Source organism: Myodes glareolus, chromosome 24, assembly GCF_982192425.1.
Source record: "Myodes glareolus chromosome 24, mMyoGla1.1, whole genome shotgun sequence".
NCBI lineage: Eukaryota > Metazoa > Chordata > Mammalia > Rodentia > Cricetidae > Myodes > Myodes glareolus.
Window position 1 is genome coordinate 9,843,369 of NC_142049.1, and position 72,089 is coordinate 9,915,457.

Genomic DNA, 72,089 nt, shown 5'->3' on the forward strand with positions numbered 1-72,089 from the left:
CCAGTGCCTGTTGCCATGACTCCCTAAGGATAAAGCAGGAATAATATAAGGGATGCTCCAACTTCTAATGTGAATCTTATATTCAGGTGGGGACTTTGCTTTCATCTACTGATGTAATTTTTTGGCCAGGTTATTTGCTTTAGCTTGCTCAGCTTTTTACTGGTAATGAGATCCAGTTTTAAGGCAAAATTCATCTACGCTATTTTACTAAACTTCTTGCACTAAAGCTAATATAGTTTTAGTAATGCTAAGGCTGAAGTTTTATCTTTTCTCTTTGCCTGCAGGACTGTGAGCATTTGAGAATTTACGAACTGATATAGCAGTTTGGTTTTCATCATTAATGAACTGGTTTTAATAAGTAACTGATTCTTTTTCTGTAGAAACTTGAAAATTTTCTGAAGACAAAGGCTTCCTCACCGTATTAATACGGTAAGAGAGAATCACAGTAAGAATGTATGCATTCTGGGTTAATTCTAACAGGAGGTTAGTGCTAGCCATGCATGTCAATTCAATACACATTATACAAAGAGCTACACAGAACACACAGATTCCATTTAGGAAAAACTCTCCAGAGTTTATAGTTAAGCAGTATTAATCTGTGCATTAGGGGTGTTACATAAAGTTTTTCAGAAGTACACGATTGGCAACATTTTGCTCTTCTTTTTCTAATTATTCAAAAATTCTTAATATTTATTTATGTTTGAATTAGAAAAAGGAGGTTGTTGAGAAAAAAGAAGCATCCTCTCCACACAAACAAATTTTTTTTCTACTGTATACAAAGACCATGTGTTTTATTCAATACTTTCAAAAAACTAAGTGTAAAATATAAGGAGAATATACTCTCACCTACGATGGCTACATATAAGTCATATAATTTGGGAATACACAAGGTATGTTTATTAATCAGAATATTATTGATGAACTTACTATAGTCCTTGTTTTTGAAAGTCAGTTTTGTGGTGTGTGAATGCAAAAATTATTTATTGTGCAAACTAGAATTTACTCTTTGTAGACTGTGCTCTTGTAATAAAGGTGTCATATTTATATACTTTCTGTAAAATTTACATGCCTAATGTGCTCTTCTCAGTTATTAATTACACTGTGTGTAGACAGATGTCTAATAGTCCTATAGGATTCTGAGCTTTTGAGAATGGTATGACTGATATATCATATAAATATAAATATATGTCATATAAATATAAAACTGATACAACACAGTTTGGTTTTAATCATTGTTATTCAGGCATTCACTGTCATTCAACTGCATAGTGATATACCCAGTTTATTTTTATAATAAATTTCTTTGCTATATTTTATGAATGGAAGAGATTGTCAGTCAAATTTGTTTTCTCATCTTTTCCCATATATGCTGTTTCTTCAGAAGAGAAAAATTCCACTCTTTCAGGGCTTGTTCTCTCATTTTCCTTTGTTTTGAAACAGGTGCTTGCCTTGTATTCCAGGGTGGCCTCAAATCAAAAATACTCTTGCTTTACACACCTAAATGTAGTAATTAAAGGCACGCTTCACTATATCCAATACTTTCAGAATTTTATTACTCCTCTGTACCTTACACAGGAAAAAGTGATAGAAAAACTTTCAATCCATTTGTGCATAAAATCCTTAAGTATAATCTGCATTATTTATCTTAAGCATTTTAAATGACCAACAAAAATATTTATTGTTTTTATATGAAAAATTAAATTGGTTAGGGAAATAAAATGCTCATTTTCATCTTTTAAAATGTGGTCTGGCATTTTAATACAAATAAGATAAATCTATCTATATATAAACAATAAATGTAATATATATGCAAATACAAAAAAATTTAAAAACCCATCACATCAAAGTTGAACAAGGCAAAACAACAAAAGTAAAAGAAGTCAAGAGAAGGCACTAAAATCAGAGACCTACTGTTCACCCCCTCAGGAGTCCCATAAAAGTACTAAATTGGTAGCTGTAATGTATATGCAGAGGACTTGGTGCAGACCAATGCAGATTCTGGGATTGCTGCTTCAGTCCTTGTGAGTTCATACAAGCCTTGTTCAGTTGATTTAGAGACAATTGTTATCCTGTGTTGCCCTCTTCCCTCGAACGCTTAACACTCTTCTGCCTCTTCTTCCACAGGATTCCCTGAACTTTGAAGGGAGGGATTAGATAACTGACTTAGAGCAGTGTGTTACAGCGTCTTCTTTTCTCTCTGCCTAATGTCTGACTGTGGTGGTTGTGGTTCTCTTTGTTTGTTCTCATCTTCTGCAGAAGGAAACTTTTTTGATGATGGCTGAGTAAGGCCCTGATCTATGAGTATAGCAGGATGCCATTAGGAGTCATTTTCTTGTTCCTTTTTATCTTGAGAGCAGGAGTCTTTGGTTTTACCTTGGGTCTCTGGGCTAATTGTTCTCTGATTATTGGTCACCCAGGCTTTGCTGGAGTGGGTAGTTAATCAAATAAAACATTGGTTGGTCATTCTTACAAGTTTTTTTTCCATCATTGCCTAACATATTTTACAGGCAGGACAGATTATAGATCAAAGTTTTGTGGCTGGGCTGGTGTTTATGTATTTCACTTGGTGGTCTGCAGAATATTCTCTCTTACCAAAGACACTAGAAGATGAGGGCAAAGGCTCTATATGGGCACCAGCTTTATCTCTTCTTGTTTGATGAGTTATCTGGGTATTAGCTTCAGCAAGGGGCCCTCCTGTCTGTTTGTGAAGAACAACCTATTACATTGGAAACTACGTGGGTTTTTGAGGATTTCCATAGGACTGCTTTGGCCAAAACCACCATTGGTTGTAACCCAGTCTTCATCTAGGGACAAGAAATGACCATCTGGGACATTTTCTCCTTCATTATCTGGAGACTTCCTTAGAATCACTTTCATATATGTTCATTTCCACAGCACTCAGTTTTTATACCCCCTCAAATGCCCCTCAAGTTTAGCTTTTTCCCCCTGCATTCCTTTTCTCAACCCCATTCTCCCTCCTCCTTCCCACCTGATCCACCTGTTCCCATTCCTCCTACCCCATTGTACTTATAAAATGTAATCTCTTTACCTCTCTCAGGGAGATCTATGTTTTTATCCCAGTTCTGTTCTCTAAATCTAACCTCTTTGGGTCTATGGTTTGTGGTATGGTTATCATTTATTTAATGTCTAATATTCACATATAATCAAATACACACCATTTTTTATATTTTTGGGTCTGGGTTACCCTTTTCTGGATGACTATTTTTAATTACATCTATTAGCCTGAACATTTTATGGTTATATTATTTTTGTAACAGATGAGTGTGTGAATGTACCACATTTCTGAAATCAATTCTTCTGTTGAGAAACACCTAGGTTATTTCTAACTTTTGGCTATTGTGAATAGAGCAGCCAATGTACATGAATGAGGAAGAATCTTTGTGTTAGGATTATACATTCTTTGGGTATATGCCAAAGAGTGGTATAGCTGAATCTTGAGATAGATTGATTCCCATCTTTCTAAAGAACTTGTGTACTGATTTCTATAGGGGATATACAAGTTTTCACTCACACCAGCAATAAATGAGTGTTCTCCTTGCTCTACACCCTCAAAAGAATGAGCTGTTACTTGTATAATTCATCTTAGACATTCTGACAGTTGAGAGATGGAATCTCAACGTCATTTTAATTTGTGTTTCCCTGATTGTTGTGGATGCTGAACATTTCTTTGTGTTTATTAACCATTTGAGTTTTCTCTATTGAGAATTCTTTTAGTGTTCTACTTCATTTTTAAATTGGTTTACATGTTTTTTGATGTCTAATTTTTTGAGTTCTTTAGTCTGTCATTCCACATTCTCACTATGCATCCGATTATATTAAGTGCTAATATTTAATTCTTAAATATATGATTTTAAAGTCACCAAGTCATTTTCATATATATATATGTATTCATTCAAGCTGAGATACTTGGTTTGAGGAAGTAAATTGTCATTCATTTATATACTTTGAAGGACTTAATTTCCTATGATATTGATAACTCCCAGTATTTAGTTAAATTTAAGGAATATATATTTTGATAATTATATAAATAAATTAAGTAATAAATGGGTACATGATATACATAACTAAGTTGTGTTAATTTAGTTTGAAAACTACATACAAATAAGGATATTAAAATAAGACTAAATGAAGTCAATGTCTATGAAGATGTTAGAAATCCATCAGCTTTCATGAATAAAATAATATAATTAAAGTTCTTGTTACTGACTATAAAGGAGATATACTTTCACAGTCTCATTAGTTTCTCAAAGAATATTTTAAAGATATGAAGCAGAAGATGTGTATTTCAAGAAACAGTATGACTACAGTAATTTTAGACAGAAATTTTAAGACCCCAAATCCATAACTGAAGTAGAGAAAACATCATTCACCATTAGCCTGATATTTCCATTGTCCACAAGTTCCCTGCCTTGTCACACAAATCTATGTTCTTTTCTTTCATTTCCCTTAGAAACATCGTTGTGTACAGAGAAGATGGATGTTTACAATCTTACCGCAGTGACTCAGTTTATCCTCATAGGGCTCTCTGACCTCCCTAAGGTGCGTTATCCCCTCTTTGTGGCCTTTGTCATCATCTATCAGATCACATTGCTGGGAAATGGGGCCATCCTCTTGGCCATAGTGACTGAGAGAAAGCTTCAGACTCCCATGTATTACTTGTTGGCCAATCTATCTGTGCTAGACATATCCTGCCCATCAACTACTGTCCCCAAGATGCTCAAGAACCTCTTGACTGAAGATCACAGCATTTCCTTTGTTGGTTGTGCTTTGCAGCTCTATTTCCTGGTGGCCCTAGCTGGGACTGAAGTTTTCTTGCTGGCTGTGATGGCTTATGACCGGTATGTGGCCATATGCTTCCCTCTGCATTATTCCCTCATCATGACCACGGTTCGCTGTGTGCAGATGTTGGTGGGGACCTGGGCAACTGGGTTTCTCAACTCCTTTCTCCACACAATGTCCACCTTTAGCCTGTCTTTCTGCAAGTCTAATAAAGTTAAACAGTACTATTGTGATATCCCACCTGTGGTGGCCCTGTCCTGCTCATCCACCTACATGGCAGAAATGCTTGTTCTTGTTGAAGGAGGTATTTTTGGTGTTGGTGCTTTTCTGATCACTTTGATCTCCTACATATACATTGTCTCCACCATCCTAAGAATCCAATCAGCGGAAGGGAAGCGCAAAGCCTTCACTACCTGTGCTTCCCATCTTCTTGTAGTCTTCTTGTTCTATGGTACATCCCTATTTACCTATATCCACCCTTCCTCCAGTCAACACTCTTCTGTCAGAGACAGACTCATCTCTATGCTGTATGCAGTCATTACCCCTATGTTAAACCCCATTATCTACAGCCTGAGAAACACAGAAGTCAAAGAAGCACTCAGAAAAGTTTTACTTCTTCAGATATATTCACAGAAAGCATGACAAAAATTTCTCACACTCTCTTTAGAATAAATTTATAGAAACAAGTAGGAAAATAAGAAAACAATGTATTCACACAATGGAGTTGAACACAAACTTGATATAAAATCAGATATTATTATACACATCTCTATTTCTACTTGAAATAAAATTAATAATTGGAAAATAAAAGTATTTGAGGCTGAATAGGTTATATATGTTATCAGAAGTGCTTTGTATATATTGCTCTCTTTTCCATATCAAAATCTCTATTACATTCATGCCTATGATTACTTTTAATGTATCTTTATTTTCTATTTTTTCCAGTTCTACATCTATCATATAGTTGCAGATCTTTATCTTTTTCTTATTGTGTTTTACTATTTTAAAAATACTGTTATTCATGACCATGAAGTCCTTCTCTGCACATATATATGTGCACCATTGTACTTGGTCTATCTGTGTGTCTTCCTGTATGTGTTGCTCACAGTTTCCATAAGAGGGTGTTGGATGTGTGGAACTGGAGTTACAGATAGTAGTGAGTAGCCATGTGGATGTCAGAGTCAAAACTCTAGTCCTCTGCAAGAGCAGAAAGTGCTTTAACTTCTGACCCTTTTCTTCTACAATTAATTTTATTGGAATATTTGCTTATGCATGTGGGTACTTTGTTGGTAGAGGCCATGCTTTCACCCATGAGAAAGGCACATAAATGTTTTCAAATTGGAGCTTGTTAGAATGTAAGTTGCTTTGGAGGGTTCCATCCATTTGGCACTAGCCCATGGAAACAATACTGCAGACTCCTGCACTAATCCTAGGTAACTCACTGGCTTCCGGCCTCTGTAACTCCCTATTCGTATTCTAATGATAACTCTTAGTTTTGCTTTATTAGTCATGATTGTGCCTGAGTTGACTGGGATCAGAAGCCCCTACAGAAAAAATTAAATTTCTCTCATCTGTTACTGAAACTGGTTTCTCCCGTTGCCCCTGGCTGCCTTTGCAGTCATCCTGATTAAGCAGAAGGAACTCACTAAGGCTAATGCTTATTGCTTATTAAGTTATAAAAAGAGATAAATTTACTCCAAAGAACTTAAGAACTTGGAAAATGTTCTCTTAAAAGATGACATGATAAATATTTAGGAACATATAATATAGAGATTTAAGACATATAAAGTCAGACATATCTCTGCTGCCAGGACATGAATACTCAGATATTTTACCAGTGTCAAAATATCAATAAAGGAACCTAAGAATTCTACTTCCCTTAAAAGAAAAAAAACACGCAGAATTTTCCATAAAGAATAGAAGAACTTTAGTTCCAACCTTCAAAGAGTTATGTAATGATCATTACTATTTTTAGAACTCATAAATTATAGTATTACACCTCAAATCCACTTAATAAAGGAGACATACAGGTAACTTAGAAGCTGGTATACACCTGAAAATAATATCCTATGCATCATAATATACTCAGATGCTTAAATATTGTTAAGAAATAATCACAGGGCTTAAATCTCTTACTTTGTAAACACATGTTTGCTGGTGGCTGGGGCACAGTATGAGTAAGATGTGCCTAGCTAGATATAAACACTTGGCTTGCGTTACAATGATTGGGGTAAAGGTCAATAATGTCAAAGGAGTGAAAAAAGAGGAGAAATTAAAGTGAATAGTTGTCAATGATTCCTGTAAAATGATTAAAGAGAAATGATTTGAAACTGCCCATGCTTGAATGCATTAGAAGTTGTGTAAATAAAGATGGCTTGAGCTAGTTGGGGCAATCAGTTTGAAAGACAACCGGTGGCCAGACTCTTCATTTTTTGTCGACTTCATGGAACAGTCCTGTGTCAAAAGAACTCAACTGGAGTTGGACTCTAGAATTTTGTCTCCATATGTCTGTATACCACATGTGTGCAGTGTCCATGGTGGCCAGAGGGAGGGCACTGTATGCCCAGTAATGAGAGTTTCAGATAGTTGTAATCATCAATTTTGTGGTCAAATTGGGCTTGGGTCTTTTGGAAGAGCAAGTTATACTCTTAACCTTTGAGCCCTCTACAGATACCATTTTATTTTTTAACTGACAAATTACTATAAATATTTAAGAATTCCTATTGGTTTTATTGTTCATAAACACTGTGAGGAATAGCTAAATCTTGTTAGTTAACATGTTACTCCCCTTAATATCTATCATTTTAGGTGAGAATTTCTGAAAGTTTCATTATTTTCAGTGCACTCGTGTTACTTTTTGATTGATTTTACATACCAACTACATCTCCTCCCATTCCCTTTCCCCACCTCCCTTCTATGCCTCATCCACTCTTCCCCCATTTCCATTCAGAAGAGGTAAGGTCTCGCATGGGAGTCAACAAAGCATGACTTACCATGTTGAGGCAGGATCAAACTCCTCCCCCTTTAAAAGCATGTGTCCTCCCTTTGGAACCAAAGGGAATAGGTTCCAAAGAGCCAGCTCATACATCAGGGATGGGTCCTGGTTCCACTGCTAGATGCCCCACAAAAGAACAAGCTACACAATAGTCACTCACAAGCAGACGGCTTAGGTTGGTTTCATGCCAACACCCTAGCTTCTCGTCCAGAGTTTGTGAGCTCCCATATGCTCAGGTTAGCTGTCGCCATGGGTTTTCCCATTATAATCTTGACCCTCCCATCCTCATATAATCCTTCCCCTCTCTCTTCAATTGGACTCCTGGAGCTTGGTCCAGTGCTTGGCTATGGATATCTGCATCTGCTTCCATCAGTTACTAGATAAAGGCACTGTGTGACAGGATAGTCACCAATCTGATTACAGAAAAAGGCCAGTTCCAGGTACCATCTCCCCTGTTGCTCGGAGTCTTAACTGGGATCTTCCTTGTGGTTTCCTGGGAGTTTCCCTGACACCAGGTTTCTCCCTAACTCCATAATGGCTCTCCTATCAAGAAATCTATTTTATTACTCTCAGACTTCCATTCCACATCCAACTCAACCATCCTGATCCCTCAAGTTTCTATCCATGTTTTGCTCCCCTCTAACCTCTCTCCGATTTTCCTAGGAGATCTCACCTATTTCCTCTTCCCAGGGATACCCATACATCCCTCTTAGGGTCCTCCTTATGAACTTAGATTATTTTTAAATTATTTTCAACATAATATTAAAATATAGTTCATAGGAGAAAAGTCTTATTTAATCTGATTAATTGAGCAGGTGTTGCTGCAGGAAACGACCAAGTGATGCCACACCAAAGACCGAATACCTGGAAACAGTTTTATTTTATGTTCAAAATAAGCCTATGGGACATCAGTCCATAACCTACAGCTGAATCAATTAACCAGAATTTTGTCGTTATCAGAGAGGCCTCCTCTAGCAGCTGATGGACACAGATGCAGAGATCCACAGCCAAATACTAGTCAGAAAGAGAGCCCACGTTACACATCTCCATTGGGTCTTTTAACTTGGAGCTCAGGGAATCTGCAGATAATGGGGGTAAAGAACTACAGAAGCCCAATTGGTCAAGGATGCCAGGAGAGCATGGCCAACAGAATCAACTTGGCAGGGCTCATAAAGGGCTCACAGAGTCTGAAGTGGAAATAATGGGGCCAGTGTGTGCTTGCCCTGGATCCTCTACACATATGTCATGGTTGTTGGCTTCATAGTTCTGTGGACCTCCTATCAGTGGGAGTGGGGGATCTCTTTGATTTTTTGCCTGTACCTGGGACCCATTTCCTCCTTCTGGGTTGCTTCACTTAGCTTTCTATAAGGGTACATGCCTAGTTTTATTGTGTGTTGTTTTGCCATGTTCAGTTGATATTCTTGGGAGGCTTCTGTTTTTCTGAAGGGAAACTGAGAAGGAGTGGAACTAGGGGAGAGGCCACATGTGTGGTGAGCTAGGAGGAGTGGGGGGAGGAGAAACTGTGGTTGGAATTTATTGAGTGAAAGAATAAACAACAACAACAACAACAACAACAAAACCCAAGAACCCCAGAACGCTTTGTACCTCTTTTTTCCCCTTGCTTCCTCCCTGACGTAGCAACCCAGAGTGACACATGTTCTGAGTATTGTATGTATTAATCTTGGTTAATGAAGTTTTCTAAACTCTCCCAGCAGCAGAAAAATGCCCCCAAACAGTGGCATGTATTACAAACTATTCTTAGGACAGAGCAGAGAAAAGAGGATTTTGGTTATGGACATGACACTGAGAGACTCCACTCAACTGACTAGCCTGTTGTAGATGTCTCCTTTATGTTCTCAGACCCTTCAACAACAAATTCTCTTTGTCTCCACACTCCTTCCTTCTGTTAATGAACAGTCCTCTTCTCTGTTTCTTTGAGCTCGGTTCCTTCAGATTTCATATGTAAGCTACAGCATGCATTATTTATCCTTCAGTGACTGATTATTTCACCAGTTTAATTATCCACATCTATTCATGTTGACACAGTTGACATTTCTCTAGGGCAGAACTCATTCAGTGGTATGTTTATATGAATGAATTTTTGCCATTCACCTGTTGAACACAGTTTGATCTTCTCATATGACTAGTGAATCACATAGCACTAAGAACAAAGTTACAGGGGAGCAATTTTTTTTAATGATATTCATTTAATTTATTTTATAATTTTTTATTGTAGAGAAATTTGTAATGCATGCAATGTATTTTGATCAAGCCCATAGGCATTCTTTCTGCTTTAGTTAATTCCTCATCTATTGCTCCATTTTCTCCCAGGTGTGTGTGTGTGTGTGTGTGTGTGTGTCTGTGTGTGTCTGTGCATGTGTGTGTTTTACTTTTCTAGTTGAATCCCTTCAATCTTGCTAGTATGTGTATATTACAGAGCCATCTAATGGAGCATGGGCAGTGTTTCATGGGCCACATCCCTGAAGAAAACTGAAAACTGACATCCCCTTTCTTTCTTTTTATTTGTTTTTTCATGACATGATTCTCTGTGTAATAACTTTGCCTGTCTTGGAATTGGCTTTGTAGCTTAGACTGGCCTCTGTCTTTGAAGGGCTTGGGCTGAAGGTGTGGGCCACAAGGCCCAGCTGAACTTACCCTTTCTTAGCAGCCATCAATTGCTAATATCTCCTTAGTTAGCGATTGATTTCATAACTAACCTTGTCCTTCCATGCTGGGATTTTTGACTGGCTTGATTTTGTGCCTATGTTTGTCATACTTTTAAATCACATGTGGTACTGTATAGCTATATCCTAAAAACGCTGGTTAGTTAGTCATTCACTAAGTCTTGGTAGGTGTGCACTAACACAGGAGCTGCAGTGGCACTGACTCTGTGGCCCGACAACTATCAGGGTCTGAGTTGATGTCCATAACTCCTGTTGCCACCAAGGGCCACACAATGGCCAAGGTCTGATTCGTCACATGAGATCATTTTCATTTTCACTGGCCATGCCACTGTTTGGAGCATCCTATTCTAAGTGGCCTGTGTTGCCACTGGGGCCATAATGACATTTAAGTCTGAGTTGCTATTGAGATTCATGTCTGAGTTTGTAGTTCTGCTGCAGCTGGGGTCTTCAATGATGTTCATGGCCAGGGTTAGCAAGGTGGTTATAGGAAACACACATATGGAAATTTGGGTGCTGTGAGACCTAACACTCTTCTTCACAGGCCCTAGGATAGCTTTCCTTGCCTCTTGCTGGATACTGCAGAAGAAGGGTTGGCCCTACTCCTCAGTGAAGAGCTGGCCCTTGCATTTGGAAAACAGGGATACACCCCTCAATATATTCTAGCAACAATAGGAAGATCTTTATGGGTGTAAAAAGAAACATAGGCATATCTGTGCCTGTTCTTCAAGCCCTTAATGTGTGGAAATAATGTAAACCAATAGAGGTGAAATCCATTTTAAACTATGGAGACTTCAATATAAAGCCTGATATTTAAATTAGGAAAACTACATTTTTGGTGCATAGGGGTGCACTAGCGTCTAGTGTGTAGCCAGCCAAGTGTTCTAGCAGTAAGCAACATTCCAAGACTAAGTTGCATTTTAAGAGCTAAATATAAATAAATTACAATGGTATCATTTTAGCCAAATGGGATTGAAGTATTTAGAAAACTAAGAAGGGCACAGAGTTGGAATTTTCTTTTTCTAATAATATGGAGGGCATGAGACAACATCTTTCTGACTAATACTTCTTAGAAGATTGTTATGAGTGTGCAAACCTGACTTCTTTCTTACTATTGAATTCTGAATCTCTACATGACACTCACCAACTGAGCTAGTTAAATTTGTCAAGTTGGTGCAGAATAAGGCCACCTGGGAAGAGGAATCATCAATGGAAACTTGCCTCCATCAGACTTCCCACACTTTGAGTGTGTCTGTGGGATATTTTGTTGATTAATGATTGACTTGGGCAAGCCACGTCTATTGTGCCACCACTGAGAATGTGGTCTGGATTGGGTAATAAAACAGGCTGAGCCTGAGCAAGCCATGAGGAGCAAGCCAGTAAGCAGCATTCCTCTATAGTTTCTGCTTCAGTTTTTTGCCTTAAAGTTCCTGTTTTGAGTTCCTGTCATGGTTTCTATGGATAATGGACTGTAAACTATAAGATGAATTAAGTCCCTTTTCACCCCAGATTGATGTTAGTCAGTGTTTTTTGCACAGTAGCAGAAAGCAAGTGAAGAAGCCAACCATAATTTTATCTGTCAATGGAGTGAAGTGCAAAATACATTTACCTGCATTATATATTTGTTTTTAATAATATATTTGAATTTTATTTATTTTTGAAAATTTTATACATGTGTACAATAAAATATGACCATATTTACTCTCCTTAATGCCATTCAAGTGCACTCATATCCCTTCAATATGTGTCCCTCCTAACATCAATTGTTTTTTTAATAACTGATGAACCATGCCCATATGTGTATAGGATGAGACCATTTCCTGCAGCATGGAAATCATATCCATGCCCAAAGAATGATTCTAAATCACCATCAACTATTAATTTTCAATAGTTTTCTCAGTAATGTGTGGAATTTAGAAATCAATTACCCCATCTGTAGTAGGATTTGGGCTCTTTGGATCTTGTGCACTCTTATGTAGGTAACTACTGTTGTTGTGAGTTCATGATTTCTACAACTATGTCACATACAGGAAGCAAAACCCCATAATATTTCCTATATCTGTTGTTTGGTTCTGATGTTTGCTCTGTCTCTTCCATTATGTTCCCTGAGACTTGGTGGTAATGATAGGGTTAATACTAATATACTATTTAGGTCTGAGAACTTAGTCTTCTATCCTTAGGACTTTGAGAATTTTTCCATTGACTTCTGGCCACTGCAAAATAAGCTTTTGTGACTAAGGCTGATATAAGAATAGCTCTACTGTTATGAGCATAAGTAATCTGATGGCATGATCATTTAGCAAGATAACAATATGTTCTGTTTTGGATACTGTGGTGGCTTGAATAGTTATGGCTCCCATAGACTCATGTGTTTGAATGCATGGCCCATAGAGAGTGGAATTATTAGGAGGCGTTGCCTTGTTGGAGCAAGTGTATTACTGTGGAGGCTGACTTTGAGGTTTTATATGCTCAAGATATTCCCAGTGTGACATGCAGTTCACTTCCTGTTGTCTACAGATCAAGATGTAGAACACTCAGCTACTTCTCTATCACCATGTCTGCCTCCATGTTTCCATGCTTTCTGCCATGATGACAATGGATTAAACATTTGAAACTGTAAGTAATCTCCAGTTAAATATTTTCCTTTATAAGAGTTGTTGTGGTCATGGTATCTCTTCACAGCAATAGAAACCGTAACTAACACAGATCTTATGAACCTCTCAGCTCTGGACTTTTGTCCAGGATTACAATATAAACATGAAACTCCCTCTTGGGGAGCATGCTTCAAATCCAATCAAAATGTGGTTAGTCAGTCAATAATAGTTCTGTCACGATTATACCACCAGATATATTTTGCCTAGAAACTAAGTATTGAAATATGCTAGTTCCAAAACTGGGTAAGACCACTGATGCTTTTTCTTCACAAATAATTTGTAACAGCTTCTTGTATTATTATCAATCTAGCCAATAGGGAGGAAGTATGGTTGTTGATTTGAGATTGATTTTTTTTGCCAAAGAAAATGGTGTCTTCAGAATTATCATCTTACCATGATTATGGGGGATAAACAAGTGATAGATTAATCAAAACTATGGTACCATAAATAAGCTTTATGGGAACCTACTAGCTAGATGATTCCAAAGTGAGATATTGTATTTATATATTTAATTATATAACATATATATGAATCTTTATGAATTTATATAAGTATGTATGTAACAACAATTAGTTAAAAAGATGCAATTATGATGTGGGATTCCCCTCTGTATGTTGTGAATATGTCTTATTGCCATTGAATGATGAAGAAGCTGCTTTGGCCTATGGCAGGGCACAATATAGCAAGCTGGAAAATCCTAGCAGAGATAGAGCAGGAAAAAAGATGGAGTCAGGGAGATGCCATGTAAAAGCTGATGGAGAAAGATGCCAAAATCTTACTGGTAAGCCACAACCTCATACAAAAACACAGATTAATAGAAATGGGTTAATTTAAGAAGATATAAGAGCTAGCGAGAAATATGCCTGAGTCATTGGACAAACAGTGTTGTAGTTAATATAGTTTCTGTGTGATTATTTGGATCTGGGCATCTGGAAAAATGAAAGCATAGTTTCCACTTAACAATTATGATGTCAAAAATGAGAGAAACATGATAAAGATAAGTTCTAAAGAAATCATCCTGTATGGAAAGACAAGGTTACTTCTAGAAAAAATGGCTCATTAAATGCAAACTGCATTACAAGGCACAGGATACCTTGAAATTATTGGTCAGGGAGGCCCTCCACAATTTGAAAAAACATGGCCTATTGCCTTTGACACCCTTGCATGACTGACTGTATAATTTTTAATGATTATGTCTGGAATTTTCTGATTTTATCTGTAAATTTATCAAAATGTTGAAATGTATCATACACTAGGATTTAATTTATCTGGATTCATTAACTGTGGAACAAATCTGCTATCTATCTACCTATGTCTACTATCATTTAAAAAATTTAGGTTTTATTTTATGTATATGAGTTCTTTGCCTGCATGTATGTATGTATACTGTGTGTGTACCTGGTGCCCATGAAGGCCAAAGAAGGCACCAAATTCCCTGGAACTAGAGTTACAGATGGTTTTGAGCTCTCTTATGGGTACTGGGAACTGAAGTCAGATCCTCTGTAAGAGCAAAAGTGTTCTTAACTGCTGAGCCACCTCCATAACGTCTATCTAGCTATCTTATCTATCTGTTAGGCAATCAATCATCCACCTACATAATTTCATTGTATTGTCAGGAATCAAGCTGCATGGTGTGTGTTTAGATCATTAGTGTTTCTATTCACAGTGGATCTGAACTGTTTAATGTTCACGTAGATGGCACATATCTTTCACAGACACACTGTATAATAATGCATGAAAAATGAAAAATTTTCCTTTTACAATGAAAAGACATAATTTAAGTAAATGTGATAATTTTATTTTGAAGCAATGATTGGCTTACATTTATTCTTTGCTGCTGTCTGGTCCCAAGATTACTATAAAACATTTTGTTTTGTCTCATTCTACAAGACATGTTCAGTTATTTTATATTGGGACCCTGAGTTGTCATTTCTTTAGTTTACATGAAAACAACTCAATGGAGGCCTTTAAAATATATAAAATAATTTTTGAGCTAGTTTATGAATTTATGTTTTATTTTCATCTTTGATTGCATACAGGGGTTGAATATATTTTTCTGAATCATAACAAGAAACTAAAAATGTCTGTTGTGCTATGTAATTATTTTAAAGTTTACATGAAATTAATTAGCTATGAAATCCCATTGTTAGGTTGATAGTAATGTGCATAGTCTCTCTTAAGTTCTTATTATCATGACTCCCCAAGGATAAGCAGGAATAATAAAAATTAAGTACTAACCGCTCATGTGAGTTTTATGTTCAAGCATTCAAGTGGTGAGTTTGCTTTTATCTACTGATGTAATTTGATGGTCAGGTCATTTGCTTAAACTTGCTGAATTCTTTTTACTGGTAATGTGATCGATTTTTAAATCAAAATTTGCCCATTTCACTAATGTTGCTGCAATAAATCAAATACAGTTTTAATATTCTAAGTTTTAAGACTTATATTTTATTTTTTGCTTAATTAATGACTAATTCTTTTCTCTATATAACAGAAATTTGGATATTTTCTGAAGAGAAAAGCTTCTTGTACTTGGCATTTACTACACTAAAACTGGTAAGAGAGAATGATAGTAAAAAAGTGTGAATTCTGGGAAATTTCTAGCAGATGATGAAATATATATATATATACATATACATACATATATATATATATGCCAATTCCCATTAATAATTATACATACTATCATTAACCAATCAAAACACATGGAGTACATTTCATAAGTGCTTCCAAGAATCTCTAGGTAAAAAATTATTCATCTGTTCATTGTGTGTTTCATAAACTCTTCTTGATGTATGATGGACAACATATCACACTTCTAATTCATTCAAAAATGATTCATATTTATTGATTGTTTGATTCAAACAATCAAGGAGATTGTTGAGATGAGTACAAGTACTCTCTCCACACAAACAAGTTCTGCAGTGGATGGATCAAGTCCGTGTGTTTTATTGAATACTTTCAAAAAGTTAATTGTAAAATGTAGGAACAATGTGCTTACAGTTATGATGGGCATATATTAGTCATGTAATTTGGGAACTAACTGGGTATATTTATAAATCAGAATGTTATTGAAGAATGTACTACAGTCTCTTTTTAAAGGGTCAATTTTGTGTGAGTGAAAATAGAGGTAATTAATTGTATAAACTAGAATTTATTCTCAAGACAATACTCTTGTGAAAAAGGTGTTATATTTATATATTTACACCTTCTTGTTGTTTTCAGAGACTAATTATACTCATTTGTCAACAGTTTAGCATTCCTGCAGGGTTGTGAGCATTTGAGAGCTTAAGAACTGATATGGCACAGTTTTGTTTCGTTATGGCTATTCACTCATTAACTCATCCTTCAGTTGCATAATTGCTTGTCTTTTTATTGTTATGATTTGAAGATATCATTAATTAAAGTTTATTTTTTCAAAATTTTTTCTATAACTCTTGTTGCTTTAGTAGAAAAAAATTGCTCCTTCAGGGCTTGTTCTGTTTTGACTTTGTTTTGAAGCAAGGTCTTGTTTTGTAGTTCAGGGTGGTCTCAAATTCAAAATTCTCTTGTCTTAGCCTCTTAATACAGGAATTAAAGTCAGATACCACTATAACTACTTTATTAGGCACTCCCAGGAATCTTAATATCCTTTATTTACATGTTACCTAGGAAAATGTGAAGGGAAAAACCTTCATTCCCTTTGTGAATAAAAATCAACTTGTATTATTACCTTATGCATTTTAATTGACCAAAGAAACTATTTATTGTTTTTATGCAAAAATGGACAGGATAGCAGAATATTCCTCTTTGTTTTGTTTTAACTGGGTTTTATAAAAGAATATCCGATAATGATGGTAAGGGAAAAAAACTGTTTTAAAGTGACAAGACTATTTGGATTTCCATGTGTCCAGCGAGATTCTTCCAGATAGTCTGCTTAACATTGTTATTGTGTATCCAATTAAGTTAATGCTAGTATTTGTATCCTAAACATATGGTTTTAAAGTTGTAAGAACATTTATGTATTTATTACTTCCAAATAGAGATACTTGGTTTGAGGAGGTAAAATGTTATTTTACAAAGTTTTTTACACTATTATTGACTTGATTTCCCACACATCTATTAATTTCTAGTATCTACTGTGTTTACTAGGGAATCCTTGTTTATTATAATTATATAAAACCAATTATATATATATAGAATTGGTTATATATATATATAATGAGTATGTGGCATACTCATTCTATGCTGTTATTTTAGTTTGAAAGTATATATAAAATTAGGGATATTAAGATGAAATTAAATGAAACAAATGTCAATGGAGATGTGAGAAACCCATCAGCTTTCATGAACAAAGTCACATAATTAAAGGGCTAACGACAATAAAGGAAATATACTTTCAAGTTCTTATTAGTGTCTCAGAGTACTTTTTAAAGATTAGGAGCAAAAAACAAGTATTTTAAGAAATAGTATGAATAGTTCAATTTTAGGCAAAATTTTAAGACCCAAATCCATAATTGAAGTCGAGAGAACATTATTCATCATTAGCTTGATATTTCTATTGTTCACTAACCCCCTGCCTTGTCACCCTAATCTGCGTTCTTCTCTTTCATTTCCCTTAGAAACATCGTTGTGGACAGAGAAGATGAACGGCTACAATCTTACCACAGGAACTCAGTTCATCCTCATAGGGCTCTCCGACCTGCCTGAAGTGCGTTATCCCCTCTTTGTGGCCTTTGTCATCATCTATCAGATGACTTTGCTGGGAAACGGGGCCATCCTCTTGGCCATAGTGACTGAGAGAAAGCTTCAGACTCCCATGTATTACCTGTTGGCAAATCTGTCCGTGCTAGACATATTCTGTCCATCAGCTACTGTCCCCAAGATGCTCAAGAATCTCTTGACTGAAGATCACAGCATTTCCTTCATTGGATGTGCTTTGCAGCTCTATTTCCTGGTGGCCCTAGCTGGGACTGAAGTTTTCTTGTTGGCTGTAATGGCTTATGACCGGTATGTGGCCATATGCTTCCCTCTGCATTATTCCCTCATCATGACCAAGGTTCGCTGTGTGCAGATGTTGGTGGGGACCTGGGCAACTGGGTTTCTCAACTCCTTCATCCACACAATGTCCACCTTTAGCCTGTCTTTCTGCAAGTCCAATCGAGTAAACCAGTACTACTGTGATATCCCCCCTGTGGTGGCCCTGTCCTGCTCATCCACCTACATGGCAAAAATGCTTGTTTTTGTTGTAGGAGGTATTCTGGGGGTTGGTGCTTTTCTGATCACTTTAATCTCCTACATATACATTGTGTCCACCATCCTAAAAATCCCATCACTGGAAGGGAAGCAGAAAGCCTTCTCCACCTGTGCTTCCCATCTTCTTATAGTCTTCCTATTTTATGGTACAATACTATTTACCTATATCCACCCTTCCTCCAGTCAATACTCTCCTGCCAGAGACAGACTCATCTCTATGTTGTATGGGGTCATTACCCCCATATTAAACCCTATTATCTACAGCCTGAGAAACACAGAAGTCAAGGGAGCGCTTAGAAAAGTTTTAAATCTCAGGATATCGTCACAAAAGGCATGGTGTAAGACTTTCTGAAACTCTCCTTGGAATGAATTTATGGAATCATACAGCAAAATAGTAATATATATATATATACATATAAATATGTATATATGCAAATAAATGAATTAATCAGAGATTATATTCACACATATTTGTATTATCTGTTCCTTTTTGTTTTTATTCTACAGTTACACATGTAGTTAGAGATCTCTGGCCTCTGTGTTGGGGGAAAGGTAGGGAATGATTAGGCAGAAGCCTTGAAATCACCTGTGCTACAGACACTGGAGGCCAGATTTGATTGTGGCACTAGATGATCAGGCTATATTTCACTGGGGTAGAGAAGCCATGAATGGATCCAGAAGACTGGGTATTTTACTGATAAATGTTTGATTCAGGCAGGTCTAGCCTACGGTGGAAAGTGCTACCACTGAACTGATGGTCCTGTGCTGGAAAAAGAAGCAAGCTGAGAAAACCATGAGGAACAGCATTCCTCTAGGGTCTCTAGTTTAGGTCTCACCTCCAGGTTCCTGCAACCTGTCATGTCAATATGTGAATGGGTGTGGGGACATTTCCCGAAGCATGGAAAACATACCAATGACCACATACTCAAGATGAATGATTCTCCATCCTCCAACAACTACCAGTATCTACTAAGTAATGAGTGGTATCTGCAAACCATCTGCTCCATCTACACTAGGATTTTGTTTTTCTTGATCTTGTGCAGATCTTGTAAAGATAATCACAGCTGTTCTAAAGTCAAGATTTCCATATATCCCTGTCATGTACAGAAGACAGCATTCCATAATACTCTCCCCTGTTATATGGCTCTGACATTTTCTCTGTTCCTCCTTCTTGCTACTATCAAAAACTGTTTGGTAGTGGTGGGTTTAATATTAATGTACTGTTTAGGACCAAGCACTCAGTCTTTCATGCTTAGTGCTTTGATAACTTCTTCATTGACTTATGTTCAATGCAAAGTAAGCTTTTATGACTAAGGTTGACATCAGCATAGCTCTATTGGTATGCACATACTTAACCTGAAGGCAACTCAGTGAAATGACTATTTATTTAGTAAGATAACAATTCCTTGAATCAAACTTGAAACAAACATGAAACTCTCTTCTGGGGAGCATATATCCGTCTAATCAGAAAGTGGTTGATTACTCCATAATAGTCTTGCAAATATGGTATCACCAGAAGTATCTTGCCTGTAAGGTAAGTATTTCAGAATACTAGGTCCAAGGTTGGGTTAGACCATGGAATTTTTGTCCACAATTAAATTTGAAAGCACCTTTTATCATTATAGTAGCTAAAAGGTTGACATCAGCATATCTGTATGCACATAAATAGTTAGAAGGTAACTTGATGGAATAGTCATTTAGCAAGAAGGTAACAATACCATGTACTGTCTTGGATACTATGACCAGCCTAGCTATGGTCTATTGATGAGAATTGCATTAACACACATAAAACTCGCTCCTGGGGAGTAGGTGCCCAATCTAATAAGAAAGTGGTTGATTGTTCCATAACCGTTTTTCCATTACTGTATCACCAGACATATCATGCCTGTAAGGTAAGGTATTTTAGAATGCTAAGTCCAAAATTGGATAAGACCATTGATCTATTCTGCCACTAATCATCTTGAAAGTAACCTTTATCATTATGAAAGCTAGGCAGTAGGGAAGTAGTTTGGTAGTTGATTTGAGATTGATTTCTTTAAGTAATTTATCCAAAGCTCATGGTATCTTCAGGAGTGTCATCTTACCATGGTTATAGTTGTTAAAAAACAAGGTAGGTTGAGCAAAATTAAGAATCTTTCAAAAATTCTTATGGGGACCAAATACTTTGCTAATTTCAATTTTAAAGACTGCATCCATAGCATTTATATATTTAAGTATATGTAGTTATGATTATACATACTCATGTATAACAATAATGGAAAATTGTGGGCAGTAAGTTGAATAGGAGAAAGAAGAGGTATATTGGTATATGGGAGGGTTTGAAGAAAGGTAAGAGAAGGGGGAGATGATATAATTATATTAGCCACCTGAAATCCAACCCCAGCTGGCCAATTTGTCAGCCCTAAACACAACTTCATACTAGCATTATCTATTTAAATCAGTTGGTCATATATATATATTTAATATTTATATGTACTTATAAATGTATCAATAATAAAGAAAAAGCCATTAATTTCAGAGTAGCGGGGAGAAAAGAATAGTTGGGTCTAGAAATGGTGTAAATACAGTACTCATGTATGAAATTCTCAAATTATTTCTAACTTGTAGAAGTCCAGTTTACTACCAAAATGAAATCCTAATCCTAATTAATTGATTATTATTCAGAAAATTCATTTTAGTTTTAGAATTTGTTGGTAAACTAGCATTTAAACATAAAGACTATAACATACGTTTAAATAGGACAGTTTACTAGAAATCTGTATTTTGATAAATTACTAATTTAATATCTGTGTAAGTAAGAGGAAAATTAAGATTATGGAAAGATCCAAAGAGAAGAAAGAATTAATTAATTGTGACAAAATATAAATTATTAAAAACACATATGACACAGATTAAAGACTACACTCAACTTAGTAAATACTACTTAGAATCCTAATTCAGTATATGCAGGATACCAGCGTTCTAGGTTTATATTTAGAATTGATACATACTGCACTTCTAAAAACTAAAATTTCATTGATTCTGAAAGCTTCATCATTTTAAAAATCTTTCTGCCAATATCCCGAAAGAATTGCTTGGTTTCCTAGAAGATAAGTCGTAAAGGATACGACAGCTCTTTTTTTGTTTTCATATCCATGATCTCTGTCACTTCAAATTTCTTTGACTTTGGAAGTATGTGCCCTTTTAAACCATTTTTCTAACTTGTCTGAATTTAGTTTGTGTACACTCAGTTACCAATTTATGATTGAAGTTGATGCTAGTTATTATTAAAAAAATAAGAGAAATAATAATAAAAATAATTTCAAAAGGAGACCATCCTTTATGGAATAATAAGAATAATAAGGTTATTCCCATAGAAAATGGGTTATTAAATGAAAACCCCAGAACAAGGTATGAGACACCAAAGAGTTATTGGTCAGGGAAACTCAACAAAACTCTAAATCAACACAAGATGTTGCCATTAGTTACCCCCTATAACTAGCTACATTATTTTTAGTGATTATGCTTGCTAATTTCCCATTTTACCCGAAAATTTATAGTTAAAATGAAATACTGTAGCATTCATTAACATTTAATTTACATGGATTTACTAACTGCAAGCACAAATCTACTATTTATCCACCTAAATCTACTATCTTCTTTTGAAAAAGTAGATTTTAGATTTTATGTGTATGAGTATTTTACCTACATATGTGTATGTGCAGCATGGTGCCCATGGAGGTCAGAAGAAGACAGTAAATCTCCTGAAACTAGAGTTACAGATGGCTGTGATCCACTATCAGCACTTCTGGGGATTGAACCCAGGCACTCTGCAAGAGCAATGAGTGCTCTTTACTGCTAAGCCATAGGTCTAGCACCCATCTATCTACCATCTATCAGCCAACTTGCCAACTGTTTGCATAAAGTCATCCTGCCATCAGGAATCAAGTTACAAGATATGTGTTCAAATCAGTTTGCGTTTCTACTTGTGCTGGGTCCGAGATGTTTAGTGTTCGTGAAGATGTCGTAGCTTCCACAAGATTCATTGTATGATGATGGTAAGAAATTGTAACTTTTGATTTCAACAAAGAAAAGAGTTTGAAAATGTAATAGTTTAATTATATTTTGAAGCAGTTTTTTTGCTTACATTTATTCTTCAATGGTGTTTGGCTACAATATTCTACACAGCATGTCCAATTTTTTACCTTGGGACATGGATATGCCATTTATTTAGTTAAATTAATTAGCTATGTGATCCTATTATTAGGCTGGCAGTAATGTGCACTGTCTCCCTACAGTTCCTGTTACTATGACTCCCCAAGGATAAAGCGGAAATAATATAAGTGATGCACTAACCCCTGATGTGAATCTCATATTCAGGTTGGGACTTTGCTTTCATTTACTGACATAATTTTTGGCCAGGTCATTTGTTGTAATTTGCTCAAATTTTTACAGGTAATGAGATCCAGTTTTAAGGTAAAATCTACCTATGCTATTTTACTAAACTTCTTACAATAAAACAAATACAGTTTTAGTTAAGCTAAGATTGAAATTTTATCTTTTATTTTTGCCTTCATGATTGTGAGCATTTGTGAACTTAAGAACTGATATAGCACAGTTTGGTTTTCATCGTTGACAAACTGATTTTAATAAGTAACTGATTCTTTTTCTGTAGATAGCAGAAACTTGAAAATTTTCTGAAGACAAAAGCTTCATCTACTGGTATTCACCATATTAAAATGGTAAGAGAGAATGACAGTAAGAATGTCTGTATCCTGGGTTAATTCTAACAAGTGGTTAGTGCTAGCCATGTATGCCAATTCAATGTACATTATTTAAAAAACAAAACACATAGATTCTGGAGAGTTTTTACTAAATTCAACCTATGTATTTTGTGTTATTGGTGAATTTACTGTAGTCTTTGTTTTAAAAAGTCAATTTTGTTTGTGTGAATAAAAAATTATTTATTGTGCAATCTAAAATTTACTCCTTGTAGATTTTGTTCTTGTGATTAATATGTCATATACAAATGCTTACTGTAAAATTTATATGCCTAATGTTCTCTTTTCAGAGATTAATTATACTTGTGTGTAGACAGATGTCTAGGAGTTCTATAGGATTCTGAGCTTTTGAGAATGAAGTACTGACATGGCACAGTTTTGTTTTAATCACTGTCACCCAGGCGTTCGCTGTCATTCAGTTGCATAATGATATACACAGTTTATCTTTATAATAAATTTCTTTTCTGTATTTTACGAATGGAAGAGATTGTCAGTCAAATCTTGTTTTCTCATCTTTTCCCATGGACACTGTTAGTTCAGAAGAGAAAAATTCCACCCTTCCAGGGCTTGTTCTTTCATTTTTCTTTGTTTAGAAACAGGGCCTTTCTTTGTATTTCAGGGTGGTCACAAATTCAAAACTGTCTTGCCTTAGCCACCTAAATGTAGGAATTAAGGCATGCACCACTCTATCCAACACTCTCGGGAATTTTATTGCTTATTTATACACCTTACACAGGAAAAAGTGATAAAAATCCTTCAGCCCATTTGTGCATAAAATCCTTAAGTATAATTTGCATTATTTGTGTTAAGCATTTTAAATGACCAAAGAAAATATTCATTGTTTATATATAAAAAGTAAATTGGATGGGGAAGTAGAATGTTCATTTTCATCTTTTAAAATGTGATTGGACATTTAATGCAAATAAGATATATATCTTAATATATATATATATATATATATACACACACACAAAAGATAAAAAACCCATCACATCAAAGTTGGTCAAGGTGAAACGGAAGGAAAAAAGCTCAAGAGAAGGCAATAAAGTCAGAGACCTACTGTTCACCCACTCTGAGTCCAATAAAAGTACTAAATTGGTAGCTGTAATGTATATGCAGAGGACTTGGTGCAGACCAATGCAGGTTCTGGGATTGCTGCTTCAGGCTTTGTGAGTTTATACAAGGCTTGTTCAGGTGATTTAGAGACAATTGTTATCCTGTGGTGCCCTCTTCCCTCAGACTCTTAACACTCTTCTACCTCTTCTTCCACAGGATTCCCTGAACTTTGAAGGGAGGGATTAGATAACTGACTTAGAGCAGTGTGTTACAGCGTCTTCCTTTCTCTCTGCCTAATGTCTGACTGTGGTGGTTGTGGTTCTCTTTGTTTGTTCTCACCTGCTGCAGGAGGAAGCTTTTCTGATGATGGTTGAGTAAGGCCCTGATCTATGAGTATAGCAGGATGCCATTAGGAGTCATTTTCTTATTCCTTTTTATCTTGAGAGCCGTAGTATTTGGTTTTACCTTGGGTCTCTGGACTGTATGTTCTCTGGTTAATGGTCAACCAGGCTTTGTTGGATAGGAGTTCTGTATTATGGAGTGGGTAGTTAATCAAATAAGATATTGGTTGGTCATTCTTACAAGTTTTGTGCCACAGTTGCCACACATATTTACAGGCAGGACAGATTATAGATCAAAGTTTTGTAGCTGGGTTGGTGTTTATATATTTCACTTGGTGGTTTGCAGAATATCCTCTCTTACCAAAGACACTAGAGGATGAGGGTGAAGGCTCTATATAGGCACCAGCTTTACTCCTCCATGTTCAATGAGTTGTGTGGGTATGATCTTCAGCAAGGGAGCCTTATTTTCTGTTTGTGAAGACCAACCTCCTCCCTTGGCAACTACCTAGGTTGTTTGAGGATTTCCATAGGACTACCTTAACCAAAACACCATTGACTGTAACCCTGTCTTGGAAATGAAAGCTTCATCTGGGGACAAGAGATGGCCACATGGGACATTTTATCCTTCATTATTTGCAGAGTTCACTAGAATCAACTTCATATATTATGACTTCCACAGTACTAGGTTTCATACCTCCTCAAATGCCCCTTAAGTCTATCTCTTTTCACTGCATTTCTCAACTTCATTTTCCCTCCCCTTCACCTAAACCTCCTCTTCCCATTCCTCCTACCCCATTGCACTTACAAAATCATATCTATTTACCTCTCTCAAGGAGATCCATGTGTGTCTCTCAGTTCCTTTCTCTATATCTAACCTATATGGAACTGTGGTTTCTGGTTTGTTTATCATTTATTTATTTCTAATGTTTACATATAATCACCTACATACCATATTTATATTTCTGGGCCTGGGTTACCTCCTTCTGGATGACTATATTTTTTTGTCTTTTTTTTATATTAAAAATTTCCACCTCCTCCCCTCCTCCCATTTCCCTTCCACTCCTTCCACTCCTCCTCCCTCTCCAGTCCTAAAAGCAGTCAGGGTGCCCTGCCCTGTGGGAAGTCCAAGGTCCTCCCCCTTCCATCCAGGTCTATAAAAGTGAGCATCCAAACAAACCAGGCTCCCACAAAGCCAGTCCATGCAGTAGAATAAAAACCCAGTGCCATTGTCCTTGTCTTCTCAGTCAGCCCTCATTGTCAGCCACATTCAGAGTTATATCAATTTGCCTGAAATTTTTATGGTTATATTATTTTTTATAACAGATGAGGGTATAAATATATCACATTTCTAAAATCAGTTCTTCTGTTGAGAAACATCTAGGTTGTTTCCAACTTTTAGTTATTGTGAATAGAGCAGCAAACGACATGACTAAACAAGAATCTTTGTGTTAGGATTGTACATTCTTTGGTTCTATGCCCAAGAGTGGTATAGCTGAATCTTGAGATAGATTGATTCCCATCTTTTTGAAAAACTGGTGTACTGATTTCCATAGAGGATATACAAGTTTCTACTCCCACCAGCAATAAAGGAGTGGTCTTCTTGCTCCACATCCTCACCAGCATAAGCTGTTACTTGTGTTACTTATTTTAGACATTCTGACAGAAATCTCAAAGTAATTTGATTTGCATTTTCCTTATTGCTATGGATGCTGAACATTTTTTTGTGTTTTTTTTAACTATTTGAGTTTTCTCTATTGAGAATTCTTTTAGATCTATATTCCATTTATAAGTTGGTTTACATGTTTTTGATGTCCATTTTCTTGAGTTCTTTATATATTTTGAATATTATCAGATGTGGAGTTGGTAAAAATGATCTTTTCCCATTTTGTAGGCTGTCACTTTGCCTGAATGACAGTGTCCTTTTACGTAGTGAAGCTTCTCAGTTTAAAGAGATTCCATTTATTAATTGTCAATCTTAGTGCTTGCTTTATTGATGTGTTCATTAAGTTATCTCCTGTGCCAATTCTAGGTTACTCCCCACTTTGAAGGCAATTCATCACTTTCTCTGCTATGAGTTTCAGTGTATCTGGTTTTATGTTGAGGTCTTTGATACATTTGGATTTGAGTTTTGTGCAGGTTGATAGATATTGATCTATTTTCATTCTTCTACATTTCAACATCCAGTTAGTTGTGCATCATTGGTTGAAGATGCTTTCTTTTTTTCATGGTGTATTTCTAGCTTCTTTATAAAAATCAGCTGTTCATAAGTATGGATTTATATCTGGATCTTCAATTAGAATCCTTTGATCAGTATGTTTCTTTTTATGCCAATATTGTGCTGTTTTTTTTATTACTATAGCTTTGTAGCACCACTTGAAATTAGGAATGTTGAGACATTTAGAACATATCTTTTCTTTTTAAGATTTATTTTTTCATATGGTTGCTTTGTCTGCACTTATGTATGTCTGTGCACCACATGTGTGCCTGGTGCCTGTGGAAGTGATGGTCCCCCATGTGTACACTGTGAACTGAGTCTGGGTCCTTAGCAAGAACAAATGCTCTTAACTCTCTAAGCCAATTCTCTAGACCTGGTCCAGGGTCTTTTTTCAACTCTTCTTCATTTTATTTAACCACTGCTCAGTGGTAGTTCATGGCTTTAATCCCAGCACTCAGGAGGCAGAGGCAGACAGATCTCTTGAATTTGATGCCAGCTGGACATGGTGACAGCATAACTTTTTTATTTTTACTTCCAGAAGTTATTTTATTGTTCAAGTTTGTTTTAGATGTCTTGGTTCTTTGTTTTTTTTTTTTTTTATACGAAGCTGAGATTTTTCCTTCCAATAACTGAAGAATTGTGTTGGAATTATAATGGTAATTGTATTAAATCTATATATTGCTTTGGGTAGGATGATCATTTTTGCTATGTTTATTTTACCACTCCTTGAGCATGGAATATATTTTCATATTCTGATATCTTTACTTTTTTAAAAGATTTGAAATTCTTATCATGTAAGTTTTGCACTTTCTTGGTTAAGGTTAAACCAAGATTTTTATATAATTATTTTTATTGTTGTTGTTGAGCTATATATTTTTCTCTGCTCCTCTTCCTTCCTCCATCCTCCCCCTTCTACCCTCTACCATTATCCCTGTGCTCTCAATTTGCTCAGGACATCTTGTCTTTTTCTACTTCCCGTGTAGATTAGATATATGTATGTCTCTCTTAGGGTTCTTTTTGTTGTCTAGGTCTTGGGTTGTGAATTGTAGGCTGATTTTTCTTTGCTTTATGTTTAAAAGTCACATAAGAGTGAGCACAGATTATATTTTTCCTTCTGGGTCTGGGTTACCTAACTCAATATGATGTTTTTTTAGAGCCATACATTGCCCACAAATTTCAAGATGTCATTATTTTTTTCTGCTGTTTAGTAATCCATTTATTTTCTTCATCTGTTGTTCAGTTGAGGGGCATATAGGTTGTTTAGGGTTTCTGGATATTACAAATAATGCTGCTATGAACATAGTTAAGCACATGTTCCTGTGGTATGATTGAACATCTTTTGGGTATATGCCCAAAAGTGGCTTTGCTGAGTCTTGAAGTAGGTTATTTTCTAATTTTCTGAGAAATCTCCACACTGATTTGCAAAGCTGCTGTGCCAGTTTTTACCCCCATCAGCAATGGAGATGTGTTCCTTTTACTCTACATCCTCTCCAGCATAAGCCATAATTAACATTTCTGAACTTGGCCATTCTGACAGGTGTAAGATAGAATCTTAGAGTTGTTTTGGTTTGCATTTCTCTAAAGGCCAAGGATGACCAGTTTCTTGAATTCTTTGCGTATTTTAGAGATCAGTCCTCTCTGATGTGGGGTTGGTCAAGGTCTATTCCCATTCTGTAGCCTTCTGTTTTATCTTGTTGACTGTGTTTGCTTTACAGGAGTTTCTCAGTTTCAGGAGGTCCTATTTGTTAATTGTTCCTTCCAGTGTCTGTGCTACTGGGGTTATATTTAGGAAGTGGTCTTCTGTGCCAAAGCATTCGAGTGTACTTCCCAGTTTCTCTTTAGTTCAGTGTGGTTGGTTTTATGTTGAGGTCTTTGATCTGTTTGGAGTTGAGTTTGTGCGTGGAGATAGATATGTATGTACTTTTGTTCTTCTACATGTTGATATCCATTTTACCAGCACCATTTGTTGACTATCCTTTCTTTTTCCAATTTTTAGCTCCTTTGTCAAGAATCAGGTGTTCATGGGTGTGTGGATTGATATTCAGGTCTTTAATTTGATTCAGTTGGTCCTCCTGTGTTCTTTTTTTTATGCCAGTACTAGGCTGTTTTCATTACTGTAGCTCTGGAGTAGAGTTTGCTTCAGGGGTTGTGATGCCCCTAGGAGCTCCTTCGTTGTATAGGTTGTTTTGGCTATCCTGTTTTTTTGTTTTTCTATATGAAGCTGAGTATTGTTCTTTTAGGTCTGTGAAGAATTTTGCTGGAATTTTGATGGGCATTTCTTTGAATATGTAGATTTCTTCTTCTAAGATTTTCATTTTTACTATCTTAATTCTACCTACCCTATAGCGTGAGAGATATTTCCATTTTCTGGTGTCTTCTTCAATTTCTTTCTTCAAAGATTTAACGTTCTTGTTATACTGGTCTTCCACTTGTTTGGTTAGAGTTACTCCAAGATATTTTATGCTCTTTGTAGCTATTATAAAAGGTGATATTTCTCTGATTTTTTTCTCTGTCCACTTATCATCTGTGTAAAGGCAGGCTACTGATTTTTTGAGTTAATCTTGTACCTGCTACATTACTGGAGGTGTTTATGATTCATAGGAGCTCCCAAGATAGTTTATATTGTTTCCCTGACTTGTTTCTTAGTCCATTTGACATGTGTATGTAGGAGGGTTACTGATTATTTTTGTGTTAATCTTGTATCTGTTACATAACACATTATGGAAAGTGTTCGTTAGCTGTATGCATTTCCTGGTTGAATTTTTCTGTTACTTAAGTATACTATTATATCATCTGCAAATAACAGTACTTTTACTTCTTCCTTTCCTACTTGTATTCCTTGATCTTCTTCAGTTACTTTATTACTTTAGATAGAACTTCAGGTTCTATATTTAATAGATGTTGGGAAATAGAACTGTATTACAGAGGTATATTAACAAAACTGCCTGGTATTTGCTGGTGACCATGTCAGATGACCATCAAGTGACAATTGAAGAATAAGATGCCAGCCCACTAGGAGGAAACTCTCTGATGGAGAATCTTGTTTAGGCAAGACCATGTGACTACAGACCCCAGAATGCCTTTGTATTCTGTTCATACTTTTCATGTTTCTTACTGCTATCTCTCTCTGATATCTGGCATGATGAAGTGATGCATGGAGACACATAGCTGAGCTGTCGGATTCATTAAGCTAGAGTTGTAAAACAGCTCAATTATTGTTAGCTGTCTAATGATTAATTCCTTGCATCTTTTCATGAGCTCAGTTTTCTGATATGGTTATGCACTTTGAAGATTCAAAGTTCTGCTGACTGTGTTTATAAAGTGTTGGTCCTGGAATTGTGCAAATAACATGGAATACAGCCATGAATTCTAGAAACAGAAGCAACTTTTATTTTGAAAAACCACAGGCAGAGAAATTCTGACTAGTCAGTGCTACAGAGAGTAATTAGATTCTGTAGTCCTGAGAAAGGGATACAAATTTCTTTTTATAGTCAAAAGTTGCACTCAGGGCAGAAAGTGCATTTTGAGACTGAAAGCATTTTGGTGACACGGTATCTTGGAAGTGCTGACTCAAGCTGACACTAAGAGATTTACTATATCTCAGACTTGATTTGAGCCTTAACTACATGAGGAATCTGGGATTTACGGATTCTGATTATAGGTGTTTCTTCAAAATGTTTACATAGATGTGGGTTAGTTTGAACTGCCTTTTCCTTGTATAGCAGAATGCAGGACAATGGTTGAAGTGGCTATAAGTCCTAATGCACTTGGAAGTACAGGCTATAAGCACACCATTTTCTTATTTTCTTGGACTCTTCATTAGATTAGGTTTATGACTACCTTAAAATTACTTAGAAGATTACCTCACAAGATAGATAATAAAGTGATTTATTCTTTCTTTACATCACAATTTGCAGCCTGTTCATAAGAGTTGACTGAGAAAAAAACCACTCCTTGTTTGCTCGTGATCTATTATTTCATGATAAATTACTTAGATATTGCGTGTGAATTGTGAGGATGACTCTGTTTTCAATCCTTTACTATAGTCATTCACTTAAAGAATATACTGTAACCCCTTTGTGATCCCTGTATTGCCTGAAAGATTTTACTGTGGTATATAAGCTATAAGGGAGAGGAGTGTCAGAAGGAGTTAAAATTGTCTAGAAGGAAAACATCAAGAATGAGAGAGTTTGAAGTGAATCATCAAGAGGAAAGATAGAGTTAGAAAGAAAACATCAGAATGAAAAGAGGAATAGAGATGGAAAAGGACCATGGAGAATGAAAGATGGAAACCATCAAGAGTGTGTGTGAATGTCTTTTTCCCTAATTCCCTCAGATTCAAAAGTCTCAGTTTATGCCTATAACCATGAATTCTTTTAGGACCCTATACTGTCCAGAGGCAGCACCCCCAGGCAGTGATAGGTAGAATAAAAATAGGCTTATTAACCAAGGGATTTAAATCAAATACCCAGACATAAATCCACACACCCAAGGACATCTGATTTTTTTTTTTTGCAAAGAATCTAGAAATATACAACAGGAAAATAAAAACATCTTCAACAAAAGGTGCTGGTTTAACTGATGTTTGGATGTAGAAGCATGCAAATAGATCCATATTTATCACTCTACACTAAACTCAAGTCTCTAAGCTGTATTATTGCTTTAGCTAAGACCCCAAGTATTATATTGCTATGTATGAAGTGAGTGAACAACCTTGTCTTATTTCTGGTTTACATGAAATTACTTTGAGTTTCTTTCCATTTCGTTGATGTTGGCCACAGGCTTGCTGCAAATTGCCTTTCTTATGTTTAGGTGTGTCCTTAGAATCCCTAATGTCTCCAGGACTTTTATTTTGTAGGGGTGTTGGATTTAGTCAACGACCTTGTCTACAGCTAATGAGATAATCAGATTTTTTTCTTTTAGTTTGTTTTTATGGTAGATTACATTTACTGATTTTCCTATTTTGAACTATCTATGTAATATAACTTATGTAATAAATCTATGTAATAGAGCCTATGTAATCTGTGTAATAAAACCTACATGATCATGGTGAATCATCTTTTTGATGCATTCCTGGATTTTGTTTTCCAGAATTTTATTGAGAAATTTTGCATGTTTATTCATATGGAAAATTAGTCTGTAATTCTCTTTCTTTGTTGAATCTTTGTGAGGTTTGGACAATGTGATCTCATAAGATGAATTGGGCCATGTTTCTTCTGTTCTAATTAGTGAAATAATTTGAGGAGTATTGATATTAACTCTTCGTTGAAAGTCTGGTAGAATTATGCACTAATACCATCTAGTCTTGGGTTTTGTAGTTTGGAGACTTGTAATTACTGTTCTTTTCTCACTAGGGCTAATATGTCTGTTTACATTGTTTATATGATCTTGATTTAACTTTGGTAAGCAGTATCTGTTGATAAACATATCCATTTGTTTTAGACTTTTCAATTTGGTGGAGTATTAATTGTTAAAGTATGTTCTTATGATTCTCTAGCATCCTTGGTGTCTGTTATTACGTTCCCAGATTTTCTATGTGAACTTCATAATATGTGATGATAAAGAAAAAAACTGTTTGTGAAGTGACAAAAATTAATTTCCAGGCTTTCAGTTGGAATTTTCCAGAGAGCCATTTAGCATTTTTATTATATATCCTGTTATGTTAAGTGCTAATATTTGTATCTTAAATACATGGTTTTAAAGTCACTGAAACATTGACATATTTATTCCTTCAAGTTGAAACACTTGAAGTAAAATGTCATTCATATATACTCAAGAAGGACTTGATTTCCTATGATACCTATAACTCCTAGTATTTAATTAAATGTATGTATCAAGGAATATGCATTATGATAATTATATAAAATAAATTTAGTAAATAATAGGTTCATGATATACTTAACTATGTTATATTAATTTTGTTTGAAAGAGGACATAAAAGTATGGATATTTAGGTAGGACTAAACAAAGCCAATGTCTGTGAAGATGTTAGAAATCCATCAGCTTTCATGAATGAAATCATACAATTAAAATTCTCACTAATAATTATAAAGGTGATATAGTTTCAAGTTCTCATTACTATCTCAAAGGACGTTTAAAGATATGGAGTAGAATATGAGTATTTCAAGAAACAGTATGACTACAGTAATTTTAGGCAGAAAATTTAAACCACAAATCCATAATTAAAGTAGAGAAAACATCATTCACCATTAGCCTGATATTTCCATTGTCCTTGAGCTCCCTGCCTTGCCACACTAATCTGTGTTCTTTTCTTTTATTTCCCTTAGAAACTCCTTTAAGAGAGCCAAGATGGATGTCTACAATCTTACCACAGTGACTCAGTTTATCCTCATAGGGCTCTCTGATCTCCCTGAGGTGCGTTATCCCCTCTTTGTGGCCTTTGTCATCATCTATGAGATGACTTTGCTGGGAAACGGGGCCATCCTCTTGGCCATAGTGACTGAGAGAAAGCTTCAGACTCCCATGTATTACCTGTTGGCAAATCTGTCCCTGATAGACATATTCTGCCCATCAACTACTGTCCCCAAGATGCTCAAGAATCTCTTGACTGAAGATCACAGCATTTCCTTTGTTGGGTGTGCTTTGCAGCTCTATTTCCTGGTGGCCCTAGCTGGGACTGAAGGTTTCTTGCTGGCTGCGATGGCTTATGACCGGTATGTGGCCATATGCTTCCCTCTGCGTTATTTCCTCATCATGACCAAGGTTCGCTTTGTGCAGCTGTTGTTTGGGACCTGGGCAACTGGGTTTCTCAACTCCTTCATCCATACAATGTCCACCTTTAGCCTGTCTTTCTGCAAGTCCAATCGAGTTAACCAGTACTACTGTGATATCCCCCCTGTGGTGGCCCTGTCCTGCTCATCCACCTACATGGCAGAACTGCTTATTTTAGTGGTAGCAGGTAGTTTAGGTGTTGGTGCTTTTCTGATCACTTTGATCTCCTACATATACATCGTGTCCACCATCCTAAAGATCCAATCCACAGAAGGGAAGCAGAAAGCCTTCTCCACCTGTGCTTCCCATCTTCTTGTAGTCTTCTTGTTCTATGGCACAGCCATATTTACCTATATCCGCCCATTCTCCAGACAACACTCTCCTGCCAGAGACAGACTCATCTCTATGCTGTATGCAGTCATTACCCCCATGTTAAACCCCATTATCTACAGCCTGAGAAACACAGATGTCAAAGGAGCACTCAGAAATGTTTTACTTCTTCAGATATATTCACAGAAAGCATAATGTAAGAATTTCTCATTCTCTCCTTAGAAATAAGTTATAGAAACAAGTAGGAAAGTAATAAAAATGTGTATTCACAGAATGGAATTGAACACAAACATAGATATAAAATTAGATATTATTATGTACATCTCTATATCTACTTTAAATATAATTAATAATTGAAAAATAAAAGTGTTTGAGACTGAAGAGGTTATGTTATGTCTATTGATGTCTTATCTGTATCAAAATCTATATCTATATACATGCCTATAATTACTTTTAATGTATCTTTATTTTCTAATTTTTCCAATCCTACAACTATCATGAAGTTGTAGATTTTTTATCTTTTCCTCATTATGTTTCATTATTTCAAAATATTTTTAATTCATGAGTGTGTGGTCCTTACCTGCACATGTGTATGTGCACCATTGTACTTGGTCTATCTGTGTGTCTTCCTGTATGTGTTGCTCACAGTATCCATACGAGGGTGTTGGATGTGTGGAACTGGAGTTACAGATAGTAGTGAGTAGCTGTGTGGATGTCAGAGTCAAAACTCTAGTCCTCTGCAAGAGCAGAAAGTGCTTTTAACTTCTGACCCTTTTCTTCTACTATTAATTTTATTGGAATATTTGCTTATTTTTATGCATGTGGTTGTTTTTTGGTAGAAGCCATGCTGTCATCCCTAGGAAAAGCACATAAATGTTTTTAAATTGGAACTCCCTAGACTGTTAGTTGCTTTGGGGATCCCATCCATTTTGGAAGAGCCTATGGAAATAATACTGCATTCTCCTGTATTAATCCTAGGGAACTCATGGGCTTCAGGCCTTTGTAACGTTCCCTATGTTTATTCTTATGATAATTCTTAGTTTTGCTTTATTAGTCATGATTGTGCCTGAGTTGATTGGGAACAAAAGCCACTACAAACAATATAATTCATCTGATCTGTTACAGAAACTGGCTTCTCTGGTTGCCCCTGGCTGCCTTTCCAGTCATCCTGAGTGAACAGGAGGAACTCAGTACGACAATGATTATTGCTTATTCAGTCCAAAGAGAAATAAACTTATTTGAAAGAACTTAAGAACTTCAAAAACAGCCTCTTAAAAGGTGACATTAAAAACTTATAGGAACATATAATGTAAAGATATAGGACATGAAATGTCAGACATATCTCTAGTGCCGGGACATGAACCCTCAGATATTTTTCCAATGTCAAAGGAACCTAAAACTCCTAGTTCGCTTAAAAGAAAGAAAGCATTCAGAAATTTCCATAAAGAATAGAATTTTAATCTGAACAGTTAAAGAGTTAGGTATTGATCATTGCTATTTTTAGAACTCATAAAGAATAGGATTATAACTGAAATCCACTTAATAAAGGTGATATACAGATAACTTAGCAACTGGCACACACATGAAAATAATATTCTATGCATCACAATATATTCAGCTGATTTAATACTGTTAATAACTAATCATAGGGCTTAAATCTCTTACTTTGTAAACACATGTTTGCTACTGGCTAAGGCACAGTATGAGTAAGATGTGCCTAGCTAGATATAAACATTTGGCTTGCATTATAATGATATGTGGTAAAGACCAAAAACATCAAAGGAGTGGGAAAAAGAGAAGAAATTAAAACGAGTAAATGTTAATGATTTTTGGAAAATGATTAAAGAGAAATGATTTGAAACTACTCATACTTGAATGCATTAGAAGTTGTGTAAATAAAGATGGCTTGAGCTAGATGGGGCTATCAGTTTGAAAGACAGCCGGTGGTCAGACTCTTCACTCCTAGCTCACTTCACAGAATAGTCCTGTATCCTTGGAATCCTACTAAAGCTAGACTCCGGCATTTTGTCTCCATATGTCTGTGCACCACATGCGTACATTGTCCATGGTAGCCAGAGGAGGGCACTGTATCTCCAGTAATAGGAGTTACAAATGGTTGTAGTCATAAATGCATGGTGGAATTGGTTTTTAGGAAGAGCAAGTTGTACTGTAACATTTGAGCCATCTCTACAGATACCATTTTATTTTTATCTGCCAAATTACTATAAATATTTAAGGATTCAGATTGGTTTTATTGTTGATAAACTTGTTACTTAACATATTTCTCCCTCAATATCTTTCATTCTTTGGTAAGAATTCTTAAAAGTTTCATTTTTTTAATGCACTTATTATTTTTTGATTTTTTTACATACCAGCTACAGTTTCCACTCCCTGATCTTCACCCATCCCCTCTCCCCACCTCACTTCTATCCCCCATATCCACTCTTCCTCCATCTCCTATCAGAAGGGGTAAGGCCTCCTATGGGAATCAACAAAGCATAACATATCAAGCTGATGCTGGACCAAGCTCTTCCCCCTTTTACTTCAAGGTTCCTCCCTTTGAAACCATAGGGAATAGTTTCCAAAGAGCCAGCTCATACATCAAGAACAGCTCCTGGTCCCACTGCTAGGGGCCCCAGTAAAGACCAAGCTACTCAACCGTCACTCACATGCAGTGAGCCTAAGTTGACTGGTCCAGAGATGTGAGCTCCCATAAGCTCAGGTTAGCTGTCTCTGTGGGTTTTCTCATCATAATCTTGATCCCTCCCTTGTTAATATAATCCATCCTCCCTCTCTTCAACTGGACACCTGGAGCTCGGTCCAGTGCTTGACTGTAAATATCTGCATCTGCTTCCATCAGTTAGTAAATGAAGGCTCTTTGATGACAGTTAGGGTAGTCAACAATCTGATTACAGGAGAAGTCCAGTTCAGGTACCTTCTCCACTATTACTCGGAGTCTTTACTGGGGTCTTCATTGTGGTTTCTTGGGAATTTCCCTGGCACCAAGTTTCTCCCTGAACCCACAATGCCCACCTCTATCAAGATATCTTTTTCATTACTCTCAACCCTACATCCCACTCCCAATTTGACCATCCTGAGCCCTCACATTCCTATCTACCTTTCTTCTCCCCTCTACTCCCTGCCCCCAGTTTACCCAGAGGATCTCATCTATTTTTTTCTTCCCACAGATATCCATGCATCCTTCTTAGGGTCCTCCTTGTTATGTACCTAGGTTGTTTTTAAATTATATTCAACATACTATAAAAATACAGCTCACAGAAGAAAAATTCTATTTAATCTGTTTAATTGAGCATGTGTTGCTGCAGGAAAAGATCAAGTGATGAGACACCCAAGACTGAAAACCTGGAAGCAGTTTTATTTTATGCACAAAATAAGCCCATGGGACACCAGTCCATAACCTACAGCTGAATTCAGTTAAACAGCATTTTGTTGTTATCAGAGAGGCCTCCTCTAGCAGCTGATGGGAGCAGATGCAGAGATCCACAGCCAAATATCAATCAGAAAGAGAGCCCAAATCCCCATGGGGTATTTCAACTTGGAACCTGCAGATAATGGGGGTAAAAAATTACAGAAGCCCAATTGGTCAATAGAATCAACTTGGCAGGGCTCATAAAGGGCTCAGAGTCTGAAGTGGAAATAATGGGGCCAGTGTGCGTTTGCCCTGGATCCTCTACACATATGTCATGGTTGTTGGCTTGGTGGATCTGTGGACTTCCTATCAGTTGGAGTGGGGAATCTCTCTGATCCTTTGCCTATACCTGGGACCCATTTCGTTCTACTAGGTTGCTTCACTAAGTTTTTATGAGGGTTTGTGCCTAACCTTATTGTACATTGCTTTGCCATGTTCAGTTGATATTCTGGGGAGGCCTCTACTTTTCTGAACGGAAACTGTGAAGTAGTAGAACTAGGGGAGAGGCCCTGTGTGTGCTGAACTAGGAGGACTGGGTGAGGAGAAACTGTGGTTGGGATGTATTCGGTGAGAGGATAATAATAATAAAAAACATAAAACCAAAAATAAAACCACAGAACATTTTATAACTCTTTTGTCCCCTTGCTTTCTCCCTGACATAACAACCCAGAGTGACATCTGTTCTGAGTAGCTATATTAATCTTGGTTAATAAAGTTTTCTAGTTTCTCCCAGAGATTGAAAAATATCTCCAAATAGAAGTATTTATCATAAGATATTCTTAGGACACAGTGTAGACGAGAGGATTTTGGTTTTGGCCAAGACAGTGACAGACTCCATCCACTGACTAGCCTGTTGTAGATGTCTCCTTTATGTTCTCAGACCCTTCAACAACAAATTCTCTTTGTCTCCACATTTCTCCCTCCTGTTAATGAACAGTCCTCTTCTCTGTTTCTTTGAGCTTGGTTCCTTCAGATTTCATATATAAGTTACAGCAATAAGAAGGATATTATTTATCCTTCAGTGACTGATTATTTCACCAGTTTAATTATCCACATCTATTTATGTTGAACAAATGACATTTCTCTAGAGAAGAATGCATTCAGTCGTATGTTTATATGAATGAATTTTTACCATTCACCTGTTGAACAGAGTTTGACCTCCTCATGTGACTAGAAAATCATATAGCACTAGGCACAAAGTAAAAGAGCAGCAATTTCTTATGATATTCATTTAGTTTACTTCATAATTTTTGTTATAGAGAAATTTCTAATCCATACAATGTGTTTTGATTAAGTCTATGGCTCATTCATTCTTCCCCAGTTAATGCCTCATCTACCCTCTATTTTCTTCCAGCTGTGTGTGTGTGTGTGTCTGTGTGTGCATGTGCATGTGTATTTTACTTTTCTAGTTGATTCCATTCAGTCTTTTTTTATTTATAAAAGTTTATTAATTTATAAAAGTTTCCATTTCCGCCCCTCCTCCCAAACCCCTCCCACTCCCCCCACTCACTCCCCTCCTCCCTCTCCATCCCTAAGAGCAGTCAGGGTTTCCTGCCCTGTGGGAAGTTCAAGTTCCTCCCCCCTCCCTCCAGGTCCAGGAAGGTGAGCATCCAAACAGACTGGACCCAAAAATCCAGTATATGCAGAGGAAACAAGTCCCAGTGTCATTGTCAATGGCTTTTCAGAAAGACCCCGTGTCAGCCACATTTCAGAGAATCTGGTTGGATCACGTGCTCATTCAGTCCCGGTCCAACTGGCCTTGGTGAACTCTCATTAGATCAGTCCTCTTGTATCACTGGGTGAACGCACTCCTCATGGTCCTGCCTTTCTTGTTCATGTTCTTCCTCCTTCTGCTCCTCATTTAGACCTTGGGGGCTCAGTCCGGTGCTCCAATGTGGGTCTCTGTCTCAATCTCCATCCATCAACGAGTGAAGGTTCCATCTGGTCTTGCCTTCTTTGCTCACATTCTCCTTCCTTCTGCTTCTCGTTTGGACCTAGGGAGTTAAGTCCAGTGTTCCAATGTGGGTCTCTGTCTCTGTCTCCATCCATCGCCAGATGAAGGTTCTATGGTGATATGCAAAATATTCATCAGTATGGTTATGGGCCAAGGCCAGTTCAGACACCCTCTCCTCTGTCCAGAGAACACTCTGGGGATCTCTCCTTGGACATGGGATCATCCCCTTTATAATTAAGTCTCTTGTAAACCCTAAAATGACTCCCTTAGTTGAGATACATACTTCCCTGCTCCCATATCCATCCTTCCTCCCTCCCCCCATCCCAATCCCCCGAGCTTTCCCCATTCCTCCCCTACTCCCTTCTCTCTAACCCTCTCCCCTTCCAATAACTCCCCCACCCCCCCATGCACCCGAGGTTGCCTGGCACTCTTGTCTACTTCCAATCTCCAGAATAACTACATGATTTTCTTCAGGTTCACCTTCTTATTTAGCTTCTCTAGGATCACGAATAATAGGCTCAAAAACCTTTAATTATGGCTAGAATCCACTTATGAGTGAATACATACCATATTCCTTTTTTTGGGTCTGGCTTACCTCACTCAGTAAAGCGTTTTCTATGTCCATCCATTTGCATGCAAAATTCAAGATGTCATTGTTTTTTACCGCTGAGTAAAACTCTAATGTATATATGTTCCACATCTTTTGTAACCATTCTTTTTTTTTCAAAGTTTATTAAATTATGAAAGTTTCCATTTCCGCCCCTACTTCCAACACCCTCCTACTCCCCCCCTCCCCCTCCTCCTCCCTCTCCATCCCTAAGAGCAATCAAGGCTTCCAGCCCTGTGGGAAGTTCAAGTTCCTCCCCCCTCCCTCCAGGTCCAAGAAGGTGAGTATCCAAACAGACTGGATCCCAAAAATCCAGTATATGCAGAAGAAACAAGTCCCAGTGTTATTGTCAATGGCTTTTCAGAAAGACTCCGGGCCAGCCACATTCAGAGAATCCGGCCTCATTCAGAAAATCTGGTTGGATCACGTGCTCGTTCAGTCCCAGTCCAACTGGCCTTGGTGAACTCTCATTAGATCAGTCCCCTTGTATAAGTGGGTGATCGCTCCCCTCGCGGTCCTGAGTTTTTTTTTCATGTTCTTCCTCCTTCTGCTCCTCATTTGGACCTTGGGGGGCTCAGTCCGGTGCTCCAATGTGGGTCTCCGTCTGTATCGTCATCCATCGTCGGATGAAGGATCTATGGTGATAAGCAAAATCTTCATCAGTATGGTTATAGGCCAAGGCCGGTTCAGGCACATTCTCCTCTGTCCAGAGAACAATCTGGGGATCTCTCCTTGGACCTGGGATCCCATTTATAATCAAGTCTCTTGTAAACCCTAAAATGACTCCCTTAGTTGAGATATATTCTTCCCTGATCCCATATCCATCCTTCCTTCCTCCCCCCATCTCAGTCCCCCGAGTTTTCCCCATTCCTCCCCTACTCCCTTCTCTCTAACCCTCTCCCCTTCCAACAACCCTCCCACCCCCCCCCCATGCACCCGAGGTTACCTGGGACTCTTGTCTATTTTCAATCTCCAGGAGGATAGGTACATGATTTTCTTCAGGTTCACCTTCTTATTTAGCTTCTCTAGGATCTCGAATAATAGGCTCAAAGACCTTTAATTATGGCTAGAATCCACTTATGAGTGAATACATACCATATTCCTCTTTTTGGGTCTGGCTTACCTCACTCAGTAAAGCGTTTTCTATGTCCATCCATTTGCATGCAAAATTCAAGATGTCATTGTTTTTTACCGCTGAGTAAAACTCTAGTGTATATATGTTCCACACTTTCTTTAACCATTCTTCTATTGAGGGGCACCTAGGCTGCTTCCAGGTTCTGGCTATTACAAATAGTGCTGCTATAAACATAGTTGAGCAAATGCTTTTGTGGTATGATAGGGCATCTCTTGGGTATATACCCAAGAGTGGAATTGCTGGGTCTTGAGGGAGGTTGACTCCCAGTTTCCTGAGAAACCGCCACACTGATTTCCACAGTGGCTGCACAAGTTTGCATTCCCACCAACAATGGATGGGAGTTCCCCTCTCTCCACATCCTCTCCAGCATAGGCTATCATTGGTGTTTTTGACTTTAGCTATTCTGACAGGTGTAAGATGGTATCTCATAGTTGTTTTGATTTCCATTTCTCTGATCGCTAAGGATGTTGAGCATGACCTTAAGTGTCTTTTGGCCATTCGAAGTTCTTCTGTTGAGAATTCTCTGTTCAGATCAGCACCCCATTTTTTAATTGGGTTATTTAGAGTTTTGGTGTCTAGTTTCTTGAGTTCTTTGTATATTTTGGAGATCAGGCCTTTGTCTGATGAGGGGATGGTGAAGATCTTCTCCCAGTCAGAAGGTAGCCTTTTTGTCTTACTGACAGTGTCCTTTGCTTTACAGAAGCTTCTCAGTTTCAGGAGGTACCATTTATTCATTGATTCTCTTATTGTCTGTGCTACTGGGGTTCTACCTAGGAAGTGGTCTCATGTGCCTATGTCTTGTAGACTACTTCCCACTTTCTCTTCTATCTGGTTCAAAGTGGTCAGATTAATGTTGAGGTCTTTAATCCATTTGGACTTGATTTTTGTGCATGGTGATAGATATGGATCTACTTTCATTCTTCTACAGGTTGACATCCAGTTTTGCCAGCACCATTTGTTAAAGATGCTTTCCTTCTTCCATTGCATACCTTTAGCTCCCTTGTCGAAAATCAAGTGTTCATAGGTTTGTGGGCTAATATCTGGGTCCTCTATTCAATTCCATAGGTCGACTTCTCTGTTTTTATGCCACTACCAAGCTGTTTTCAATACTGTAGCTGTGTAATAGAGTTTGAAGCCAGGGATGGTTATACTTCCAGAAGTTCCTTTATTATATAAGATTGTTTTGGCTATCCTGGGTTTTTTGTTTTGCCATATAAAATTAATTATTATTCTCTCAAGGTCTGTGAAGAAGTTTGATGGGATTTTGATGGGGATTGCATTGAATCTATAGATTGCTTTTGGTAGAATTGCCATTTTTACTATGTTGATTCTCCCAATCCAAGAGCAGGGGAGATATTTCCATTTTCTGGTATCTTCCTCAATTTCTTTCTTCAAAGACTTGTCAAATAGTTCTTGTCAAATAGGTCTTTCACTTCTTTGGTCAGAATTATCCCAAGATATTTTATGCTATTTGTGCCTATCGCAAAAGGTGAATTTTCTCTGATTTCCCTCCCTGCTTCTTTATCCTTTGTGTATAGGAGGGCCACTGATTTTTTGGAGTTGATCTTGTATCCTGCCACGTTACTAAAGGTGTTTATCAGCTGTAGGAGTTCTTTGGTAGAGTTATTGGGGTCGCTTATGTACACTATCATATCGTCTGCAAATAATGAGAGTTTAACTTCTTCCTTTCCAATTCTGATCCCCTTGATCCCCGTATGTTGTCGAATTGCTATTGCTAGAACTTCAAGCACTATATTGAAGAGGTATGGGGAGAGTGGACAGTCTTGTTGTGTTCCTGATTTTAGTGGAAAGGCTTTGAGTTTCTCTCCATTCAGTTTGATGTTAGCTGTCGGCTTGCTGTAAATAGCTTTTATTATATTTAGGTATGATCCTTGTATCCCCAATCTCTTCAACACCTTTATCATAAAGGGTTGTTGAATTTTGTCAAATGCTTTTTCAGCATCTAATGAAATGATCATATGGTTTTTTTTCTTTCAGTTTATTTATATGATGGATTACATTGATAGATTTGCATATGTTGAACCAGCCCTGCATCTCTGGGATGAGGCCTACTTGATCATAATGGATAATTTTTCTAATGTGTTCTTGGATTTGGTTTGCCAGTATTTTATTGAGAATTTTCGCGTCGATGTTCATGAGTGAGATTGGCCTGTAATTCTCTTTCTTGGTTGTGCCTTTATGTGGTTTTGGTATCAGGGTAACTGTAGCTTCATAAAAAGAGTTTGGCAATGACTCTTCTGTTTCTATATTGTGAAATACCTTAAGGAGTATAGGCATCAGCTCTTCTTGAAAGTTCTGGTAGAATTCTGCATTGAAATCATCTGTCCCTGGGCTTTTTTTGGTCGGGTGGTTTTTGATAACAGCTTCTAATTCTTTGCGACTAACAGGTCTATTTAGATTGTTCACCTGGTCTTGATTTAACTTTGGTAAATGGTATTTATCTAAAAATCAATCCATTTCTTGTACATTTTCCAACTTTGTGGCATATAAACATTAGAAGTAAGATCTAATGATTCTCTGAATTTCCTCTATGTCTGTGGTTATGTCCCCTTTTTCATTTCTGATCTTATTAATTTGCATGTTCTCTCTCTGCCGTTTGATTAGTTTAGCTAGGGGTTTGTCAATCTTGTTGATTTTCTCCAAGAACCAACTTTTTGTTTCGTTGATTCTTTGGATTGTTTTCTGTGTTTCTATTTTGTTGATTTCAGCCCTCAGTTTGATTATTTCCAGTCTTCTACTCCTCCTGGGTGAGTCTGCTTCTTTTTTTTTTCCAGAGCTTTCAGGTGTGCTGTTAAGTCTCCAATGTGTGCCTTCTCCATTTTCTTTAATTGGGCACTTAGTGCTATGAACTTTCCTCTTAGCACTGCTTTCATTGTGTCCCATAGGTTTGTGTATGTTGTGTCTTTATTTTCATTAAATTCAAGGAAGACTTTAATTTCTTTCTTTATTTCTTCCTTGACCCAGGGATGATTCAGTAGTTGACTATTCAACTTTCACGTGTTTGTAGGCTTTCTGGTGTTCGAATTGTTGTTGAATTCTAACTTTAATCCATGGTGATCTGACAAGACACAGGTGGTTACTAATATTTTTTTGTATCTTGGAGATTTACTTTGTTACCGAGTATGTGGTCAATTTTCGAGAAGGTTCCATGAGCTGCAGAGAAGAAGGTATATTCTTTCCTATTCGGGTGGAATGTTCTATAGATATCTGTTAAGTCCATTTGATTCATTACCTCTTGTAATTCTCTTATTTCTCTGTTGAGTTTCTGTCTGGTTGACCTGTCCTTTGGTGAGAGAGGTGTGTTGAAGTCTCCTACTATTAGTGTGTGTGGTTTGATGACTGCCTTGAGTTCTAACAGTTTTTCTTTTACATAAGTGGGTGCTTTTATAATAGGGGCATAGATATTCAGGATTGAGACTTCCTCCTGATGAATTGTTCCTGTTACGAGTATGAAATGTCCATCTCCATCTCTTCTGATTGATTTTAGTTTGAAGTCAATTTTGTTAGATATTAGAATGGCCACACCTGCTTGTTTCTTAGGTCCATTTGCTTGGAAAACGTTTTCCCAACCCTTTACTCTGAGTAGATGTCTATCTTTGTGGTTGAGGTGTGTTTTTTGTAAAGAGCAGAATGTTGCATCCTGTTTTCGTATCCAATCTCTTAGTCTGTGCCTTTTTATAGGAGAGTTGAGTCCATTAATATTAAGTGATATTAATGACCATTGGTTGTTGATGCCGGTTATTATTATTTTTTTTTTGTGTGTAGTAGAGCTTGTGTGTTTCTCTTCTTTGAGTTGTGGTTGTGAAGGGTCGCTAGATGTCTGGGTTATTATAGGCAGTGTTGGCAATGTTGGATTCCTTGGGTTGTGATTTTCCTTCTATTACTTTCTGTAAGGCTGGATTTATGGCTACAAATTGTTTAAATTTGTTTTTATCCTGGAATATTTTGTTTTCTCCGTTGATAGTGAATGATAGCTTGGCTGGCTATAGTAGTTTGGGTTTGCATACATAGTCTCTTAGTTTCTGCAGTACCTCTAACCAGGACCTTCTGGCTTTCATGGTTTCCATAGAGAAGTCCGGTGTAAGCCTAATAGGTTTACCTTTATAAGTTACTTGATCTTTTTCCTTTGCAGCTCTTAATATTCTTTCTTTAATCTGTATGTTTTGTGTTTTGATGATTATATGGCGATGGGATTTTTTTTTTGATCCAGTCTATTCGGTGTTCTGTATGCTTCTTGAACCTTCATAGGAATATTATTCTTTAGGTTGGGGAAATTTTCTTCTATAATATTGTTGAATATATTTTCTGGGCCTTTGATCTGCAATTCTTCTCTTTCTTCATTCCCTATTATTCTCAGATTTGTTTTTTTTTTATTGTGTCCCAGATTTCTTGAATGTTTTGTGAAGAGAATTTGTTGGATATGCCGTTTTCTTTGATCAGAGCGTTTATTTTCTCTATGGTATCTTTAGAATCTGAGATTCGTTCCTCTATCTCTTGTAGTCTACTGGTTATGCTTGATTCTGTAGTCTCTGTTCGTTTACCTAGGTTTTCCATATCCAGCCGGTTCTCAGTTTGTGTTTTCTTCACTGCTTCCATTTCAGTTTTCAATTCTTGAACTGTTTCCTTTACCTGTTTGATTGTTTTTTCTAGGTTTCCCAGGGTATCATTCACGGATTTACTCATTTCTTCAAACTTTTTGTTATAATTCTCATCCATTTCTTTACTCATTTCTTCAAACTTTTTGTTATACTTCTCATCCAATTCTTTAAGGGAGTTATTCATATCCTGTTTAAGGGACTCTATTGCTTTTATAATGGTACTTTTTCCCACTTCTTCTGGATTAAGGTGTTCAAGTCCTTCTATTGTAGGGTTGTTGGAATCTGGTGTTTTCATGTTGTTTTTCAGATTGTTGGACGAGGTCTTGCCTTGGCGTCTGCCCATCTCTTCCTTCAAATGCTCTCTATTGGATCTTCTGGTACTGGGTCAGGTTCCCTTGTTGGGCAGGGACTTCACTGACAGAAGGCCTACCTTTCCTCAGGCAGTCTATTGAAACACAGGCACTTCCTCCTTCTGGGTTGCGCCTACAGCCCAGGCCCAGTATGCAAGGTAGCTTAACTGGGGAAATTTTATGGCCCCAGGGAGAAGGGAGAAATATAGGAAGGTGTACCTGAATGGAAGCTGGGATGGCAGGCTGGAGAGCTTAGCAGGGTGGAGCCACCACTGCAGGGTGACCTGGGAGTCTAGGGTATCGGAGAAAGTGTGAACTCTTCTTCGCCAGGCTTCTGCCATGGGCCAGAAGCATACTCACCCCTCTGATGGTTGTCTGCTAGAAGTCAGTGCCCCTTGCTGGTCAGGAATGTCGCTGAGCTGACACAGGCCATAAGTGTTTTCTTGATCTCACACAAGCCGTGATGTTACCTATCATAGGATCCTTACCAGAATTGTTGCCACATTTTTTCTATTTCTCCAATGGACATGATTGCTTCAAAAACTTATTTATTAAATAAGGTTCCCTACCTCTTTAAACTCTTATTTCCTTGAAAAGCAGATGAACCACATGAAGGAACTGGATCGTCAGAGGGAAGAGGCATGAAGTGGGAGAGAAAGGTGTTGATGGAAGGTCAGGGAAAAACCTGGTGCTAGGGAAATTCCTAGAAATGCGCAAGTGTGACACCAGTTAAGACTCCTAACAATAGTGGAGAGGGTGCCCAAACTGGTCTTTCTCTGTAATCAGATTGGTAAATACCCCATTATCATCCTCAAGCCTTTATCCAGTAACTGATGAACCAGATGCAGAGATCGACAATCATGCACCTAGCTGAGCTCTGGTAGTTGAACTTAAGAGGGGGAGGAGGAAATATATGAGCAAGAGAGGTCAAGACCACGAAGGGGGAAAACTACAGAGACAGTTAAACCAAACTTGTGAAAACTAATTAACTCTAGACCAACAGCTGTGGGACTCCCATGACACTGTAGTAGGCTCTCCATATGTGGGAAACAGTGCTGAAGCTTGGACTATTTGATGGGCCCCTGGCAGTAGGACCAGCATCTATCTCTGGTACACAAGATAGCTGGTTGGAGCCAAATCCCTATGGTGGGATGCTATGCTCAGCCTTAATGCAGGGGTGATCAGTTAGGTCCTGCTCCAACTTATTGTGTCTGACTCTCCAAGGAAGCCCTTACCCATTGTGAAAAGTGGATTGGTGGGCTGGGGGAGTGCTTGTGGTGGGTGTGATGGGGGTGGAAGGGAAAAGTGTGGTTGTAATGTAAAACCAATTACAAAATTAATAAAAAGAGAAAAAGAACATCTGGATAACTCGAGCTGCGTGTTTGGAGTTGATAGAAAGACAGAGCTGCTTGTCTCACTTTTATTCCTAGGGATCAAGGCCATGTGACTAGAAGGTTGAGAACTATGGGAACCCGTAATTTCTGTTTCTGGTTGACAGTTCATCCCTATGCTGCTTTAATTTGTGGAAATGAATAAATCTTCATCATTCTTAACTGACAATTACTTTTAAAAAGTAAGTCTCTAACATTCTGTTTTACCAATAATTACTCAAGAGCTAGATACTGAGGCAAACACATGCTAGTTAAGAGAGGCAGAGAAAGCACTCAAATATTTCTTTCTCCACAATCATCTCAGAAAGAGAGTTTCCTCCTATGCCACTTGAAACAAAAACTTCTCTAACTGGATGTCTGTCCCTTCTACTTCCTGTGTGTCTCCATTTCTGTCTTCCTGACTTCCACTCTGTAGCTTTTCCCTGTTAACTGGTTGCTTACTCCACCTCTCCACATATGGCTGATTTTATTCGATCTTGTTTACATTATTTAAGCAGAATGTTCATGAATTAAAGGCACATGCCAAGGCTGAGCACACCACAGCTAGAAGCAGGTTCATTGGGTCATGGTGACATCTTAGGCTGGACGTCTGCTGAAGGTCATGTCTAGATGCATTGTACAACCACAGCTGGAGTCTGTGCTGATGTCTGGTGGCCCATACTGCCACCAAACACCACAGAGACACCCAGGTTATGAAAAAAACCTGTGGTCATGTTAGTGTTCAAAGGCTGTGCTACCATCAGGGCCATGCTGATTTGAGTGACCAGTACTGTCACTGGTGCTTTGATGTCATTTGGGTCAGGACTGGTGTCATTTCCAAAGGGATATCACCATATCTGGAACTTTCCTAATATTTCATTCCTGTCACAAGGTTTTTAAAGGAAACCACTGACTTTTTTTTAAAAGACCCAATATAATTTATGTCATGAATTTACAAAATATTTATAACGTCTTGGAAAATTATTGAGTAATAGATAAAATATCCAATGCTATGGCACACTTCAAGTCAAACCCTTCTATTGTCAACAAAAATGTTACTGTAAGCTTACAGAATGGTTGACAGCTAGAGGGCCGTAAATGACAGTGTGGTCCCAGTCTACACTACAGTTGTTAGCTATAGACCATGCTTACAAAAATGAATACAAGTTGGACCGTTGTGCCGCATGTCTTTAGTCTCAGAGTGGCAGGTGGATATCTGTGAGTTTAAAGCCAGCCTGGTGTACAAGAGCTAGTTCCACGAGAGGCTCCAAAGCTACAGAGAAACCCTGTCTTGACAAACAAAACAAAACAAAACTAAACAAAAAAGTGAATAAAAACACCCCGTTTTAGAAATTAATTAGTATTACTTTTGCCTCTCCCCTATCTCTAATCTAAGCTACTAGAAGATCTCCCTGTTTAGATCACTTAGTAGACCTTCTAGGTTATCTGAACTTAAGAATTCCAATATTGTCCCAACATTTTAGCACAGAATTTAATGAGAAGCACACTCTCCCTCAAATAAGACAATAAGAAAAGGGGGGTCAGAAGGTTTGGTCCATAGAACTGATGTCATGTGTTAAAACTTTATTACACAGCTCATTTTCCACATTTTACACGCAGAATCTTCATATGTTTGCAATATTTAATGAGTAGATAGCAACTTTGTCATCTTGTGGACATGTTTGCCATTTTAATAAGCTAGAGAAATTTAATGAATATACTCAGCTTTATCATTTGTGACTCTGAACTTGTGAAAAGAATTTATCTGTGGTCTTAACAAAATAATGTAGCATTTGGGGGCAAAAATGCAAAGAAATAGCCCTGCACTTGAGGCCAAGATGCAGAAGACCTCCACAACCACCAGAGCCTGGCCTTTGGTGCTGTGGTAGACAGCCAGGAAGGAGATCCAGACACTACAGAACACCAGCATGCTGAACGACAGGAACTTTGCTTCATTGAATGTGTCCGGTAGATTTCTAGCCAGGAAAGCTACAGTGAAAGTCGCTAGTGCGAGAGACCCCTGGTATCCCAGGACAAAGTAGAAGAAGATTACCGAACCTTTGTTGCAAACAATAATGATGTGGCCGTGTTCCATATGTACATCAGTGTTAACAAATGGAGGGGAAGTTCCTAACCAGGTTCCACAGAGAATCATTTGAATCATGGTGCATATGGGGATAATGAAATTAGGTGCCCCTGATATGAGCAGTGACCTCATCCTTCTTTCTGGAGCAGTGACCTTGAACGCCAATACTACAGTAATTGTCTTTGCCAAGACAGAAGAGGTGGCCACAGTGAACACAATTGCGAATGTGGTCTGCTACATTATACAGCTGGGTGTGTCTGGATGGCCAATGTAGAGCAAGGGACAGAGAAAACAACAGATGAGGGAGATGAGTAGGACATAGCTGAGAGCTCTGTTATTTGCCTTGACAATGGGAGTGTCCCGGTGCTTCCAGAAGACATACAGTACAAAAGCTGTAAGAGCTGAGAAGCATAGAGCCAAGCAGGTCAGAGACATTCCCAAGGGATCTTCATAAGCCAGAAAGCTCACGACTCTTTGGAGGCAGTGAGTTTGATCTTTGTTGGCATACTGGTCATGTGGACACTTCACACATTCATCCATGTCTAGTAGAGGAAGGGCATTATTATCAATTTTCATTTTTCTCTATTATGTAGTAGTTATGCTAAACTAATGCATTGGGAAATCATAGCTCAACTATTATTACCTCTTTCTGTATAAGAACATTTAAATGTAGTTTATTCATAGGATTTAATCTGAATTTAAAATGATTATTATTCTCATGAAAGGCTTTGTTCTTATCGTACAGATTCAAGAGTCTTTGATATACATCCCAAACAATGGCATGCTGTTATATCATATTCATGTTTCTGCAACAGCATATTTTGGATAAGATCAATCATGGAGCCACACTGTTACTATTCATAATTTTGTATATTATGCAGAGCAAGAACTTAGAATGAGAAGTTTCCATGCATGTTATGGTAGGTCTCTGAACCTCAAGGTTGGTCCTGACCATGACCAGAACAAGAGACATGACAAAGTGGATGGGAGAAAGACCATCAGACAAAAGCCCTATGCAGAGAACTACAGACAACTATGGAATACTGAAAATGGGAGAGATTATCTTCCATAGAGAAGAGCCCACCAACAGATGATATTTGAATAAAATAAGTTCATCCATGAAAGCAAGCAAAAAAAGCACTGGTATGTCAAGGAAGGCAGAGATAGCATAAACAAGTTACCACCTAAATTCTCTACGTGGCAAAAATATCACCTTTGGTTTATGTTTCAATACATGAATTTTGGTAGGGCATATTATTTGCCAGTTTTACTAATTTCTGTGAGATTCAACTACACAATATTCCCAGAAGTGTAGACTTCATTGAGAAGCATAATGTTCAAGATAATTTTTCACATTTCAGGGACATAATTTTGAAAGATAATAAGGGGTAGGGACTGAGACCTTCCTTCCAGCTCTGTCTATGTAATTTACAGCCTAATATATTCATTTTCTTTCAATTACATTGAGTCAGTGGAACAAACTGAGAAATAATGGTGTCCTACAATTACTGAGTCACTAAATTGATGGTGTACATTCTCTCTCTGTTTTTATATTCTCTCTAATTTTGAAAAACAGTGTTTCCTAAACCAGTGAATAGAAGTATCAAAATACTTCAACTCTTTCTATCCATTTGAAAATTATTATATATTATAAAATACTGTATTTTAAAGCTTTTAGAAATACATATAGGAACAAGGGGGAAATTTAATAAAATTTGGCTTAGCATCTTTATGTTCAGTCAACACAAAATTCACTAAACTTAAACTTTTAATTTAACTTCATATATATGCCATAGAACCATTTGAATCAATAATTTTTATTAATAAATTAATTAATTAAATAATTAAATCAATTAATTTTTATTTTTTTTTACACATTATTCTATGCAAGTAGTTTATATTCTTGAATATTTCACTGGTTTCTGTTACCAAGTATGTTTAGCATTGTTGTATAATTTAAATTATGTGCTTCATCTTTACAATCCTTGTGTCCAGATCATATGAAGCCTTTTGCATTTTGGTATAGCTCTGAAATGGATTTAGAAGGTAATAATTTTACTGTTTCTAATTATTCTAACCACAATTAATTATGTACATTTTTAGCAGATAAACTACCAATAATATTTTCAAAGTTTCTATGAAATTCAGTATAGATACGGTCACATATTTTTTTTTTCAGCAGATCGTGAGTCCAGTTCACAAAAGTACCTCCCAGGGTTCACATCAGATGCTCCAACTTTGTGAAGGGAACTGAGAAGATGTCTAATCTGAAAGATAACAGAATAACTCACACACATGCTACTGGGGTCCTGCTGTTTATTCCTCTGCTAGTTCTATTTCTATGTCTGTAGCTTCTCGTTTTCCTTTGTTTCAATTCTCTGTTCCAGTTCTCTAGTTCTAAATATTTTTCTAAATCTGTTTCAATTCTCTGTTCCAATCTCCCTGCATTTCTGTTCACCTATCTTAAAAGTAGCTTTTCCAGGAGACCTGAGCAATCAGGAAAAAATTACAGGAGTTATGTTTCACTGGTCAAAAGCACATTTCTTTTGGAGATCAATAAGGGCAGAACCCTTTGCCATGGCAACACAAAGTTTTAAGTTTCCTGTACTAGATTGTGACCAGAGGGTGAGGGCACAGTTCCCAGAGAGATAAGCTGTGAGTCATAGGTCTTTTATCAGCTAGACTTAGCAAAGAATTGGCATGATTTTCAGGCTGCTTCATGTTATTAAGAATAGTTAGAAACCTGTGACTCTGACCTTGTGCATAACTGTAAAGTTTTAAACTTATGATTTATTTACAAAACCTTTAGTCTAGTTTGAACTTACTCTTAGTTAAAAGTGAGATAATTGTGTGTAGTTTGCCTTTGACATTGGAGAATTTGTTGATTTCTGTTTTAGTCTAGGTAAAGAGAACAAAGCAGGCTTTGAGTGTCTTACATCTTTCGGGAACAACATATGTAGTTACGAAGCATGCCCTATTATTTTTCTATATATAAAAATTATACTGCTTAATGAGAAGTCATCTTCTTGATCACTCACAGATATATGTGTGCCCACTGGAATAGTTTTGCAGGACTAAACTTCTGAACTGTAAGGCATCCAATTATCCAATTATGGGTTTTCCTTAATAAGATTTTCTATGGTTGTAGTCTTTTCACTGCAATAGAAATCCGAAGTAATACAGATGAATAACACCTATATCTTTAATAAAAGTGAAAAGTAGATATAATTTAATGCAATATGTTGAATTCTTAGATGAAGATGAGATGCTATAGTAATGTTTATTACTCTAAAGAAATGTCTAAGGAAAAATACTCCACTGCATCTGAAATGATGAAAGAAAATATAGTTCATGAGCAGTATAGTTTAATATATAATATACATTAATATTGGCAGTATAGTTTTCTAAATTGCAGTATTATTATTTTTTATAACTTTTAATGAGTGTTTTTTCTCTTCCTTCCCCCTGAAATGCTCTTTAAAAGCTATATAAATGAGGCAGAAATTAAACAATCTGATGATTACTTTGGTAAAATATATTTTTACTTGTCATGTTTGAAATTTCATTTTCAGGACACGGGTTACAATCAAAACAGCAGATATCCCTTCCCTCTTGAGGGAATTTTCTTAGTCCTGGACGGCAAGGCATACTGCATACCGAGGGCGGAGTCTGTAGTAAATCATATACATTTTTCAAATTGAGTTTAACGCATATGAGAAAAGCAGCAGTGATTGACAGTGTGGATTAACTGAAAAACATCTCCTTTTACAGAGATGTATACTATTATGAAACATAATTTTCATGTCTTTTCCTGTGTTTCTTTTTTCCCAGAAGCAGTTCCACAGGGTTCTCCCAGCGGTGCACTAGAACACCAGTTGCAACCTCACCCCCCATTCCCACACCTGCCATGGATCTCACAGACCATTGCTTCCTAACCTCCCTGTTCTCATTCATTCCTGTCCCAGCCCTGAACTATACAGGTATGCCCTGCTAAAACAAACTTCATCTTTTCCAGATGTCCAGGTTTGTTTCTCGCCTTCATCTGTCTCCTGTTACCCTAACCACAAACCTGATTTCTTGACCCTAGGGCTGCAATAGAACATCCTCTGCAGACTTCCCTCATTTCTGCCCACATCTCCTTTGGGTGGCAAAATCTATCCTCTCCTATTCTTCCTCCCCAACTCATTTCTGATTCCCAGCCCATAACTCCAGTAGGCATCCCCTGCTAATCCAAGTGTCACCCTCCAGGTCAATAAGTAGACTGAGGACAATCATACAGTTCTCCTGCTACTCATAAGACACAACCCTTTTAGTCTCATCCCCAGCTCTGCAACTGAAATCCTGATCTTGTTTTCATTTCACCTTTCTTCTCTGATCCTACCTCAGTGGATCACAAAGACCTTCAGCTCCAACCTTCCTGTCCCCCACTCATTCCAGTGACCCAGCATCAAACACAAACAGGAGTTCCCTGTGAACATAGTGGCTGAACAAGTCAGGACAACTGGCAACATACAGACATCACTCTCTGAAAATCCAGAGAGAAAACAGAAACCAGGGAGCAAAATACACAGCAAGCAAAGACAAATCCAAAAATTCGAACCTCGAGTTTTTATCACCCAAAATTCAGATGACAGAATTAAGCAATAAAAAAATATTAGCATCAGTCAGGAAAGTATGTCTTCGTGAGAGTCAAGTTTTCTTACCTCAGCAGGCCCTGAGTATCCAAATGCAGCTGAAGCACAGGCAAAAGATACTAAAACAGCCTGTTTGAATATAATAGAATCTCTATATAAGAAATTATTAAATTCCGTAAAGAAATCCAGGAAAACACAAATAAATACTTTAAGGAATAAGCAAAACTGTTCAAGACCAGAAAACAGAAATAGAAACAAAAGGATAACCCTAAGTGAGGAAATTCTGGAAATGAAACATTTAGGGACTTGACATGAACTAAGAGGAAAGCTTCACTGGCAGAATTAAAATTATGACTGAGAGAATATGAGGCATTAAATGTGACAGAGGACATGGGCACATATGTGTGACAGAGGACATGGGCACATATGTGAAATAAAATATTAAATCTAAAAAACCTCTGACACAAAACATTGAAGAAATCAGAGACATCACTATGAAAAGATCAAGACTAAGAATAAGAGGTAAAGAAGAAAGGGAACATACCTGGCTCAAGGCTCAAAAAATATTTTCTATAAAATTATACAAGAAACTATTGCTGATGAAACAAAACAGATGACTAAAAAGGTAGGAGAAACCTACAGAACTCCAAGTAGATTGATCCAGAAAGGAAAGGGCTTTGGTTTGTCATCTAGAAATTAAAACGCTAAGCATATCGAACAAAGAAAGAATATTATAATTGACATGGTAGAGTCCAATTAACAAATAAAGGCAGTCCTGTTAGAATTATACCCAGCTTCTCAACAGAGACTCTAAAAGCCAGAAGGGCCCAGACTGATGTCCTGAATAATCTAAGAGACCACATACAACTGTCCAGGCTACCATACAAAACAGAAAATTTTCAGTGACCATAAATATAGAAAATAATATATTCCATCATAAAGTCAAATTTAACCAATATATCTACAAATCCAGTTGTATAGAAAGTTCTAGAGGGAAAAATCAAAACCAAGGAAATTAACAACACAGATAAAAATCATAGAAAATAATTTTACACCAGAAAAATCAAAAGATTGGAAATACATACGTACATACATACATACACACAAACACACTCACACACACACACACACACACACACACACACACACACACACAAACTCACTCACACAATATACACTCTGGCCCTCCCACCCAGAAAATTAATGTGAACCAACAAATGTTGAAAATTAATATCTCAATATCAGTGATCTCAGTTTCCCAATGAAAAGACATGGACTAACAGATTTACTGTGTAAACATGATCCATAATTCTGATGCATCAAAGAAACACCCTTCAATTTGAAGTTATATATAACCTCAAAGAAAAGAGTTGACAAAAGATAATCCAAAAAAATGTACCTAACTCTAGAGTTGGTGTAGTTACTTCAATGCCTAATAAAACAGACTTCAAGGGAAAACTACGCAAAAGAGATTGGAGGAGCCTCTACATACTCAAAAGGGGGAAAACCCACTAAGTTGATTTTTTAATTCTTAACATCTATGCCACAAAGAGATACTAGGCATGTTAAAGACACTCTACCAAATCTTAAAATACGCATTGGTCCTCTTAAACATTCCACTCTCAAAAATGGATTGTTCATCTAGAAACAAACTAAACAGTGAAATACTTGAGTTAACAGACATTTTAATTCAAATGGATCTAATTGTTATTTACAGAACATCTGACCAAAATACAAAAGAATACTTTTATACTCTATACCTCATGGAACTGTTTCCAAAATTGCCAGAATACTCAGACACAAAACAAGCCTCAACTGATAGAACAAAATTGAAATAACTCCATATATCCTATCAGACTACCAGGTATTAAGGTTAATATTAACAACAACAACAACAACAGAAAAAATAGAATGTCCAAAAACTCATGAAAACTCTCTACTTAATAAAAAATGAGTCAAGACAGCATTCAGGAGAGAAATTATAGGTTTTCTTAAATTCAATGAGATTAAAAATTTAACAAATCCAGATTTATGGGAAGCAGTGAGAGTGGAGCTAAGAAGAAATTCCTAGCACTAAGTGCCTTCATAAAGACACTGGAGAGATCCCAAACTATCAACTTACTAGCATACCTGAAAGCTCTATAACAAAGAGATATAATCACACCAAAGAATTTTAGTGGCAAGAGATAATCAAAATAATTGCTTAAATGTATAAAAGAGAATAATGCAGAGAACCAATGAAACAAAGAGATGGTTCTTTGAGAAAATCAGCATCATAAAATAAATCCCTTATCCACTCTAACTAAACAGTATAGAGAAAATAATCAAATTAATAAAATAGAAAAAAGGAGGACATATAAACAGACACTAAGGAAATTCAGAAAATCATATGTACATAACTTGAAAACCTATCCATAGGACATACTTTAAAAATGTGTACTTCATCAAATTCAAAAATATAAAATAAATCGGCAGCTCTCTTAAAAGGTACAGCTTACAAAAGTTAAATCAAGTTTAATTTTACAATTTAAACAGAATTCTCACTCCTAATGAAACAGAAGTAGTCATGAACATTATTACAACAAAAAACAAAAAAACTCAAATCAATCAAAATCACACAGAAAAGAACCAAAAACACAAAACACAAAAAGCAAGCAAGCAATCACCACCACCACCACCAAAAAACAAAACGAAACAAACAAACAAACAAACAAAACCTCATGACTGTAAGGGTTCAGCATAGAATTCTACCATACTGTCCAAGAAGAGATTTTCTAATACTCTTCGAATTATTCTACAAAATTGGAACAGAGGGATCATTGTCCAATTCATTTTATGAGGCCACATTTATCTTCATATGAATAACAGCTAAAGACTCAGCAAAGAAAGACAGTTACAATAAATTTCTCTTATGGACATAGATTCAAAAATACTCAGTAAAGGCATTCAAACACAATCCAAGAACACATTAAAAAGATTATCCACCATCATCCAGTAGGGTTTATCCAGGAGATGCCTGGATGGTTCAGTACAGGAAATCAGCAAATGTAATCCACTATATGAATAAATACATGGAAATACCATAGGTCTATTTCATTAGATTCAGAAAAAACCTTGCAAATCCAACATTCCTTTGTATGAAATGTCAGAAGAGATTAAGGATACAAGGGACATAATTAAACATAAAAAGGTAATTTATAGCAAGCTTATAGTTGTTATTAAAATAAATGGGTATAAACTGAAAGTCTTTCCACTAAAATCAGTAGCAAAACAAGGTTATCCACTCTTTCCATATTTATTATATATAGTACTGGAATTTTAGATAGGAAATTAAGACAATTGAAATAGATGATGGAGAAAGACAGAATCATTATTGGCAAAGGATTTTATAGTATGCCAAATTACATTAAAAAGTCCACCAGGGAACCCATACAGATAATAAATATTTTCAGCTAAGTGGCTACATACAATATTAACTTAAAAATATCTCTCATGTATACAAATGTTGAGCAGAAAGTACTCAGGGGATAACACCTTTTACAATATCTTCAAATAGTATAATATATCTTGGGTAAACTCTAAGCAAGGAAAATACTTCTGTGATAAAAACTTTAATCTTTGGAGAAAGAAAGTGAAGACAAAAGCAGAAGATGGAAAGTGCTCCCATGCTCATGGATTGATAAGCATAGCATAGTAAAAGTGGACATCCTACAAGAGCAACCTAAAGATTCAATGCATTCCCAATAGAAATTCCAACACAATTCTTTACAAACCTTGAAAGGACAAGTCTCAACCTCACGTGAGTAAATATAACCTCAAGACACCTAAACCAATCTTGAATTGCAAAAGAGCCGAGGAAGTATCACCATCCATGATTTCAAGTTGTGCTACAAAGCTGTGATAATTAAAACCTTATGTTATTGGCATAAAAACAGAATGCTGATTGGTGAAATTTAACTGAGGACCAGACATATGTTCAGACCTATGTTTTGATAGGGAAGCCATAAAAACACAGGAAATGAGACAAAATCTTAAACAAATGGTGTTGATCCACCTTGATGTCTTCAAGCAGCTAAACACAAATAGAACCAGGCTTATTCCAGAACAAATTTCACGTCCAGGTGGATCAAAGACCTCACCATCAAGCCAGATACAATGAACCTGAAAGAAAGGAAAATGAGGAGCAGCCTTGGATACATTGGCACATGAGATGACTTCTAAATAGAACACTGAAAATCTATAGAATTAGAAAAGGTTTTTTTAATCAACTTGAGATGTGAAAGAGGACTAATATTGAAATTATAAAAGAAACTCAAACAATAAAAGAAGAAAAATCCAATTTAAAAATGTGAAATAGATTTAAACAAAGATTTCTCAATACAGAATCTCAAATGGATGTGAGACACTTAAATAAATGTTTTATATCCTTATCTATCAGGGAAAAGCCAATCAGAACTTCTTTGAGATTCATCCTATACCTTTCAGATTGGTTAAGTTTACTAGTACAAGTAATATCTAATGCTGGTGAGGTCATGGAACAAGTGAACACCCCTCCACTGCTGGTGAGAGTGCTAATTACACATCCAGCATGGAAATAGAAATGTCAGTTTCTCAGAAAGACGAGACTTATTCCATCTCTAAACCCAGTTATACAGCTTTGGGGTATATACACAAAAGGCAAACCAGCCTACAAAACATTTGACCTAAAACCTTTCCTGCCAACAAATATGGTAGGGTTATAGTGGCACAGAATTCATAGGAGTAGACAACCACTGTTTGGTTGTCCTTTATTCACTCCATGTAAAGGAATTCATACCTAACAAATCTTGGGAAACTATGAGTCAGAGACTGGAAAGAACAGAGAACAAATACTTATTGGTCTAAAAACAAAATCAGTAACATGATTGTTAATGATGCTCTGTTATATTCCCAGTCATCAGCAAAGAAACTTCCTCCAACAGGAGTTCGGAACTGATGCAGAAACCACAGCCAGGTATTACACAGAGGTCCTTCCCCTTGAGTTCAAGGAATCCTGTAGAAGTGGAAGTAGAAAACTTCTCAGAGGCAGAGGAGATAGAGGACAACAGGAGGAGAGGTTCTGAATCACTAAGGAGGGCACATAAGAGCTCACAGGGACTGAAGCAAGAAACACAGGGTCTGCCTGGGTCTCTAACAGGGCCTCTGCATATACGTCAAAATATTATGTTAGAGCTTTTGTGAGACTCGTGACTGTGAGAACAGGTGGGTCACTATTCTTGTTCTAAAGAGTCACGGGACTCTTTTCTTCCTGTTGGGCTGACATGACCAACTTCAATATTGATTTTATTGTATTTAATTTTATCATGTTTGGCTTTTATTTCTAAGAATCCTGTATTTTCTACTGAGAGACACAAAGGGAGTAGAACTGGAGAGAAGGGAGGGAAGGAGATGGAGAAATTGGGAGGAGTAGATGGAGGGTAAACTATAATCAGTATTGTATGAGAAAAGAATCTGTCTTCAATAAAATATTAGAACAAAATTTTGTTATTTTGTAAAATAAATATGAAGGTTTGGTCATGTATATCTCGTGAAATAAGTGAAAAAGAAAAGAGAGAGGGACAGAGACAGAGACAGAGACACATGGAGAGAGAGAGAAAGAAGGGTTGGAAAGTGAGTCAGGAAATGAATAAATGACAAAATGCTTTATTCCATGAGGAAGCATGAGCAGACCATGAGATTTTAGGTATTTTTGGCACACATAAAACCTTAGAGTTAGGAACAGCTCATCTTTCTAAAGCCTGTAGCCCACTCTATCATTTCATCAGACATATATAACCGTTGATGATTTGGAAAATGGCTGGACAATTTTCCTATTTTCATCTTAACTCCAAAATTTGGTGGAAAATCCATGGTGTAGAAAATGTCATATTCTGTATCCAGTTTTACTTTCTGGTTCATGGTCACAAAGTCTCCAGCAGGATTTTCAAATTGTATGTTCTTCAGAAAAGAGAACATCTAAAATACATTTGTCATTTTAGTTTCAACTATGATAACATATTAGGCAGGAAAATAAAATATTTTAATGACCCTAATTTTCATTAGCCTCTCCTAAAATATAACTTTATTAAAGATAGTTAGTAATAAAAAAGAAGAAATTCCATGTATATGGAAAGTTCCTCATGCTTTAAAAATAAAAATTTTATGCTGGAGTTGATGTCATAAAACAACCACATCTGTATTGTATGCCTGAAATGTAATTGCACATTCTCAAGTTTTTTCTACTTACAGTGTTGCTTAATCATACCTAGGGAATTGAAATCCTTAGTTGGTAAATAATGGCAAAGCCATTTTATATTTATATTATATTATTTCACTACATTGATAAGCAACATTTTGATCACATCAAAGGAGAGTCATTTTCTTATTGCCATTTAATAATTTCATGAGAAAATATTTCTTTTCCTATGTAAAAAACTGTGTGGTTAAACTGAACAAAATTTCTTGACTAAGATTGTAAAATGCTGACTTGGGTGCCAGTGTAAACTGTATGATATTTAGTGACACAAACATGATCTGACTCATATGCAATGCCAGGGTAAAGACACATGTGAACTCAGGAAAAAGATTCCTTATTTGCATAGATTTGGACCTTGTGGTTCCTTTTAAGAACATCATCTCTGTGACATTCATGCCTTCCTGTATAAGACACATTACCTTCCAGCAGTCAAGTTCCAGTCTCTTACCAGCATTCTTTGGCCATGTGTCTACTTGTAGACGCATCTCATGGAGTGTGTGGGCCACAGCATACACTGCATTATATAAGTTATAAGCTGCATCACTCATGGACATTCCGAACGGTGTCCTGAATAACCATTCCAATAGGGTTCTTGTTGGACAATTCTTCAGTATGTTACAATTAGATGATGGTAAAGAACATTTAAAATAAGACCACCACAGTTTTACAAGAGAAACTTCATCACTATAGTTTAAAGGACGTACTGCCTGCAGAAATTGTTTAAAACCAGACATCTCAGAATGCTGATGGGAAAAAATGAGAATCCCATCGGGGGAATTAAGCATAAAATCTCCTTTTATGAACATATCAAATTGTGACACACTGACCCAGATTCTCTGAATCTTTAGATGTTTCCACGTCCAAAAGTTGAATGGCATATAAGAATCTCTGTCTCCATAGACAATCACTACTTTTGCTGATGATGTCACTATCTTGTTATAATTCTTCGTAAACATTTTAAAGTATAATTATCTATTCAGTGGGATAATAGCCACAAATGCTAAACAGACAATGTTTCTTTTCATCACTCCTCTCCATTCAGAAAGAAACGGATTTCCAAGATCTTCACCTGAAATGACCATTCCCATCCAGTTCCATCTGAAGTAAACCACTAGGGACACCATGGCCAGTGCTAGAGATGTGTCCTTTGGCGATATCTGGTAGAGATGAGGAAATTGTTCATGGACACTCAGTTGAGTTTGATAACCTTTTTTAAACAACAATGTACCATTTCATCATTTTGTGTATAACTGTTTCATTTTTTCCTCATTTACTGTATTTTCTGCACGGCTTTCCGACTATAGTAAGTGTTCAAATAATAAGATATGACGTGTGGCTGGTACTGAATTCTGAATCATCTATGCTCCCTCTACTTGTCTGTTTCTCATGCTTCAAGAACTTTCTTGTCCTGTGTATTATTTTCTCTTTTTTTTTCAGAAATACATGGAACATTCCACATTTTCTAGGTCCTTGCCATTCTATATTGGAGACTGATATGTGCTTTGAAACTGAGTTCTTTAATTAACCCCCTACTATTGCTGTTCTGTGAAGGTTTCATATATCAAATAATATAGGACATTGTTTATAAATTTTCTCTTTTACATTGAAAGAATTTCTAGTTTCATATGGAAACAGTAAAACCCAGGACAGCTTAAACAATCCTAGACACTGAAATAACCATTGGGGATATCACTATCCCTTATCTTACATTGTATTACATAGCTATTGTAAAAAAAAACCAGCAAGATATTTTCACAAAAATGTTGATTAATAGAATGGAATTGAGGATCACTACAAAAGTCCATACACCTATGGACAACTAATTTTTGATAAAGAAGCTAGAAATACACAGTGGAAAAAATAAAAAGTATCTTCAATAAATGGTGCTGGCCAAAGTGGTAGCTGTATGGAGTAGAACACAAATATATCTATAACTATCAACCCTCACAAAACTCAACTCTAAATGAATAGAGGACCTCAGATTAAGATCAGATACACTAACTCTGATGAAATAGAAAATAATGAAGTAATCCTGAATTCATTTGTACGGCAAAAGAGTTTTCTTTTGTTTTTGTTTTTTTTTTTTTGACAGAAGACCTGTAGCCCAAAAACAATAACAAAAAGTTAGTAGGATCTCATGAAACTGAAAAGATTTTATATGGCAAAGAAAACCATCATTCAGGCAGAGTCACAGGCAACAGAATGGAAAATATATTTTTTGCTAAGTAAACATTCCAGGAAGTGCTAATATCAACTGTGAAAGCAAGTAAATAATCTTGATAAGAAACATAGAAACAGAAAATGTTTATAAAATATTTTATTCAGCATAAGTATTGCTGAATAAACAATATTGATTAGACATAAAGTAAACTCCGCTATATATGCAGAATATAAGAAGAGAAAAATACACTGGTTTGGAAACATTGTTTGCAACTTAGAGATAATATCTCCCTCTATAATGAACATATCTGCATATTAAGAAAATCAAGGAAATGGCAAGGACCACATAACAATTTTATATAACTGTGGAATGTTTGCATCCATGAGTCAGTTTCTATATTAAGACATTACTTTTCATTGGTAAAAAGAGAAAGACAGGAATCTATATCAAATATATTTGCCTTACCATTTATTTTCTTTATTACTCTTACATAAGGAAAAATTAAAATCTTTGGACTTCTCATCTTATGCTCTGTAAATATGTAATAATAGATCCTGCAATTTCAAGTGTCAAAGTTTTAGGTGTAAAATATCTCATACTCTTAAAACAGGAAATGACATCACTGAGGCATATTGATTCATTAGCTGGAGAAACTTGAGAGTGGAAATGAATTACAAATATCTTCCTGATTTCCAGGTCAAAGCCCCACTGCTCTGTCGAGGTTATCACAGGCTATGGGGGAAATACCACAGGTGTTTGTGGAGATTTTCTTTTTCGAACTCTTCTCACTTTTCCCCTCATGCTCTTCATTGCAGTCTGATAAATAGGTCTACTATGTCATCTTCTCCGTGTTGCAATTTCTTGCAAATATTGTTTTTTAAACTGTTACATGACAGCTTTCCCCATAATTCCACATTCTACATCACCCCGTGGAATTTTCTGATGAACAAACTAGTGTTCAACAAAACATACATTGTTCCAGTTCTACAGCAACTTTTCATTTTTTCCAAGATTTTCACTTATGTAGCTAATGAGGAGAAACATTTTCTTCTACCTTGAATTTCATAGCATGATAGATTACTAAAAGCTGAACACAAACTTTATGTAAAACTGTAAAATTCATTCTGATGATCCTCATACATACACTGTGTCTCATCTTGAAATATGTTGTTAGCTAAAAATTTAGAAACTCATTTTGGACATTTTCCCTAGCATATTCCAGGATAAATTGTCACAATTTTCTCCACTGAAACCTTAAATCAAACAATATCATTAATAACATAAAATTATTGCCAAGTGTATAAATCAAAGAATATATCCCCACAATACACAAATAAATTTTATATAATTAGGAAAGAGAATAAAAAGTTTAAATGTATTGTGTTATCACAGACCCAGTTCCCAGGATCAGCCATAGTGCTACAACAGAATTTCTTCCTGGTGCCTCACCTTTCTCAGCTTTAATCACTAGCAAGTATTCTCCAGGAACACACCAGCAGAGCGGGGCAGTAAAACTGGTAAGATACAGCCGACAGATTTTCTGAAAATCAAAACAGGGATCAGAAACCAATGAATGAAACAAAAATTCAAAAAAAGAAATTAAAGAAATAATCTCCTAAACCAATAAGCATGCCAAACCAGATCGCATAGAAACACAATCAATAGAAGTACAAGGTCTCCACCAGAGCCCAGCTATTCTGCCTCAGAATGTCATGAATATTCCAAGGCAGGTGAAGCAGAAGAAAATGATTTTAAAATCAACTATATGAATGCGGTAGAGGTCTTTCAACAGGAAATGAATAAATTGCTTAAAGAAATTCAGGAAAAAAAAGAAAATTGAAGGAAATGTATAAAAACCTCAAAGTATACCAGGAAAACACAAGCAAACAATAGGAGAAAATAAGTACAAATATTTAAGACCTTAAAATGAAAATGGAAGTAATGTAGACAACACAATTTGAGGGAACTTTGCAAATTAAAAATTTAACAATGAAGACAGGAATTTCAGAGGCAAGTCTCACCGACAGTATAAAAGAGATTAAAAAGAGAATCTCAGACAATGAATATACAATAAAACAAATAAATACACCATTCAAAGAAAATGTCAACTCTAAAAATTTCCTGATACAAAGCATCCAGTAAATTAGGGAGACTATAAAAACCTGCAAATAGGAAAAGAGGAAGGATGAAAAATCCCAGCTGAAAGGCCCAGAAAATATTTTCACCAAAATCATATTAGAACGTTTTCCTAAGCAAAAGAAGCTTATAAAGGTACAAAAAGAATAATGAACACCAGAAATAAAATTTCCATAACCACATAACAATAAAAATCCCAAACATATGTAGCAAAAATAATATTAAAAGCTGTGAAGACAAAAGATCAAGTAACATACCAATGTAGACAAATTACCATTACTTATGAATTCGCAATGGATATTCCAAAAGCCAGAAGGGCTTTCATATATGTGCGCAGACTCTAAGAGCCCATTGATTCCAGGCCAGATTATTATACCCAGAAAATGTTTCAATCACCATTGATAGAGAAAATAAAATATTACATGATAGATTAAGATTTAGACACTATCTGTCTACAAATCCCACAATTCAAAATTTTGTAGAAGGAAAAATCCATACCAAGATGATTAACTTCACGCACAAAAACACAGAAAATAATCTCACCCCAGCAAAAATTATAAGGGAAACACAAATAACATAACAAACTCACAAACACACACCACCAACACCGCCAGTGATATAACAAGAATTCACAATCGTTGGTCATTGATATCTCTCAATAACAAAAATCTTAATTCCCCAGTAAAATAGAGAATATCAGAATGGATGTGAAAGCAGAATTCTTTCTCCAGCTTCATAGAAGAAGCACACCTCAACATCCAGTCTACATATTACCTAAGGGTAAAATGTTGGGAGAAAGATATTCTCAACAAAAGGACCTGAGAAACAAGCAGGTAAAGACACTTTTATATTTACAAAAATAGACCTCAAAGCAAAATTAATCAGAAGTGATGGGAAGACACTACATATTCAGCAAAGGAAAAATCAACCAAGATGACATTTCCATTGTTAACATCTATGCTCTAAATTGACACCTAAATTTGTAAAAGAAACATTGCTGCAGCTTAAATCACTTATTGACTTATACAGACCGATAGTGGAAGAGTTTAATACCTCACTCTTATCAGTGAACACGTCATCCAGACAAAATCTATGCAAAAGTGCTGACACTGATGCTATGAATCAAATGGACTTAGTAGAGATTTACAGAACATTTTGCTCAAACACAAAAAAATATACCTTCTTCTCAGCACTTGAGGAAATATTCTCCAAAAATGAACACATACTCAAATACAAAGCAAGTCTTAATAGACACAAAAATTGAAATAACTCCATTTATATCATCAGACCACCATGAAATAAAGATGATGTTAGCAACAACTCTAACAACAGAGAGCTTTAGAAACTCATGGAAACTGAGCAACTGTCTACCAAATGAAAAAAAATGGTCACTAAAAGAATGAAATTAAAAACCTCCTAGAATTTAATAAAAATGAATATACAACATATCTAAACATATGGTACACAATGAAAGCTGACACAGAAGGCAAATTCGTAGCATCCAGTGACTAAATAAGAAAAGTAGAGAGATCATGTGCTAGCAACTTAACTGCACCACATGAACTCTTGAAAAGAATAAGAAATCAGATACAAGAGGAGCTGATGACAAGGAGAATCAAACGTAGGGATGAAATTAATAAAATAGAAACAAGGGAACAATAAAAAGAACCAATTTAACAGAGTTGATGCATTGATAAAATCAACAAGATAGGCAAACCCTTAAGCAAACTAACTGAAATGCATGGAAACAATATCCACGTTAATAAAATAAAAAGCAAAATGGGGACATAATGGAAGACAAGTGAAGAATCCAGAAAATCATAGCAATATACTTTAAAAACTTGTACACCATAACTTTAAAAAGTTAAAATTAATAGTTAATTTTCTTAAGAGGTATCATTGATCATAGATAAGACAAAGTCAGATAAAAATGTAAATATACCTATAATACCTCATGAAATGTAAGCTGTCATCTAATTCTTTCACAACAAATAAGGCAAAATAACAAACAGAAAAAAGCCCACTAAACACAAAACAATTCTACTAGGCATTCAACAAAAAGTTAATTACTAAGCCCCTTATCCCACTTCTCTAAATAGAAATAGAAGGATCATTGCCTAATTCATTTATAAGGACACAACTATGCTGATACACATACAACCAAGGACTCAGCACATGAAGAATTATAGAACAATTCTCCTTATGAATATGATGCAAAATATTTAAAAAATATTTACAAACTGAATTTAAGAAAACAACAATAAAGCCATCTACCATGATCAAATAGATTTCTTCCTAGAGATTCTGGGATAGTTCACAATAGTAAAAACAGTAAACATAATCCACCATGAAACTAAACTGAAAGAAAAAAAAATGCCCACAATATTAGATATCCAAAAATCTTTTGAAAAATAACACACTCCATCATCACTAAAGTCCTGGAAAGCTTCAGGTTACAGCAGGCAAACATAAACACAATAGAGGGAATTTAGATTATGTGGCCAATATCAAATTAAATAAAGAGAAATTCAAAGCAATTCCACTAAAATTAGAACATGACAAAGATGTCCAACTTTCTCCATATCCATTTAATGTATTCCCTCAAGTTTTAGCTAGAACAATAATATAACTGACAGAGATGAATGGGATACATATTGGAAAGTAAGAAATTTAAATATTCTTATTTGCAGATGATATGAATATATATTCATATATATATATATACATATATGGCTGAGAAACTGAAGAAAATGGTCAAAATTTTAACCATCAGGACAAGGCAATCAAAACTTTTTGAGATTCAATCTTAAGCCTGTCTGAATGGCTAAGTTAATAACATAGAGAACAGCTCATTCTGGCAAGGATGTGGAGCAAGGCAAATACTCTTCCATTGGTGGTTGCAGGTCAAACTTGTACAGCTACTGTGAAAATAATTATGGCAGTATTTCAGAAAGTTGGAAATCTACCACAATACCCATGTATACAACTCTTGGACATGTTCTGAAAGGACACTTCATCCTACCACAAGGACACTAGCTCAACTATGTTCATTGTGGCTTTATTCACAATAGCAGAAAACTGGAAACAATCTCAATCTAAGAACGGATAAAGAAATGTGTTTGGGTAAAGAACCACTTAACTGAGTATTACTCAACTGTTTAAAAAGTGACATTATGAAATTTTCAGGCAATCAGTGAAACGAGAAGAAATTAACCTAAGTGAGGTAATCCAGACTCAGAAAGACAACTATGCGATGTTTTCTCTTATAAAAGGATATTAGTTGTTAATTAATTAATAATCAAGGTACAATTCCCAAATACAAACAGGTTGTTTAAAGAGGATATGTCTAGTCATGATTCTCCCTTGGGAAGGGGAAATAGAGTAATAGTTTGACTTGAATGGGGTCAGGTTGGTGATGGGAGTGAGAAGGACAAGGTCAGGGTAAAGGGATGGAAGGAGAGAGTTCAGGAATTGACAGTTGGAACTGATTAGTCTTTTTGGTTGCTTTGGAAATAGTATAGTGGAAACTTCTTTCTATCTTTGAGTATGACTCTATTGAGGAATTCCTATAAGAGAGAGAGAATATGCAATGTGCAGTGGCCCTGTTTCTAGCCAGAAAAGGTTACCAGTTGTGAAATTGTGTTGCATTTGCTTGAATTTTTGATTGACGGGTTCCTATGGAGATCAACAAACAACCCAGGATGTTGTTAAGACAGAAGTTTGTTCTCTGAAAACAGACTGTCTCCCTATGGTCCAAAACAACAGACTCACAGCTCACTGAACATGGAGAGCTTAACTGGGTCCTTCAGTGATTCTTTACTTCTGTGTTCTAGTCTCTTTGGTGAAAGAAGGCACCATGGAGGCTACTGCAAGATAATACCAGACCCTAACCCAATGACAAACCGTTCCACATTTCATCATTCCTGCCTGGAATATGTACTCAGGCAACAGCAGCACAGAATTTGTGGGAATAGACAACTAATGTATACCTTAAAAGGAGTCCCAGGCCATGAGGGTGTCCATGTACTACACTGTCTGAATTTCCAGGACTTGGAGACTGGATAACCCAGAAACCAAGGGTAAAACCAAACACTACTGCAAAAATATTTCTTAATAATATTATGCTGTATGTATAGATTGGTGTCTTGTCCAGTAGACTTTGGAGAAGTTTCTTCAATCACCAGAAAGGAGCAGGTGCATATATCTACAACCAGATAGTATGCTATATTTGGTTCTATGCTTCTGAGGGATAACACACGAGTCTATGAGTTGGAAAAGGTCATCTTAAGGTAATCTCCTAGGAGCATGGTATAAGTATGAGCCATTCATTCGGCTTCTACCTGGAAATGTTGACTAAAGAATGACAAACAACAAGCTTTCCCATAAACCATTAGAGTTATTGAAATAACCAGCAGTACAACAGTAAATAAATTTGGGTTGTGCTGTAGAGGAAGAAAGGCAACACAGATTGAAGACACACAGAATTATGGTCTATTTCTCAGTACCCATAGAATACAATATCTCCCATACTTAACTACAATTAATGAATCAAAGATGTACTTACTTCTTGTTTAGATTCTCAGTGAAATCATTATTCTTCACATACCCATGCTCTGTATAAATAGAAAACAAACAATGTTCCTCTATATCTTGCTCTTGGTTGTTCTTTTTTATTCTCATGAAGCACTTGGGGTCAGTTAAACTGCAGAAGATGAGGGAAAGATTCAGGACCAAAAGGACAAGGAACAAAGAGAGCATCTTTGTTATGTCTCTAAGTTAGGAGCCTGAGCAGAGTGCAGCATGAAGAGTCAGACGGAAACCCGTGTATCAGCTATGCATGCACACATCCAGGTGTCTCTTTTCATCACTGCAGATACTACTAAAGAATGCCTGTACTTCTCTCAGTAGTGTTTTTCAGCCCATTGTTCACCTCTGGGGGATTCTTTAGCATTCCTGGCCTGAGGCCCTGCATCTGAGTTCCTATGTTCAGGTGACAAAAAAGGCATACTAATTTTGTTTACAAGTATTATCTTTCCCTCCATATCCCTCATGGTTCCATCTGTTTCAGTGCACATGAAGGCTCCAGAGATGATTCCGCTCAGGCAAATTTGCTTAAAAGCCTCATTCATCAAACCACTTCTCTAATTCCCATTTGAATAGCTGACTTGGATTCCATAACATATTTAAAGCAGGTTTTGAGATGGAAGTGTAAGGAATAGTTAGTTATTCCTAGACATATCTTATTATAGACATACAGGCAATAGGAACAATAATGTTCATTATTGGAAATAATATTGTATATGTGTTGTCCTATGTCAATGGAGCATGCACTGTATGATTCACACACACATGAGTGCCTGCTAATGTCACATGTGTTAGCAATTCAGTCAATATTACAAACCTAGAACCAATCAATACTATCTGAATATTAATGCTAGAAACTTACTGCATATTAGAGTCCTAAAACATGACTAAGACCTCAGTTCTCAGTAACGTGCGTTTTTTTTTCCCATTAGACTTGTTTATTCAAGTATCTGAAAACACTCTTTCCACTTCCTCCCCTCCTCCCAATACCCTCCCGCTCTCCCCACTCCCTCTCCTCCTCCCTCACCATTCCCAAGAGCAGTCAGGGTTTCCTGTCCTGTGGGAAATCCAAGTTCCTCCCCCACCCCTCCAGGTCCAGGAAGGTGAGCATTCAAACAGGCCAGGATCCCAAAAAGCCAGTCCATGCAGACGAAACAAGACCCAGTGTCATTGTCAATGGCTTCTCAGTCTTCATTTGGACCTTGGGGGCTCAGTCAGCCTCCATGTCAGCCACATTCAGAGAATCCCGTTTGATCACATGCTCGTTCAGTCCCAGTCCAGTGGGCCTTGGTGAGCTCTCATTCGGCAGTGGGTGAACGCACCCTTCGCGGTCCTGACTTCCAGTGCCCCAATGTGGGTCTCCGTCTCTATCTCCATCCATCGTCGGATGAAGGCCCCCTCTGATTTTGCTTTCCTTGCTCACGATCTCCCTCCCTCTGTTTCTCTTTTGGACCTAAGGAGGTAAGTCCAGTGTTCCAATATGTGTCTCTGTCTCTATCTCCATCCATCGCCATATGAAGGTTTTGTGGTGACATGCAAAATATTCATCAGTATGGTTATGGGCCAAGGCCAGTTCAGGCACCCTCTTCTCTGCTGCCCAGAGTACAATCTGGGAACCTCTCCTTGGGCCTGGGAACCCCTCCAGAATCAAGTCTCTTGCAAACCCTAAAATGGCTCCCTTAGTTGAGATATAAACTTCCCTGCTCTCATATCCATCCTTCCTCCCTCCCCCCTCTCATTCCCCCAAGCCATCCCCAATCCTCCCCTTTTCCCCTCTCCCTAACTATCTTCCCTTACTTCCACCCCCACCTCCCATGCACCCAAGTTTGCCTGGCAATCTTGCCTACTTCTAATATACAGGAGGATAACTATATGATTTTCTTCAGGTTCACCTTCTTATTCAGCTTCTCTAGGATCACAAATTATAGACTCAAAGACCTTTAACTATGGCTAGAAACCACTTATGAGTGAGTACATACCATATTCCTCTTTTTGAAAGCAACAACTACATAACTCATTAAAAATGGAGATGTCAAGTCAATTCTTACATACAACCTTTTCTCCTATGTTCTAATGTCTTTGATGAAAGAACTACAGAGAAAGCTCTCACAAGAACACCATAAGAACCAAGCCAGCTACAAGCCACTTTATATACAATGGTACACTGCCTGAAAGATGTGCTAGGGCAATGGTAGCCCAAAGTTTGTGGGAGTAACCAACAGATAACTGGGTTGACCTGAGATCCACTCCACAAGATGGAACTCATACCCTACACTTTCTTGATAATTAAAACCCTGAGACTATGTATCCCAAAGATATAGGGTATTTTATGCTCTATTTATTACTAGAGCTTTGCAGTTGAGTTTGAGAACAGGGATGGTGATACTTCCAGAAGTATTTTTATTGTACAGGATTGTTTTAACTGTCTTTTATTTCCATATGAAGTTGAGCATTGTTCTTTCAAGCTCTGTAAAGAAGTGGATGGGACTTTAATGGGGACTGTGCTGAATCTGTAGATTGCTTTTGGTAAGATTATCTGTTTTGCTACACCAATTCTACAAATCCATAAATATGGGAGGTCTTTCTGTCTTCTGATATCATCTCCAATTTCTTTCTCAAAAATTTGAAGATTTTGTCATATAAATCTTTCTCTTGATTAGAGTTACTCTGTGATATTTTATATTGTTTGTGGCTATTATGAAGGGTGTTGTTTCCCTGATTTATTTCTCAGACGTATTATAATTTATGTGTAAGAGATCTACTGTTGATCCCAGCTTCCATCCAGAGGGCCTTCCGAGGGGTGAGTTGATCCAGGCTACGGCAGGGACCCCGGCGAGGGGGAGCTAGGACTTTCCCCAACCCCATAGACTCCCAGGTCAGCCTGCCCTGCTGGCTCCACCCTGCTAGCTTCCCGCCAGCCATCCCAGCTTCCATCCAGAGGGCCTTCCGA

General features: G+C 36.7%; 3 protein-coding genes and 1 pseudogene across 3 annotated transcripts; 3 read left to right on the top strand and 1 right to left on the bottom strand.

Moving 5' to 3' along the window:
* The first annotated feature begins 4,482 nt into the window (after positions 1–4,482).
* LOC125401102 (olfactory receptor 5V1-like) lies at positions 4,483–5,442 on the top strand. Its single transcript, XM_048435326.3, has one exon. It carries the CDS (start codon positions 4,495–4,497, stop codon positions 5,440–5,442), a length of 948 nt encoding a protein of 315 aa, XP_048291283.3. The 5' UTR covers positions 4,483–4,494.
* Positions 5,443–17,739: 12,297 nt separating this feature from the next.
* LOC125401072 (olfactory receptor 5V1-like) lies at positions 17,740–18,717 on the top strand. Its single transcript, XM_048435303.3, has one exon. It carries the CDS (start codon positions 17,755–17,757, stop codon positions 18,715–18,717), a length of 963 nt encoding a protein of 320 aa, XP_048291260.3. The 5' UTR covers positions 17,740–17,754.
* Positions 18,718–33,046: 14,329 nt separating this feature from the next.
* LOC125401104 (olfactory receptor 5V1-like) lies at positions 33,047–33,994 on the top strand. The gene has a single exon (XM_048435327.3). It carries the CDS (start codon positions 33,047–33,049, stop codon positions 33,992–33,994), a length of 948 nt encoding a protein of 315 aa, XP_048291284.3.
* Positions 33,995–48,972: 14,978 nt separating this feature from the next.
* Positions 48,973–69,313, bottom strand: LOC125401073 (vomeronasal type-2 receptor 116-like; annotated as a pseudogene).
* Positions 69,314–72,089: the final 2,776 nt, after the last annotated feature.

Bases quoted from the DNA above. Each gene is read 5' to 3' on its own strand.
- LOC125401102 (XM_048435326.3), top strand. From the start codon at position 4,495: ATGGATGTTTACAATCTTACCGCAGTGACTCAGTTTATCCTCATAGGG.
- LOC125401072 (XM_048435303.3), top strand. From the start codon at position 17,755: ATGAACGGCTACAATCTTACCACAGGAACTCAGTTCATCCTCATAGGG.
- LOC125401104 (XM_048435327.3), top strand. From the start codon at position 33,047: ATGGATGTCTACAATCTTACCACAGTGACTCAGTTTATCCTCATAGGG.